This window comes from Papaver somniferum, chromosome 4, assembly GCF_003573695.1.
Source record: "Papaver somniferum cultivar HN1 chromosome 4, ASM357369v1, whole genome shotgun sequence".
NCBI classification, from domain to species: Eukaryota; Viridiplantae; Streptophyta; class Magnoliopsida; order Ranunculales; family Papaveraceae; genus Papaver; species Papaver somniferum.
In genome coordinates, this window is record NC_039361.1 from 75,909,811 (window position 1) to 75,977,858 (window position 68,048).

Consider the following 68,048-nt stretch of genomic DNA (forward strand, 5'->3'; position numbering starts at 1 on the left):
TTGGAAATTCCTTGGTGTCCAAACTTCCTTGTCTATAAATACTTGAAGTTTGCATTTCTACAAACTAATCCTTCGTGACAGCAAACTTCCTCGGTTGTGTTGTTACTGGTGAAGCCGCCTATTCGGAGAGGAAAGTAACCTAATTAGGCGAAATCTCTTACGACCACTCAGTTTAAAGTCTTCTTTAGGATTGAGACGCTCTACGAGTACCGTTGGTGGGAAACTAGATAATTGCGATTTATCTTGTGTTTTCGATTGATTTGATTGACTAACGGTGGTTGAACTTTGATTGCACCTAGTTTGTTTATGCTTGTGAATCTTCTCTTCTGATATAAGATTCACTCAAACTAGATAAAAGTTTCGATAGGGATCTTTAGACTGTTGTTAGTGCTAAAGACGATCTTGTGATAATCCATTGTTAACAGACTCCGTTCTGTGCGAAATTGATCACAAGAGATTCAAGTTGTTGCGTGCAGGTGTTTATTGAAGATCTAAGAAGATTTGAAGACAAAGAAGATATTGAAGATTTCTGATTTGGGGTTCATAATCTTTGGTGTGCACAATACTTGTTTCGGTATAAGAGGATCCAACTATAATCGGTTTATCCTTGTGGTAGATTGGATTGATTAGTTGTGTAGATCGGCAACAATACAATTCTTTGTGATTAAAAGTATTGGTTGCAAAATCTTAACAATTACCTTTGGTGATTGAACATAAGATATATTTAAGAACCTGACGAAGGAGTTTATGTTAAGATAAACAGAAGAGCCTTTGTCCAACTCACATCACTTGGTTGAATAGAGTTGATACCAAACAGATTTGTTGTTCCTTTACTGTTTGGAATACGAACCAAAGGAATTGTTCCAAGTACGTGACTCATTCATAAGTTGGAGGCGTGGGAATACAGACGGAACTAGGTGAACTATATGTTTAGTTACTTGGTCTCAATTATACGAAGTTTGGTTTAATTTTGTGTAGCGGCTTATTCCTGAGAGTATTCAATTCTGGACAAGGTCCCGGGGTTTTTCTGCATTTGCGGTTTCCTCGTTAACAAAATCTTGCTGTGTCATTTACTTTATATTTCCGCATTATAATTGTTTTATTATAATTAAAGTAAATTACACAAACGTTAATTCCTATTTACTTGATAAGAAATCCTATTGTGTTTGGTTAAGTCCGAACCTTTTTATCAAGTAAACATACTTCGTTGTTGTATTGTCTCGATCTCGTATCCATAGACGATCATGCGAAGTGTGAACCAATTAGTTGCATTGTCTCGACTCAGTCCATAGACAATCACTTTCGGAGAAAGGACTTATAGGTAGGAAAAGTTTTAGCTTGAGGTATATTTAGGTACCCTCGCCTTTTCAGAAACATTCCTTAATAACATCAATAACACATATAGTTATCTAGGCTATTTTAGAATGATAAACTTTAATCATGATTTGGTTCCGAGCAATAAATTTTTCTCCACCTAAATTTATCAAGTATGAACAAACGTTCATTAAGCTTAGTCATTATATTTTGAGAAATTCGTAAACTAAATAATTAGTTCTCGACTTGAAATTCTTGTCTATGCAAGCTAGTCTAATTAGTTATGCGACAAACGTCTCAAGCGTAGAAAGGTGAATATAACTTGAGAAATAGGTGGTTCAATCTTCACTTACCTTTCGTTGATGAAGTTCTCCAAAAGTTTCGGTTGATCTTCGCCTTCAAACGGTAGAACGCAAATGATGACTAGTTCGTTTCTCAACTACCTCTATCCTAGACCGCGACTGAACTAATTGTAGACTAGAAATCAAGATATAGTTTTGACAACTAAATTTGACAACAAGCTTGATATAGCAAAACTTGTGAGTTTGACTGAGCAATGCTCTAACACTAATTATGTAAAATCGATTAATATGGACATCTATATCGGTCGACTCTGGGTAAATCCAAAAAACCTAGGGTTTACAAAATTTTCATTTTTGGATGTGTGAAATCAAAAACCTAATGAAGAGGAATTGGTTGATAGAAAAGTATCTAAAAAATGGAATTTAATAGATTTAGTTTTAGTTTTAAAATTTTAATAGTGAGGAAACTCAATACTCTCACCCGTTTTAGACACCCCTTATCCTTCTCATCTAGGTGGGTGGAAATAATGATAGGCCCATAATGAATAAGCCCAAACCTAGCTAGGATAAAAATATTGCATGTGTTGTAGTGGAAACGATAGAAATGCAAAGAGACAGAGAGTTTCTTATTGATAGAGGCATCAATATTACATAGCATTGTGAGACTTTATATACAACTATATGGAAGACCCTAACTATCTAGATGGGCCGCACATTCATGGGCTACAAGCCCTACAACACTCCCCCTTGTGCGGTTCAATTACAAAACTTTATACATAGTGCTTTACATATAGTGTTTTGAAAGTAGTTCTTCAAATGTCGTTCTCTCCTTGATGATTTGTGCCGAAATCAATTGCCTTACTAAAACTTTGACAAGGAAAAATCTAGTGAGATAAAACCTTGGTACAACTCTTCACATGTTGTATCGTACTTTACTTTTAGTTCATCACATGCAATACGATCTTCAAAGATTGATGAGTCTAAGTTAATTGCCTCGTTAAAACTTCGTCAGGAAAACCTCAAAGGGACAAAACCTGAACTAAATAAAAACAGTACAATATTAATTAAACTTCGAACATAGTTGGATGCGTATACGTTGCCTCATTAAAACCTTGACAAAGAAAAAGAGTACAACGTGACAGATGCAAGTAAAGGTGATCTTTTGCAGATGATCACTTTGATCCATTGAAGTTGACTAGTTGCTTCACAAATCCTAAGGCGGAAAATCCTCGTGAGAAAGACAATAGCCTTAGCTGGGAAATTACATTCCCGGTGTTTGTTGTTGTCTCATTAAAAACCTTGCCGATCAACAAAACCCTGTGGGAAAAAGTAACCTCGGTAAAGGAAAAGAGTTCAACACACCATTAGATTCTCCCCCTGATGTCAGACAATTTTCATTAGTCTAATACAGTCAAAAGGAGTTTATCACACATTACTTTGGTGACATGAATGTTTATAAGACCCTGTTGTTGATTCTGGAAGTTACGTTGCTTAACGGACTATCGCATTTCATTTCTTTGATTCAGATATTTTTAGTAATATCAATGCGATCTTTCTGTATGTGACGTTTAACATACTTGAGGTTTTTTAGTGTTGTCTCGCTAAAAACCTTGTCGAGTGACAAAACCTTTTGGTAAAAACTATTCTCGATCGAAGGGAAAAAGAGCACAACACAACTTCAATTTCGAAGTAAAATATGTCGACATCATATCCTTGGATCCTCCCCCTGATGTCGGAATCTCCCTGTGATTACTTTCAGAGTTGTTCCAGGCAGTACCTTTAGCCGTGTATTTTTCGAAACTGAATATTGGTAATGACTTAGAAAATAGTCTACCCCATCTCCCGTGATTACTTTCGTTGGAGAAGAGATTATTGTTCCTTCATAATCAACAACTTTTGGAGTTCACTTTCATTAGAATTCCTTTTTATTTCTTTCCAGGGATAACACAAATTTATGTCAATGGTTAGTACATGATTACATTCACTATACCATTCCAATGACGTTGCTTTGGCGCTGAGCTATATCTAGCTTACAAGTTCACTGAGGATGTAACATTTGTTCGAGTACATTATGCTAAGTACAATAATGCGTCTATTATACTTAGATACGGAAAGTTCATCTCCCGACACAACTTCGTCATCTTCCTTTAGAAGAATTGGTCAGTTGAAACTCGACTAATCATGGGAGTGCTAGCAGGATGCATGTCCTTGTTAAATTGCCTGACAATGGACATATGCAAACTGGTGGAATAGTATACCACAAACTCATTATTCGGTCGAGCTTTCCCCAGATTTTTCATCTCAAATTCGGATTTTAAATAGATTTAAGGTCTCTTATTACATCAAGAGTACACATCATGTCTTTACCATCAACATAAATAGCTACAATTCCAAATCAGGAACTTTCTTATGAATACGCAAGGAAAAATAACTTACTTGTCTATCCCCTCCAAATCAAATAGCCACTTAGACGGGTATACCACATCCTCCTGATTGCTTGAATCTATAAGTGAGCATTCTATCTAACTGTAAACGCACCATGTGGTTTAGAGTCATTTGATTTTGGGCAACAAAAGCATATCAAGTACTTCTGTAAATATCTTCTAACTCTTGATTCTTTTAGAGATACGTAACAACCACATACATATGCTGCATTTCAAGTCCTTTTGAAATTACCAAGCTCACTAAGTAGCGGAACTCTATAACGTTCATTACAAGAGAACAATTTCAGGGCTTTGTGAGAAACCTCGCGCCACAAGGCGAGTCTTAGTACTTTAAGACTACTTTCTTCTCATTATGCTTTATGACAAATTAATTATGTATGTCCAATAGGCTTTACACTTGGTTGGTTAGCACTACCACACCAAATACCCATATATTTTCCAAAGAACTAAGTTTTACCTGGATTGTGTAGGCCAAATATGTTATTTATTGAATTAGAAAATAAGAAGCATGGTTTGATCTCATCGTGCTCTATTTCCTTGAGAAACTATATCTAAAAATAATCATTAATATGCTCGTACGATCTTTCCATTGACTCGTGTGTGTTCTCATAATCCTCTAGGATTTCATTGTTCTCTGGAATCATTAAACTTCGGAGCATCCTCCAGTATTGATTCATGGACATAGTCAGAGACAACCAAATGAGATGATTTCATTAGTGATATAAATTAGGTTGTGCATTACTCATCTACTTCCTTTCTAGGTGAGTATTGATCGAACCTGGTGGTCTCTCCATCTTCATTTATGGAGCCACGGCTTCAACTACACTTCCACCAAGTGTAGTTGCAACACCTTAGTCTATGGTGTATATCCTTTATTAAGGATTTGTAACCTTGCAGGTAGGTTTGCAGCTGGTATGTGTGATCTCATCACCTTAACGATATCAGTGTACATTCTGAAAATCGATTATTCTTTGTCACTTCACATTTATATTCATGGAGTACAAGAATCAATATGAGACACATTTGGGAACACACCACGAAAATTCTTGTCGTTCCCTTAGAAAATACTTTTTCTTATCTCTCCCTAACGACAGGAAGACTGTCTCATTAAAGTGATAACCTGCAAATCTAGCAGTAAGAGATCTCCTGCCAAAGGTTTTAAAATGCGGATAATTGTTAAGAGTAAATATCCAACAAAATTACTTATTCAATTTTGTGACCATCATAGTATGATGTGGACTCGTATTGGCACATATATAGTGCAACCAAAAAATGCGTAAGAACACAAATGTCAGGCTTAAATTCAGTTACCAACTAGTACGCAGAAAAGGTTGACTAATATTGGGTTCTAAAACGAATTAAGTAAAGATGCGCGTAATATTGCATATCCCCAAATAATAAAAGGTAGGTTGGTACGCATAACCTATTCCTTAGACACCATTTGTAACCTTTGATGGTAGCCTCTGCGGGACCATTGGGTATAAGATGCTCTATATTGATCCTATTAAACATGCAATATTCATCAAGTCCTTTTGATGTAAATTCTCTAGCATTAACAAGGGTGGTTAGCCTTTGCATTTTGCATTGTGTAATATGTGCTAGGAGTTTTCAAACGCAAATTTCTTGGGAACTATAACTAGTCCAAAATGTCAAACATTCACCAGATCCATCAGTCACTTTAATGGTTCGCATTCTGTATGAATATTTTTTCTAAATATCACCTTGTTTTCTTTGTAATATGGAAATTTTTACCATTTGCATCTTAGGATGGTCATCCTGTTTTACTGAAGACTTTGTAAAAATGAGTGATATGCTTTCTTACCTAAAAGCATAATGGGAAGGGGGTTGTGCATCTAGTACTTTAGAAAACACTTATTGAGAGATATGTCGTCACTTCGCATTCTGTCAATGTTTTTTCCCATTGTCTCTTCCACTCAAACACACTGATGTACGTATGATTCCTTTCAAAATGAAACATCATGTCACAACCAAAGTGCCTTTATGGTTATGTCAAAGCCTGTATGAGTCAATTCCCAACATTTTATCGTCGGAGTCAATATGGATTTAATAATCCAAATATTATAGTGATTTACATTTCACTAGATTGACTCATTATTTTCTCTAAGATATATTTTCTTCCAAATATATTAGAAACTATAAAAGATGCAATCAATTACATACTCATCATTGTGAGTTTCCATATGATATCCACTTGCATGGGTCTCTTAGGAATTTAACAGGGTGATTAGCTCTCGGTACATATAGAGATTTTGTGACTTTTAATCTTTGTTCCATCTCAGAAACAAAATTTGAGCATTCTTTCGCTCGATGATCCAATATCGTAGTCACATTATAAAGAATTAGTTCAAAAACTAGTGTATGTTCCTTAAATTAGTGGGAGAAAAACCACTATCAGTTAGACATTGAATCTTGAGATATTTAATAAGTGGTGTGGCCTTATTCGTAACAAAAGTGGGATACTGGGATTCAACTCAAGTACTTTAGAGTGAATATATGTTACGTTTCAGAGGGGATGATATATTTTTCATCCAAATATATCTCAAGTGCATTAGAAAATTTATGTCTCGTGGGAATGATGTACTTTTCATTCCATCAGCGCAGACATGGGATCTAGTTCAATTAAACAATCAATTGGCCAGGCAAAGTTCTTTTTGTGATTAAAGTTGATGTGAAAATTGGTCGCTACTATGGTACACACATTACATTGTATATATCAACGCCTATGACCAGGTGCATTTCCAACTCTTTCATTTATGATGGGAGCTACAATTACATTTTAGATGATCCCATACTCGGTTGATACTTTTGTATTGGTGTTATTACTACCGAAGACAAAAGTACATCTTTGTCTCATGATACATATGTCCATTTTCACATGTTTTATATGAGTCGGTACGTCTAACCCTCATTACTTTGGGGTTCTTTTCCATTTGTAATTTTGCTACATTTAGCTTAATTTGAGAAATTTCTTTATCTCAATAGGCCAAGAGAATCTCAGTACACATGTCAACCACATGCCAAGAAAATGTGGTTCTCTTGTTATCATACTTCAACATATACAGTTTCGTTAGTATCGAAGTAGAAAAATGGAAATTTTCTGACTCATATCATCTTTTGTGAGTTCTTCCACAAATTAGAATACATGTGATTTTATTGGCAATGTTTCTTTTTTTTTAAAAAAAAATACCGACTCTTAATAGTCGAGCCAGTGGATTGCATCCCACAGAACATTTCAAATTTGGGAAGAGAATATCAAGTACACAATAATGGTGCTCAAGTACTTCTAAACCCACCCAAATAAATACATTGGAACTGAGTTGGTATAACCAATTAAACAAAAGACACCATTCAACTATAGACAATATCATATTCAAGAGAACAAAATAACACTAAAACCAAGACTCTTAATGATCAACAATCATAATTTAAATTGACCATTTATAACTTTTTATGATATGGACTTATCTTAAGGTAGAAATAGGCATGTTCTAGAAAAAAAATTAGCCTAGCAAGTACTCAACGTGAACACCCACATTATAGTTACATACCTCAGAAAGAAATTGGTTCCCGTTGTATATAGACAGAACCGTAATAGTCTTGATCGCACACAACCCAAAACCAAGCTGGAAACTTGAGCAGGACTCCAAAACCAGGCTAGAAACTGGACAGGCCGGGTTGAAACTGGTTGAACCGGAACTGGGTCGGATTGAGTTGGACCGGGTCAGGCCTTTTGTGACAGAACAGACAAAGGTGGAGGATCTGGACATGGGTTTGATGATGACAAAACCATTGCGGCAAAGGCGAATTCCTACTTTTGCTATTGATTCCCCGATCCGATAACAGAGCAAGCAAACATGGAGATCCGCAAACCCTTGTTTTAATGGCCGGCATGTGCTTTTGATGGCAAAATAAAATGAAAATGAAAAAAAAAATCAATCATTCCAGATTTTAGCTTTACGGTAGAGCTCATGGTGATAACGTGTTGTAATGGAAACGATAGAAATGCAAAGAAACAGAGAGTTTCTTATTGATAGAGGCATCAATATTACATAGCATAGTGAGGCTTTATATACAATTATATGGAAGACCCTAACTATCTAGATGGGCCCATATTCATGGGCTATAAGCCCAACAACAGCAGGACCATTTTTGTTTTCAGACTTAAATGCAGAAGATTCTCAAAATTTGTTGCTCGGATATGCTTTGCATTGGTCTAAGAATTCAGCACGTCTGGGGTCCAGACTGCTTCAGTACAAAATTGCCCAGCTGTCTATGCCGGCAAAACTCAACTTTGCTGGTTTAAAGATGTTGAATGTTTTTTTCCAAATTGTTTTGGCTGCTGCTTTCGACTAAGATTTGAAGTATAATTTTAGAGTCGTTGGACCAAGACCGTAAAAGAAGCAAAGCTCGACCCTCAACTTGCCCCACTTATGAGGTACTTAAACCACCAAAAAGTACTAAGGGAGTGAGGGACCAAAAAAACCTCCAGACAGATAGAGAGAATCTACAAAAGAACTCCAAATATTAAAAGAAAATTGTTCTCGTTTTTTATTTCTGTCTTCCTTCGTCGTTAAGATATGGGATGATTTCACTAATTCTGGTCTCTATATCATCTCTTTTATTTAAACTTAAAACCAACAAACCCAACTTTTCTCGCATAAAGGAGAGGGAGAGGGAGAGTGTGGAGAAGGAGAAGGAGAGAGTATCTTTATTTTAAGTACCAACCAAACATTGAAAGTACATTCCCGTACTCATCAACAAGGGGGTCCCAAAGTTACTACCAACACCCAATATTTCCTTATTTGGTATGGTAGGCTGAGAATGTTGGAAACTTGAAATGGTGATCAAGCTATTCCTGAAATGTGAATTTGTATGCATGAAATGAAATGAAATGCTTTAACAAGTTTTCTTTTCTTATAAAATTGAGGTATATATATATATATTTGAATATATAACTTAGAAGAAGCAAAAACAAAACCAAAGCAACAGTTGTATTGCTCTCTCTCTTTTACTTTATAGATTTCATTTAAAGTTAACAAAGAACCAAAGACCAAATTTAAGAGAAAAAGGAATAAAAGGATGAATGCAATATAAGCTTGGACCATCATATTATGTGGCATCTCATTAAACTTGGATCAAAGGAAAAAAAGACAGATATATCAATTGATGATAAGGCCCTCATTGATGATCACAATGCAAAGTTGATCTCCAAGAACTTGTGCTTTAGTTGTTTTTTCTTCTTCTTCTTGCCCTTGTCTAAGTAGCATGTAGTATTGAGATCGATAAAGAGGAAATAAAGATGGTCTACAAGGACAGCCAAAAAAGAGAGAGGCTTGTTATGGGGGGTGGGACTCTTAATTGTTTGAACGAAGCTTTGAACGGAGGGCTTGGGGCTTAACACTCCAAAGAAGAGCAAGAAAAGCATAAAGAAAACACATTTAGCACAAGAAACCAAGTGGTGAAGAAGACTGCTTATCGATTTATTTTTTTGTTGCATCGAGAATAGAGCTTGGAAGTCTAAAGTTAATCAACACAAGAGAAGATCTATATGTTATGTGAGGAGATAAAGCAAGTGTTTGTTTTTTCTACTATTTTATTGTTAAGAGGCTTCTAATTCCCCTCTCTTTGTCCCCCTTCGATTACCTTGCTTTATGCTTTTATGGCTTCCCCTCCATCTCTAACATCTTGTTGTGTGGCTCTTGCCTTGGCTTTCCTACCCATGCTTGGGTTACATTTTGAACTAGGAAACTACAATGTGTCATAAAGATTGGCCAATTAGAGTTGCACATGACATCAGATTATGTGCATATGTCCATGTCAGCTTCTCAAGGGTTTTGTTCCAAGTCTCTTTATTCATATATACCCTTCCCTGTCAGAGTCTTCTAAAACACAGCCTTAATCTTTGCTTAGCTTATACAGGCAGGCAGGCTTATGATTGAGAAAAGAGAGAGCTGAATCTAAAAACACATCAACATCAACCAAAAAAACAAAAACAAAAACAATCTCATTCTTTCTTTCTTTCATCGAGTGTTCATGGGTCCCTCTTCATCTTCTTTGCTTTCCTTTTTCTTCTTTTAAATCCTTCTCTAATCCCTCATCAAGGGAATAAATCACAAGCTTATATCTACAGGGAACATAAAGAATTTACAAGGGAAGGTTTTTAACTTGCAAGTTTCTTATTCTCTCTTATCAACAACGAGAGCAGTTAAGATACATACATTCTATCAATTCCATCTGTTCTAGAATCTATTGAGTACTCAAGTGGAAGAAGAAGAAGAAGAAGAAGAAGAAGAAGAAGAAGAAGAAGAAGAAGAAGAAGAAGAAGAAGAAGAAGAAGAAGAAGAAGAAGAAGAAGAAGAAGAAGAAGAAGAAGAAGAAGAAGAAGAAGAAGAAGAAGAAGAAGAAGAAGAAGAAGAAGAAGAAGAAGAAGAAGAAGAAGAAGAAGAAGAAGAAGAAGAAGAAGAAGAAGAAGAAGAAGAAGAAGAAGAAGAAGAAGAAGAAGAAGAAGAAGAAGAAGAAGAAGAAGAAACAATCATGGTGTTCTATACTTATAATCGGTTGCTTATAGCACTTCTTGTTTGTAATGGGTTCTTTCTTTTTGTTGTGCAACCGGAGAAAGTTACTGCCATGACAAGTATAAGTCATGTGCTTAGATTGGAGAAACAAGCTCATGAGTTAGTAGAATTACTATCGACGAACCACCAACGGGTTCTTAAAGAAGTCAGTAATGTTTTTGTTACTCATCAAGACTTGAAAACCAAGAACAAGAAGAAGAAATCCAAAGCAGCATCAACCTTACCGTCACCACCGAAATTCGATCCAAATCAGTCGAGTGAACGAAGATATCGAAAAGGGTCAGACCCAATTCACAACAGGTGTTAAAACAGTTTAATTTATTTATATATCCTTCAAAGATAAACTCGAACCGAAGGAAGGGTGAATCAACATAAAACGAGCTATATATAAGGGAATTTAAATTTCTCTCGGCATACATGATGATGCGGAGAGGCACCCAGACTCTCAGATATATTCTTCTTTCAGACCGTGATGGGTTGGTTGGAAATTTATCTATATGTAATAGTTTTTTTTAGCAGTTTTGCTATATAGAGAGAGATAGACGTGTATAGACAAGAGTTGCATGTTAAGGATGTAAAAAATCCTTTCGAGTGAGCCAATCAACATTTTGTAAGCTGAAGATGTTTAACCAATGGATACAAATGCGAAAAAGGTAATGTATAATGAAGGTTCATGATTGTGGCTTACTAAAACAAAATTACAATGAGTTTTTCTTTTTACTCCTTTAGTTCTTTGTTTCTTTGAGAAAAAAATAATCAAAATCTGTTTGAGTTGGGAACTTTAGTTCTTACAGAATATAGTAGAATTCCTTAGTTTAAAGCTTTCACTCTATAGTCTTTATTACGGTTTCACAGCATCAATAATGATATTCTCAATCCTAATCCCATTTTATTTTCTTACAATTTGAGTTGGCTGGCATCAGAAGACCTGAAATTTGAATAGCCGAAAACTTTTTCCTTTGAATCATTTTATTAGATTGTCATTTTTTAAGAACTGCACAAGAAAAATAGTCATTTTTCATGCAAATGAAACTGAGCAGTTTTGCGAGCCAACTTGAACTGAACAGGGCAGGAAACAGAAAACATTTCAGCAGCCAAAGACGTTTTTCGTCTTTTTCCTGTTCTGTCATTTGTGGTTCTAACTGTAGACACCTTAAACCTTCTGGGAAAATATGTACCGCAAGGCCTAGAGTACCCTACGAGATAAAAAGAATACCTTAGATGATTTTTGATAGATTAAACATTTCTTGTTGGAGCTAGTGGTACCGTCAGAGAAGGTATGAAAAGTTCCAGATGAGCTAAGGCCATGTAAGATTAAAATAATCCACTCTAGAACTGTTATCTTCTCCATTGTGGTTTCACAACAGCATCGCTTCAGAGTCTAAATATAATTTCGCGGTATCACCAAAATAGCGGATTTTCAAACAAAAGACTAATTACACAATACAACCTAGCACTATGGCTATAAATTGGGAGAAAAATTCCCACTAGCTTTTATTTAGCTTTGCTTAATCAACTTGTTTTAGTATTTTGTGACTTATTCGTCCAGTCGTATAGAAGTAGTTGCTAAGCATAAGGTCGATACATTTAGCAAGGGTGTTGGTTTGCAGTGGGGTGGCAGAGTATCGCTCCATTGCGATTTTTAGATATTGTCCCCTTCATAGCCAACAATATACGTATGTATACACGCACCCAATCAAACAAGGAGAAGTATATGTACGCCTCACAGGAGGAATATATTCCACTGTACTGGCCAAATTAATTGCATCTTATTATGTCTTAATGATGATGGGAGATAAGGTACAAGAACATATTCTCCCTCTAAATTTTAACTAATAACATGATGGAAATGAAATTACTTTAGCCAAGAATCTACTTTCTCTGTTTTTTTATCATACTAAAACTGCAAATATAGCTTTAAAGTATACTGCATGATTCCCTTAGTTTCTTAGCTAGATTTTCCACCAGATTGGGTGGTTACTCCCAAAAGGGTTTATAATCCACTGTATATGTGTCTGGCACCTATGGCAAGCATAAGATTGAATCATGAATTCATGAGTTTGGACGAAAACATAATATATATGAAGAGCAGCCTCTATTGCCATGCACATCGTCGTGAAATTCAAGATACTACTTATGTACATAAATTTCAAGATAACACAAATACAAGACACAGGAAAACAAGAAAAAGAGAGCGATTTTTTTGGCTTTTGATAACAAGCCAAAGTACCAAATACATCTTAAAATGTATTCAAAAAGAAAAGGAAAAATTAGAAAAACGGATATCTTCCCTCGGTCACAGCATGTGTTGAGTTATTATTGAACAGCTTCTTGATGTCGTATACCTGCAGCAGTTCCTGGTGGGGGTGGTGGCGCTATGGTGAATTGTAAACCTCTACGTTGACCTGATTGCAGCATGAATGCAACCTCAGTGGCTGCCAGTGCTGCTGCTTCCTGTTACCCAATCAAAAACACCCTCTGTCAGCCTTATGTGGGTATTGAAACAAACAGAGGAACACGATACACAAAAAAGTAAAGATGCATAAAATCTTCAAAATAAGAGCAACAAACCTGTCTCTGTCTTCTCCTTTGCAAGATACTGAATGCCCACGCCATAATGTAACAAGGCAAGAGAAACCCAGCAGCACGTAGCAAGAAAAGCTGTTTACCATTGTAAAACCGGAAATCAGTATAAGGGAGCTAGATGTAGATTTAGCGAAGAAGTAGGCGAAAGGAACTTTCCCTAGTCAACTTACAGAGAAAAAAGTGGATGCATCGTCATCATCATCACCATCAGGATTAGTAATTGTCAATGCATGCCTCAAGAGAAGAAGAGCCATTAGCTGTAAGGAAAAGGGGAAAAAGAACAACATGATGAGCCGGACAGTTTAAAAGTAAAGCAAAGAAATAATAGAAACCAAGCAATTGCAACGCCGTACAAGGAGGCTTCTCTGAGGAAAGAGTCTAAAGACGTATAGGTGATTTAGGGATCATAAGGACTTACAATGAGAGCAGCTGAGCGGCAAAACGCGGCCCCACTAGCATTAGTAGCAGCATATTCATCGTACTCAGCCTCCAGAAAATGGCGTTCTGCCGCTGCCATTGCCAAAAGGCGAGGGTCATGCAAATCTAAAGGAGTACCAGATATAGTCCATCCTCCACTGCAAGAAAGGAAAGAAAAAAGAAAACATTATTTGGCATGTTAACAAACATCCATAACTAAAGCTTCGAGCTCATGTTTCTATCAATCCGGAGAAAGAAGAACCAGTCCGGCAGTCCGCTAATGCCAATTTAAAACTTTGCACTCTTTTGAAAATGAAAATAAGTAGGTAGGACTGATGGAAGATCCCACTTACCTAATGTCAATGTTGGTCTCATCAGAGAGTGGCGGTGGAGGTGGAGCAGTGTAACCAGGCTGGTAATGCTGTTCATATAAACCAGAGATGTACCCATCAGCAAGCAGATCAATTCAAGAAAGTCATAAAACTAATAAAACTTAGACGTTGAAATAAAATGAATTCACATGCGAAAGTTCCAGAAATTAGAATAGTTCTGGAGTATCAATTATCCGTACAACTAAATGGCCCCCTCAGCATACCAGGTATGCATGTTCAGTGTCTCTAGCTCTGCTAAAATCATCTTAGTCTAGGGAAACAATGTTTTGACCTAGAGGACTAAATGATACCGCTATTTGCTTCTTGGCTCAGTCTAAGCGGTGGACATGTTACACCAACAAGCCCAACAAGCTGAAACTTTGAACACAGACGAACCACTTAACCACTAGTACTCAAAGAGAAAACAACAGCAATAACGGGAAACATATAAGTTCCTGCACACCCAGTAAATCAATACAGCAATTAAAATACAAGGGAAGTGGCAGATTAACCTGATGGCAGATTTCACATATTATATCTCCTTTCTCGTTGCACCAACGCTGAACACACTTCCTGTGAGCAAACTGATAAGAGTATGATAGTCAGAATCGCCTTCTATAAAAACAATATAAATTTCCTAAAAAGGGCAGAAAGGGCTTGATGAGATGAACATGAAAATGCAAGATAAAAGAAATAGGTTAATACAATCAGTTCGATTCTCTCTCACAACCATCATGTATATGATGGAGAACCTTTTTTTCGCCCTAGTTGGGGTGTTCGCCCAGATGGAACAAGAAACTTATTAATACCATCCTAATGGGGTTTTTCTTTACTTCAAGTGTTTAAACTTAAACCATTCGCATTTCTTATGCACAAGACCAATTAGATATCAGGCATATCCCCATTATACCTTATTAATTCACATAATTTAGAAACGTCATTCAAATTCTAGTCAGGTAAAATTATCATGGCAAAGCTTGAAAATGACATGAAGAACAAAATAAAAAAAGGTACAATACCTTAAGACTGCCACTACATCCACAAGGGGTTTCAAGATTCTTAATATCATCCTCTTCTTGACAAATACGGCATTCTGCATTTGGAAGAAGTGGTTCATCTTCACCAGGCATATCACTCTCGTCCAATCTCCCATCATTACTAGTAGAAGCAGGTGAAATAACCTTTGGTTGTGAATTAGATGATTCCGTAGCCTCCGCAATCCCCTGATTGGCTTGTGCCGGTGATATTAAACGATCCACATACAATACCAAATGATCCCCCATTCCTCCAAAAAAAAAAATGAAATTAATTTACTCTTCCTCTCTCAACCAAAAAAATTCTACCTTATCCTCAAAAATCCCCTAAAAAAACCAACAGAATACTTCCTTCCAGCTGTTTTACTGTATTAAAAAAAAATAGAAATGAACAAAAAATTAGACAAGAAACACAAGAATTTCCCTCAAAATTATCAGTCATTTCTAAATTGAAGACCTTAAAATCAAGAATACATACTATGACTCAATCAAATTTCCGGAATTCCAACAAAATCCCTTGATTTTATCTTCCAAAACAAATAATTTTTTTTTCGCAAACCTAAGAAATCCAGAATCCCAATCGAGAAGAAGGATTTCAAAGGGGTAGAATAAATGAATGAATCAAGCACAGAAATTCAACGTGAAAATGAATTCGGACAGAAATTTACCTGAAATTTACTTGTTCTCGAAATTACGCGTTTGGGCGTGAATGTAGGTTCAGAAAATGAAAACCTAAATATATTTTTCTTTGCTTTCGGAAAACAACTACCTTGAATCAATAAAGAAAAAATATAAATATACCTTTTTATAGCTACGATATGAACGCCTTAGGTTCGGATAATTTACGAACCTCTAGCTTCGGATAAGTTACTCTGAAAGTCTGAATTATCTTTCCAACAACAACAAATGCTGTAGATGATTTATCTGATTCTGGACGTTAATGAGGTTTGGATTCTGTACTATCGGCTTCACTATATATTAAGTAGCTGGGAGTTCTTGTAGCTTCCACGAAGGCTAGGATGAGACACACGTGATGTTATTAGTTAAGATTACTTTGGGAGTATATAATTTTTGATACTCCTTGTAGGAGAGTTTTGAAGTGGGCCATTCTTATCATTTGATTGATTTTGTCGCTGCTCGGACTCCACGCGTATTTTGTTATGTTTGTAATAAGGAGTTTGTTCACCCACTCTGTTAAAGGCAATTAAGAATGATAAACCTTTTGTAATAAATTCACTTTGGTCGACACCATGGGCGGTCCATGGGGGATTAACTAGGTCCAGTGGTCCACTATTCTCTAAAAGTTAACCGGAAATGCTTGCAATTGTGAAGGAAAAAGTTACCAGGAAATGCTCAATGCCTCCGAATTCTTGCCCCTAATTCCATCTATTATGATGTGTCGCCATATCAATGAACCCCTATTTACTCCGGGAGTAAGAGGTGACGATACCTCATGGGAAAGGAATTAGGAATAAGAATTGGATGTGTTGAGTAAAGACGAAAATTAACTGTTACAAATACGTGTTGGCTGATAATTAAGAACACAAAGTTGGTTGATTAAGAGAAAGGGTCAATCGTATCACGCATTGGTCGTACGGTGATATTACAAAGCTTCATTCTAGGCACTGACGGACCCATAGCTGGGCTAACCCGGGCTTTAGTCCAGGTAGTCGTCACAGCCCAACTACCTAAAAATTGAAATGTTATATTGGGCCAAGGATGTTAGCCCAGGCTGAGAAAAAAATTAAAACTTCTTGGGTCCGTCCCTGATTCTAGGGTTGGAAACCTTAGTACATTAGATTTTTCTTATACATAATTTCAGTATTTCCGTATATAACAATTCTTAACTTGCAAGATTTTGCACTTACCTTTGTTCGTTTTTTTTTTTTTTAATCAGTAGAGATTATGACTTATTATGAATAGAATAGTAAGTACAAAGTATAACCCCGAATAGATAATTTTCATATTAAAAGAAATATTTAACCTTAGGAGTAAGGTGAAACACCAAGGAAATGCAAACTCATATCAATATGCAATTATGAGTGTCCATTTGGAATCCCTTTATCTGCTATAAGGAGTATAGCCTTTAACATCTAAAAAAAAACAAGCCCAAAAAGAACTAAAATTTTGAAAGAAACTATCACAACCTGAAAAACAACCTTAGTAACCGGAAAACAACAACTAACAACCATTTAACACTTGTGGAAGATCTCATTGATCCTATCACAAAGAAGTGGAATTCTATACTAATTTTGGAAATGTTTCCCAATCATATAGCTGAAAAGATTATCAACACTAGAATAGCAAAAGGTAAACAAGATACTTTAAGATGGCTTCTTACTAAGCCTGGGATTTTTTCAGTTAAATCCATGTACAACAAATTGAATGAGAAAACTATGAACCATTATAATCTAGGACAACCAGACTCTTTTTGGAAAAAAAAACTCTGGAATCTAGACATATCAGATAGAATAAATATTTTTGCATGGAAAGGTTTACAAGATTCCTTGTCAACAAATTTAAAATTGTCCAAATTTATGGAGGATGTACATCCCCATTGCTCCTTTGGTTGCTCAGAAGAGGAATCAATAGAGCATATTTTGATTTTCTGTCCTTATGCTAAAGATGTCTGGGCATCTAAACCAAATCCTGTAGTACTATGCTTTCATAATGCAATAACTTTCTTGGATATCTGTAAACAATGGATGGGAACTCCTAACTCAACCATCTCTTTAGACCTCATTCTAACCAAAGCTTGGTTTATATGGAAAGAAAGACGCAACAGAGTTTTTGAAAAAACCTCTCAGTCTAGTGCTCAATTAAGTTTGGAAATCCAAAGACATTTAGACTTTTGGTGCAAACATTCCTCTCTTCTGGGGTTAACTAAAGAGTTAATTCCTAGTACCTGGATTGCTCCTAATAAAAATCAATGAAAGATCAATATTGACGCAACATGGATCTCTAAGACATTGCCTGCAGGTTTTTCTTTAATCCTTCGTAATGATACAGGTGAATTCCAACAAAGTAGAGATGGGCCAATCTCAGCTACTTCCACTGAATAAGCGGAAGCAATAGTCTTGCAACAAGGAGCGAAATGGGCAGTTGAACTGGGACTGACAAATTTTTGGGTGGAAGGAGACTGCAAAAGCCTGATAGACTATTTGAATGGGAAAGAAGCTGAAATTGAATGGCAAAACCAAGCTATAATGGAAGAAGTCAAGAAAGATTTTAATCTGTGTCAAAAAAATTTGGGTTTTACTTATGTTCCTAGAGCTGCAAATAGTGTAGCAGATATCTTGGCCAAAGAGGCAAAAAACTTTAGACTAAATTTGAATTGGAGTAGAACTCCTCCTTCTTGTATTACAAATGCTCTTGAAGTAGATAAATCTAATGTTAGGACGGACTCTTCCAATCCTACATTGGATGGCTCTACTTACTATGATGTAAGGGTTACTAACTCCCCAAGTTAGTTCTTTGGAATGCACTTAACTTACAAAAAAAAAACTATCACAACCTGAATCCCAATCTACCGTCACTTTTTCTCGTACCCCTATTTGCTAACCGCCGCCACAAGCAACCTCTCTTTCAGAAACAAGCTACCACCATAAAATTCGTCGACACTATCTTTATCCACATAAACAAGTACCTATGCTAGTTGAACATAGTAATCCTAAAATGATGTTGATCGGAAAAAGGAGAACAAAAAATAATTGATTGGTAAAGTCACGAACAAAAAAACATCACTTCATTGAGAAATACCCATATCCGGTATTCGTGATGAACTCTTCATTGAAAAAGAAGAACCCTGAAAAATCATCATAAGAATATTGAAAAGAAGACCTAGATTGATCAGATCTGCCAACAGACTTCACCACTATAACCATAAATACTTTCAATAAAATCTCGTTGATGGAACAATCTCTGTACACACAACCAGAAAACCCCATTGGAAAAACATCATAAGATTTCTTAGAAGCACTTAGGTCTAGCATGAGCAAATCAGACCGCGTTACCACCGCCACAATCACAATAACTCGTATACACCCTAGAAGTTGTTATTGTTGTCCTGTTCAAATTTTGAAAGGGGATGCAAAGAAAGAGCAAAAATAAATCAAAGATTGAGAATTCAAAGAGCATTAACTAAAATAAAAAACAACAAAGTCAACCTAACTAGAAACTAAAATAACCTTCTCAGATCCGATCATAACTGACCAGATCTGAGCAGAAGAGGCTTTCAGAGAGGGTTTTTGGTTTGGTAAAGAAGGGTATTCAAGAGAGGATCCAAGGGGGGTTTAGCACTTGGATCTTCTAATCAGTTCTGGAGTGAGGTTATTACTTTGCACTTTCATGATACGACCTATTACTTAATATTCCCCGTTAAGTTAAGCGATCGAGATTGGATGGTTAGCTTGTGCCTCAAATTCGCATGACGAGTAGAACTGTAAAACCAATATTCTGGTAAAAATATCGTCCAATTTGTTCTTTGATGTTGATAATACGAACATCTAACTAACAACAAGTGACACGTTCTCGGATAAAATGATAATCAATTTCTATATGATTTATACGAGCATGATAATCGAATTGATTGTGCTATAAGTTTCTCCAAGGTCATTATAATAATGGTTTCTACAAGTTCGATCATATTGTTTCTACGTCTTCGTCTTCTCCGGTGATTTTTAATGTCTTGTCTTCTATCGATGCATGTCACTAAAGATTGGGCCATCCTACGTTTCGTATAGTGCAAGCAAATAATTAGAGATCTTTGTCTTCCTCTTAGTTCTCAGAAATTATTTCCTTGTCGTTCTTGTTTTATTAGTAAAAGCACTGAGCTACCTTTTAAATGTAACTGAATATTCATAACTATTAAGTTTGATTACGGCTGATCTTTGAGCCCCATATCCACATTATCTCGTGGTGGTTTTAGATATTATGTTTTAATAATGGATGTGTTTAGTCGTTCGTATGGATTTTCTTCTCTCTAGAAAATCCGATGCTTTGTCTAATTTCATATATTTTGGAGTCAAAAAACTTTCTTGATTTCAAGAGTGTTCTATTCTGACAATGGGATTGAATTTTGCAAGTTTACAACATATCTTGATTCTCAAGGCGTCTATCATTGTTTTTCTTGTTCCCATACCCAAGAACAAAATGGTCTTGTCGAGCATCATCATCGTCATATTAGTGACAGCGGTCGTGCTTTACTTCATGCAGCTTCCGCTTCGAGTCCTTTTAGATCAACGCATTACAAATTGCATTTTACCGCTTAAATTGTTTCCCATATATGTTTTAGGAAATAAATCTCCTTCTCAGATGTTGTTTTAGAGGAATCCCTATTAATCTTCTCTGTGTGATTTTGGGTGCTTAGCTTATTTTCATTTGTGTGCTTATTTGCTAACAAAATTGCTCCACAGTCCTTACCTTGTGTTTTTATCGGTTATTCAGCATATAAGAGTTATATGTGTTGGTATATACTCGTCGTCTTTATATTTCCCGGCATGTCATATTTATAAAAGATCATTTTCCTTTTGCAGGAACAAAGATTACTACATGGTTTGTTCCCACGCCACTGCTTGTTACCATTAAGCCCTCTTAATACACCATTATTTATACCATCGCCACCGATGCTAATACATATTTCCATATCATCTCCACATACTTACCCATTTGTAAATTCTTGTTCTTCTTCCCATAATAATCCTTTTTCCCCTATTAATCATTTTTCTCGTACCACTGGTGTCATCCAATATTAGGAATACTTACCATCTTACATCATCAGCTCATATATCCCCGAACCTTCTGACGATACCACTTCTATGTCATCCAGTGATATCAATATTTTTCATTCTACATCATCAGCTCATATATCTCCCAAACCTATTTTAGAAAAATCCCTTTTCAACATCCCCTCCTCTAATACCATATTGATAATATAAATTTGATTACTTTAAGAGAAAAGATAAATTACATCAAATCTTGGTCAATTGTAGAGTTGGAAAGCTTAACACTCTAGACTTTTCCTGAGATATAATATTCATTACCTCCATATATAACAATTCTTGACTTGCAATACTCTACATATTCCACAATACAACATATTGCGTATTACTAGTACAACACCTTATTGATCGATGGGAAAACCATGCTTTTTAAAGCATCCCAAGCTAAAGATATATTACGAAATAAAATGTATATATAATCCTAAATGTGAAGATTTCGTGTTATGACAAATAGAAAAATTCAATATGCAAAGATAACTACTTTATACTATTATTTCTTAATTTATAAACTAGTCATCTAGGTCAAGTATAATACCAAATACACTATATACACTTTATTTTAGCCTTCTTAACTTCAGCAGGTTGGTCACATACACGGGGAAACAAACACACAACTTCAACTAGTGTGAATAAATAAACTAGTAGTACATTGTTAAACAAGTGGTTTACTTTGTCATCTAGCTGATAACTGTGATCAGTCGTTAAAGAAAAAAAGAAATGATTTTCTAATTCAAAAGATTACAAGTTGGAAATTACTCTTATGCATCCGGTGAAGAGTTGTAATCACTAGATTCAACTTGAGTTTGTTTTGTTTGATCAGTAAAGATTATGGTAATGATGAATTTCAAACTCAGGTCACTGGTATCATCACCCAAAATGAGTTATATTAGAAATATGTGGTTTTTTTAGCTACGATAAAGTGACCATCAGCATCGCAAACCAGTATAGTTGATCCTGCAAGAGAACAAGGGTTAATAACATATGCATCAAGATTTTATTTAACAGTACCCAACAAAAGAGGTTGCCAGTGATGGTTATCAACTATTGGTTACAATTATTCATGCACAACAGTGTTTAACTGTAAGTGATATTGAGTTTTATAATGGCTAATGGAGTATATGAGATGGATATTTGGTGGAGTAGGATGAAAATGATTTTTAACATAGTTTTCGAAATGAGCCACATAATGTTGATAAGATGATGAAGTTTAGATGAGTGCGGATGAAAGCTGGACAAGTGCACTATTAATATACCAAGAGGTTTACCAATTATGTAGTAAAGTATATTGTTACTTGTATAGAAGTTTGGGAAAGTAGTTACCCATACAAATCGATCAATAAGGTAGAGAATGAATAGGCTAATGTCTCGATTTGATGATGATTGAAAAGATCATAACTGATATTGTTAGTGGTTGGCGCATGATGTAGATGTTACTTGGCATGGAGAATGTTGTGAATTATCTTCCACAATGTTCCTACTTATTTCTGATTGTTACGTTGTATAGTGAAAGTAATAGGTAAAGAATATGAAAATCCATGTTAAACAGGAAGTAATGCATCATATTAGGTAGTTCAAAGAGAAAGTTAGTGGCATTGAAATTATTAATTCAAAATCTTATATTGTTGTTGTTTTTATGTCATATCTCTGCAAAAATGGAGAACAACCAAAGAAAACGAGAGTAAAGTGGAAAAGCGTTAAGTATGTGTTGATGGTGGATTTTTGACGAATGCTAAAATTATAAAATCATAGTTTTGTGTATTTCTGCCTTAAGTTCAGACGGATATATGAAATTCATATTTTATGATTTAGATATGAAAGCTCATGTCACTATGATCTCTGAAATAGTGTGTAGCCTCTTCATATAGCATGCATGAATATGTAATTATCGAAGTTTCCTAGATGAACTTTCAATATTCTGAATATTTCATAATTTATACTGAGTAATTCCAATATACACTTTTGTATAAAATAGAGAATAATTGGACGAATCCTAGATGGATTGACCACTAGTATAGAGCAACGTCTTCAGGATGTCGCAAATGTTCCCTGACTATGCAAAACCAATGTTCAAAACAAGTATGATGCTTCTACTATCTCATACCTCGATTCTCGAATAAATATAATGCTCCTAGACAGATTGCCTGCTAGTGTAGAGCCACTAATTAATTAATTCTAGTGCAGTATTCACCAAAATATTTTATTACTTCAATTCACGGATTTTTCCAGAATAATTTCATGGATTAGTAATAAATATTCACTTTTCGAGCATATGGGCCACCACCCCGAGAAAATGGTGCAAGTATACTTAGTAATATGCACGAACGAGCACCCAAAAATATGGACGAATGAGGATATATGGAGAAATATGAAAAATAAGAAAGGAAAAAGAAAAATAAAAAAATAAAATAAAAGTGGCACACGGGACCGGGCTCACCGGCCGACCATGCTGCGGCCGTGGCCGGTCCCTCGCCTCTCCACTTCTTTTATTTTATTGTTATTATCCCGCAACTCTTGACTCTCACATTTGTGCAAACTCTAGGTTTTCCATATTTTGCCAAATATTGCATAATTCTCCAAAAAGACCTAAAAATGGTCCCATGGCCATTGATTTTATGATTTTTCGTGGGTTGCAGTAATGAGGTTCAAACTCTCGGACTTGTGAAGATTAAATTTAAAGGTTTAATAAAATTATATACAAAATTATTAACAATGGGTGCGAGAGGTAACCAAGACACTAGATTCCACTATTATGCAAAATTGAATGATAAATATTTCAAAACTCTATTCAATTCTTAAGTCCTCTTTTATCTTTAATTCACTATCAATCATACAGATTCTCAAACATTATTTGTAAACCTTAAGCATAGATTATCAAGAGATTAAACCAAGCATAACCTATCAAACTGAATAACAAATAATTAAGACAATCATTCAAACAATTTAAAACTCTGCAAAAGCAGCGATTAGGTGAATTATATAATTAAATGAAATAGTTACCCATTTATGTTGCGTGAATAGCTTCCTCCATTTCCTTGGTTACGAGGAAGTTAGCTCATCATAGTATAAATGCTCTCAAAATAATTTATTATGTCTCAAAAATGGTTTACAAATGATGAGAAGAAGAGGAAATGGTGTAAACAGCTAATGTGCGACCCACAGGAAGCGTCGCACAAGAACGATACATATGAAATGCTGTAGTCTTTGGGAAACTACGACCCACACTCCACTGTCGCTGTCACTGTTGAAGAACGACAGTCTCTTACAGTCTATTGTTCTTCGTGTTCATCTTCATGCAGCAGCAGAAACAGAGTTTTGTTAAACTCTGATTTCGTCTTCTCTAGCTCTCCCTAGCTCCCAAAACTCTCGACACCTTTTCCTAAACTGTTTTTCCTTGCATTTATAGTGAATTGGAGCCAAAAATCCGACCATTCATTGCATATATTCTCCATTTAATCCAAATATTCTCGGCTGCCAATAATAACGAAAATTTCCATTTTTAATCCCATGCACGCGTTAACTTTTATCCTGCACGCTCCCAAATGTCTTCTCCACTCCTCAACACTCTTCCAACGCTAGTAGGACTCTTCCATGCACACAAGAACTTTAATTTTTGCTCGTGTTACAGTACACGTGCTCTGTTTTGGGTGTGTGAATCATACCGAAAATTCCAGCCAAATTTGATCGATCATGTCACCCATACTATGTTTCTTAACCTATATCACATCTCTATACCAAATTTCAGCCATTGAATCGACCCATAACCCCTTCATTTTAACGATCGAAATTCTGCCAGAACTGTTTAGAAATTTCCCGCCAAAATCGTTTCAAATGGGGAAGAAACTGGTAGTCCCCTATCCAGAGTAGGGGTGAGAATAGCAGCTGCCTTGGGGGTGACCTGGGGGTTCCCCTTAGTAATTAGGTTACCCCTTATCCAAAAGCGAGAGTCCGAATAACACTTGTCCTCCGGGTGCCAAAATCAACTTTTCGAGCCGAATTTTCCAAAAATGTTTGTTTCCTAAAAATACATAAAACACACAATATTAGTACAAAAATAGAGTTCCAACAATACGGACATTGAGGACAAATTATACACAAAAATGTGTCTATCAAATACCCCCAAACTTATTATTTGCTAGTCCTCGAGCAAAACTAATAAAAAATAAATAAAACCGAGTTAATCTCGGGAGGGTTTACCAGAGGTGTGCCCACAAAACCATTACTCCAGACCCTAGCTTATCTATGCAGAACCTTGGAAGGCACTAAAGAATCTCCTTGGTTGGCTTACAATCACTGACTACAGGAGGAAGTACCCTGATGCGAAATTCCAATTGTTGTACACGAGTTTATACTCAAGCATACTAAAATTCATATAAAGTGACAGAGCTCTACTCAGATAGTTGCACTATGGACATCATATTCGGAGTCAAACTAATCATATGGATAGAAAAAAAAGGAGATGGAAATAGAAAAATGTAGATGGTTTTGATGTTAACCAAATGATCGATGTTTCACATATCTGTCTGAAGGCCACTGCCAGAATGAACCTATCCTAATGGACTGCAATACCAGTCTGACTAATATCAACACAACTGGCATATACAAGGGAACCAGTGGTCGATAACTTAAATCTAGATCAACAAACTGGCAAATACAAGGGAACCAGCAGTTGACTACACAGAACAATAACCATTTTTTTTAACTTAACGGCATGAATAGATCTTTTTGATCCAAGCGCATGCTTCTTGTCAGCAGATTACACGATAGTTCCCACGGGTCCTGCATTCCACGCTTGCTTAGGCGACGGAAACAGGGAGAACACACGCATATTGCTATCCAAGTGTTAATACTTATTCCGATTGGTCTAACTGGTCCGGTCTTTTTTTTTTTTTAGTAACTCAGTCACTCTAATTCACTCTAGCAGTGGTAACAACTTGAATCGTGTGCCCCACCTAATCACTTAGAGAAACATAGTTTAAAATGAAAAAAATAAATAAAAAAGAAATGAAAAGGACTCAACGAGATATGGTGCAACTATCATGTTATTTCTAACACATGAGCTCTGTGCTTTTATGAATAGACTCTTTCGATGTTTCCATCTAATCAGATTGGTTCCTCAACTCCTATAACCAAGATGTTCCCATCCACTTAGATTGGTTAGTGCAAACCTTAATAGGCATAAATTTCTAGGCTCTGGAGTTTACTAATTGCAACTAAAAAGTTTCTCCCATACCCCCAAACTTAAATCTAACATTGTCCTCAATGTTTTAAAGATGAAATTAAAAGCATGAACAAGGAGAAACGGTTACTATTTGAAGCAAAAGAGTTAAGGAAGGATATTACCGTGTTGCATGAGATTGGGTTACCTCCCAAGAAGTGCTAAGTTTAAAGTCTTCAGCCAGACTTAGAAAAGGATTGGTCAACTCGAACCATAAAGTAACAGTCGAAATAAATGTGGGTCTTCAAAACCAAATAGAGCTGACCATAGGAAACTGCAGTGAACCAAGAAAATGGACAAGAAAAGCATGCCCTTACCTAGTTTCATGAAAACTATCGCTAATTGCGGTTCAGGTTCAGGTTCTATGAAAGGGTCTAAATAGAATATTTTCATTGGCTGCGTTTCTTCATAGATGGGATCCGAATCACTAGGTATTAGAGTCTGTAAAAACTCAAATACGAACTTAGAATCAAGAAGTAATAACCTAAATAATTGCGGATCCTCTAAGTCAATCAGATATGACTTACATGGTTGACCACAGTGAAAGAGGTGGTCTTCCTTAAGAAAATGTGTCGACCCTAATATCCTAAACTGATTAGGTTTAGTCTCAAAACTTAATAACCGACACATCTTAAAATCAAAAGTTCCCACAATTGGTTGAAAATTTTTTGGTGGGAAAACAAAGTCAATCTTGGTATCATAGCCTGGGTTAACCACATCAACCAGAGGATGGGTTTCTAACAACTGAGCTTCTTTCTGGACATCATTAGGTTCGGGAAAACGTGTATGAAGATAATCTTGTAATATGGTTGAGGCACAAATGTCAAGTCCTACAGGAGGGTACTTTCTAAGAGTTAAAGCATACGGAGAATGATAATCACCCCCAAACTTAGAGTTTTCTGTGTCTCTAGAAAGACTAGTCACAACTTCCCTAATTTCTAGGTCATCAGATTCCTGGAAATGGTCAATAGATTCTTCTTAGTTGGGTTCATCCTCACTCATTTCTACGAGTTTATCATCTTCTAAGACTAGTGTTTCTAAATCGCTAGATTCTACAACAGTATTCTCAGGGTAAACTCTTTCCTCTAAACCATCATCACAATCATATAAAGGATTATCAGAGAAAGGCTCATAAACTAAGGTTTTAATCATAGTTACCTCCTCCGATTCACTGATAGGCACATCAAATAATGGATTATCCAACATACTGCAGGCTAAAGGATCATGAACTACATCGTCTAAAACGGTGGTATCTCTAGTCAAATCCACATCCTTTTGAATAGGTGAATAATTATTAAAATTATTTGGATTTGTATTAGAAACAACACTATCATTATAAAGCTCAATCGGAGTAACAAATTCCTGATCACTATGCCTACATATTTCATGTTCTTCATCAATACTATCCTCATCATAATCATCACTATAATAACATGAAAATGATCGAACCTTATCAAAACAAGTAGTGTTACCAATTCTAACCTCGTCCTCTAAATTAGGCAAATATTCACTATTGATATCAAGGGTAGAATTAGAAACCCTATTTTGGAAATTTAGATTATTTCGAGCAGCATTAGCCAACTGTTCATTTTCTGCCTCTAGACGTGCCTGAATTTCACTGAGCATAACACTTATACGTTCACCACTCTCGTTTATCATCTCAGAATATCGTGTACACTCTTCTTTTGAACTATTCATTGCAACTAAACATTTATACGTCCTTTCAATCCGTTGTTGGGTCTCTTCTAGAGATGGAACAGGTTCATAAATATCATAATCAGGACTAGTTTCCAAAAACGAGTAACCAGTACTACAGTGTTCCTGATTTTGTTGCTCGTAAGACCAATTCGCATGTGGATAGTAATTGGGATCACCATGGTATGAACCATAACCTTGAAAAGGTTGGCGTTCCCAACTACTATTCCCACCATGGTCATAAAACTGATGATGTCCATATTCAAATTCAGGTCGATACTCATAGTATTGGCTTCTATCATACCAATTCGACATTATTAATTGCAAGGGAATTCTACACAACCACAAACAAGGCCGACTCGACTCTACCAAAACAAACCTAAAGATTTCTAGCAAACAAAAAGCATGATGGCTTCACTTAGATTGTTTTCTAGACCAGCTTCTATTCCTTCGAAAAGGAATTCGTTACAATTTGAGCACACCCCTCTGGAATCAATCCGAGCTAATGTAAGTTGAATCGAGGCGAGGGAAGCTTAGTAGAGCTTTGATACCCAAGGCCTCACCGCATTAGAAGTCGGCGCAGTCACGCATTCAACTCACAGAAACCATCATGAACTTTGAAGTGTGCTTAAAGAGCAACCAATGTTTTTCGAACGAGTTTCCTATTAAGCTCGTTACCCTATCGGTCTCGTTCTATTCCAAATTTTAAATCTTGGGTTCGCGTTAGGTTTCGTTTACCTAAGGCGGGCAAGAAGGGAGCGGTGATGAAATCCGAACCCTTATCTTGTATTGGCCAGGCCTTGCCCTTTACTAGGAATTTAAAAACAGTCCAAATTCGTCCTCAATCAATGAATCACCTTAAAGAATACAGTAAACCCGCTGACAGGAGATTCGCGAGTGTTCCGATGGACTTACCTCCCGTACCAGACGGGGGATGAACCGTTGAAGTCGACTCGGGGCACGACTCCTATGTCATGTACGAACCCGAGGGGCCGAGACGATATAGTAATTGTCGTCCTTCCCTGCACACAGTTTATATAAATTTTTTTTTTAATAATAATACCCTTCCGTAGGGTTAAAAAAAATTAAAGTCCAATTGTCCAGAATAAAGTCCAAATAAAAAGTCCAAAAATTACAAAAATTATGAAAAATAAAGCCTATTTACAAATCCTAAAAAAATTATGTCTTTTTTTTTCTTCTCTTTTAGCTTTTAGCTTTTAGCTTTAAGCTTTTTGTTCCCAAGTCCTTAGTATTCCACTTCGAACCTGTAAATCAAAGACACAAAAAGAAACGTAAAAAGGAACAAATAATAGTAAAAAAAATAATAAAAACCTAAAAATTCTACGTGAGCACAAATCCGCGTCGGCGGCGCCAAAATGATTAATGTTTTTGATTGTGATTGTAGTAAATAGGATTCGTTTCAGACTTGTGAAGGAAATGGAATTTTTAGATTTAATAAAATTATATACAAAATTATTAACAATGGGTGCGAGAGGTAACCAAGACACTAGATTCCACTATTATGCAAAATTGAATGATAAATATTTCAAAACTCTATTCAATTCTTAAGTCCTCTTTTATCTTTAATTCACTATCAATCATACAGATTCTCAAACATTATTTGTAAACCTTAAGCATAGATTATCAAGAGATTAAACCAAGCATAACCTGTCAAACTGAATAACAAATAATTAAGACAATCATTCAAACAATTTAAAACTCTGCAAAAGCAGCGATTAGGTGAATTATATAATTAAATGAAATAGTTACCCATTTATGTTGCGTGAATAGCTTCCTCCATTGCCTTGGTTACGAGGGAGCTAGCTCATCATAGTATAAATGCTCTCAAAATAATTTATTATGGCTCAAAAATGGTTTACAAATGATGAGAAGAAGAGAAAATGGTGTAAACAGCTAATGTGCGACCCACAGGAAGCGTCACACAAGAACGATACATATGAAATGCTGTAGTCTTTGGGAAACTACGACCCACGCTCCACTGTCGCTGTCACTGTTGAAGAATGACAGTCTATTGTTCTTCGTGTTCATCTTCATGCAGCAGCAGAAGCAGAGTTTTGTTAAACTCTGATTTCGTCTTCTCTAGCTCTCCCTAGCTCCCAAAACTCTCGACACCTTTTCCCAAACTGTTTTGCCTTGTATTTATAGTGAATTGGAGCCAAAAATCCGACCATTCATTGCATATATTCTCCATTTAATCCAAATATTCTCGGCTGCCAATAATAACGAAAATTTCCATTTTTAATCCCATGCACGCGTTAACTTTTATCATGCACGCTCCCAAATGTCTTCTCCACGCCTCAACACTCTTCCAACGCTAGTAGGACTCTTCCATGCTCACAAGAACTTCAATTTTTGCTCGTGTTACAGTACACGTGCTCTGTTTTGGGTGTGTGAATCATACCGAAAATTCCAGCCAAATTTGATCGATCATGTCACCCATACTATGTTCCTTAACCTATATCACATCTCTATACCAAATTTCAGCCATTGAATCGACCCATAACCCCTTCATTTTAACGATCGAAATTCTGCCAGAACTATTTAGAAATTTCCCGCCAAAATCGTTTCAAATGGGGAAGAAACTGGTAGTCCCCTATCAGAGTAGGGGTGCGAATAGCAGCTGCCTTGGGGGTGACTTGGGGGTGCCCCTTAGTAATTAGGTTACCCTTTATCCAAAAGCGAGAGTCCGAATAACACTTGTCCTCCGGGTGCCAAAATCAACTTTTCGAGCCGAATTTTCCAAAAATGTTTATTTCCTAAAAATACATAAAAACAATATTAGTACAAAAATAGAGTTCCAACAATACGGACATTGAGGACAAATTAGACACAAAAATGTGTCTATCAACCATCGGGTGTTTTTCACCAATAAGTATTAAAGTGTCATTTTTAATATTCTAAAATATTAGATGTTCGTGCAAAACCATGCTTACTCTTTCATGCAAAAATGGAGAGTTTCAGTTAACATCAAACTCTTCTGAAAATACAAAATATTGTCTATACGTCCAACGAAAAGTACTAAAATTCTCAGTAATGGACGGTCGTTGACACGGGGGGCCGTGCCCCACCTTGACCGGACTTGGATGGTCCACTTGGACACTATGGACGACCGTTTCCACATTATTTAACCCACTTGGATAATCTTCCATATTTTGATGAATCATGTTCCACCAGTTGGACAACCCTCCATACACCGCCTAGCCGGTCTCTCCACCACCAATGGTCATTGTTCATACTCATTGGTTGGTCGGTCTCTCTACCCATGTTGGACAGTCCTCTATTTCCTGGATCCATGATTCTATAAAATTAGGGTTTCAAACTTATGATAATACGTATGAATATCAATAATTTTCATATTGATCCAGCTATCAATATCTTAATTGATATTTAATGTTTGGTCCTGTTGTAAGCATTTTTGTTGCTCGACTATCAAAAAATAAGAAAGACATTGGACGACCATCCAACATTTCATTGTACGGATGTCGATCATCCGATATTTACCAATACTCTAATTCCTAATTTGTAGTTCGACAACTCATGACATAATACGTAGATCAGGAATGAGTATTCTGCAATAACTCAGCAATATCTGATTTCCTGTCAAACAGAGCAGAATAGGTCATGATCCAGCAACCTCGTTAGACTGACGTTCATTGATCCAAAACATCCGAGTATCATTAATGTCTCAGATTGCATAATGATATGTTACACTTCGGACTCGATGTATATGTATTATTGTTGTCCCAAAAGACACCTTATGCTCAATTCATCATAACGATAGTCGTAGAACATATCACACTCATCAATTGTTCCCGACTCATCAAGGCTAAGACTCACGGTTTATCTAAGTCAGCAATTGACCAACTAAATACGTGCATGTCTTGCAGACTCCACATATATGAGATATCAATCATGTCACATGAGGGGATATTCGTTAGGGTTTTGGCTTGGTGGCATACATCACATGTGATGTAACAATACATCCACGATGAGAGATGTGAGTAAGTCGTGCTGGCAGTTGAAGGAGTTAGCAGAGTAGTGGATGGACAATCAACCAAGTCTTACACGCATGTGGAACTGGTTCAAACACGATTTCCCACTTCCCCATTCTTTCACTCCTCTGCAACCGTCACAGTTAAGAGATTAATGTGTTAACTGCTTCTGTAATAAATAGGTTCAACAACCTAGGATTTAACTCAACCTAACGGATCTCAGTTGAATACTATTAAACAAAACTCAATCAATCTAATTAGAATTCACCGAAGGTTCATCAAACTTGCAGAAGTCTCCAACACATCGACAATCCATCAGTTTACATTGGTCTCACACAATTCTCATCTTCCCTCCTACATATTGATCTGCATCCCTCTTTGTGACCAAATTGACTCTGGAACGGACATTGTCTTGGTTTAGTCTGGAGTCATACATATTGATCTATCGAACTCAAAGCACTCCCGTGAAGTGCATATGTTGAAGGTTTAGGAAATTTTCTCAATTGAGGATCTTCCTGTTGCATAACCCTCCACTTTTCCTCAAAAACCAGCAAATCGTTTCTACCCATCAACAATATGGTTACTAGGTAAATTACTATGTCGTCATTATGTGATATTCTAATTTCAATACGTGTACGTTTTGATGTGTATACAAACCTTAAGATCACAACACATTTCGAAATGTAAATCATGGATTAAAATAGGGTTAATATGGGATCGTCTTTACCAGGAATCGGTCTTACAAAGGGATCGGTCCTGAACTCTCTTTCGACTACGAAATATGATTTCACAAGCCTACTTTCTTATATTATGTTTATGAAATTCCTTCATATATAATCCCAAGGGTTGAATTTATTTCGGATGTTCAAACACACTAATTAATAATAACAAGTTATCAATTAGTGTAACGTCGATTCACGAAGCCTATATATAAACTATACTTCGTGACTCTATATATCAAAGTTGTAAAAACATATAGTGTATCTTTCTTTGATCCTTTGGTCATAGTAATGACCAGTTCACCGATACTAGAGACAAGTAAACAGACTTTCATATTATAAATTTTTGATAGATAATGACTTCAAAGAATTATGATAGAAATGGAGCAAGTAAAGTATGTAGTTACTAACCTCAAACTAAAGTATGATGTGTTCGTTGTTTTCGATACGTCTTCAGGTTCTTCATGAGTAACAAGAGCGAGCTAGTATCAACATTTCTATGTTCCTAGTCTACCCTAACGAAGTTTACTATAGTAATCAAATCAAGCAGCTTCGAGTTTTGGAGCTAAAATATGACAACCAAACTTGAGATAGCAACATTTGGCTGGCTCAACTGAACAATGATCTGACATGGAACATAAAGCTAAAACCTCTTGAAGAGAATAATATATATATATATATATATATATATAAGGTATCAAAAAAGCGAAATAATATAACTACTAGCTCATCTACAACTTTTCATCAAAAATTCAATTCAGAAGCTTTTAGGTAAATTTCTTGTTTTGGTTTAGCATTTTTATTTTTAGAACCACTCGAAACAAATTGAAAAAAGGGGTTGAAGTTTATGTTATCCTATCTGGAGTATCTTATATTTCCATATTCTCCCAAACCGACAATTGTACGAATACTTGATAGCAATTTGTATACGTGGCTAGCCTACTAAATCTATTAGTATCAGCACTATCATCCATGGATAACTTATAAGAGGATATACATTATACATTTCTTATTTTTTGTGAATAAATCTCACCTTCCTCCTCAAATAAATCTGACCAGCGAGTTTCCTTCAAAGAACCAGAAGTCACAATATTAACAGTATTACTACCATGACTAGTAGCAGTACTTGGGATTTCGTTCACAACCGCTGTTGCAATTTCCTCAATAACTTGCTTAGCAGCTTGAATAACTATTTGGTCAACAAATTCTCGTTCAATACAACTTACATTGATGTTCTCTTATGCACTAGGAATTTCACATCTAGGAGAATGCACTAGAGATAACATATTATTCACATGTTCACGAGGAACCAATGATCTAGGATCTTCTACATGGCTCTTTTAACGCCGACTATCAGTATTTTCCAGTTTATTCTCGTCAGCGCCTACCACTTCATTGATATTTTCAGGTTGAAGTATTGACAATAACTGTAGCTGATGAACTACCAAGTACACTTGTGTTGCCAATAATAACTTCATTCACATGCTTTACAACATATTTCACATTAACTTTATTTTTATGCCATTTCTTATCATTATTCCCATTATGTTGTCTTTTAATAATTTCAGTTCTAACAACTGCTGAACAAAGTACACTTACTTTTACCAAGCCTGTATCTAATTGATTTATAAATGGTACAAAAAGAAAGTAGTTTTTCGCAGGTAATCCATGGAAGCAAATCCATCTATTTCAGCTAGAATATCATCAGGAAGATCACTTTTTAAAAGCACTATCCTAAAGTAACAATAAGTTCTACTAAAAGTGTTATCATCTACTTTTAATGGTGTTCCACTACATTAACAATTTTAAGCAGAGTCTTCTTGCTCTAATATTGGAAACTTAATTCAATATATGCGAGTCCATACTTGAGGTAGTGTTTAACGTTGATAATTAAGACTAAATCCTGAGACCAGTCACTTCATATGGAGTAAACCAGGTTTTAAATAGATGGAACTTATTGGTTAAGTCAAGGCAATTACCTCAGTGAGTTAAACCTAAAGGTTAGCAGTCTTTTACTAACGACGAGAATAACCATGGGATGCTTGAAGACCAGACCATTAAAAGTTTTTTCCTGATATCCTTCATCTTCATAGGAGGTGAATCTTGGGCAATATTAAACAATCCATGCCATTATTCTTGCATTCATATCCTGTAAGGTATTCATCGTCCAAAATCTTGATTGATATGTGATTACCTAATATACAAGGTTTCGATAATAGAAATATAGGAACATCCTGAGATTTAGGACCAGAAACTATATTTGCATAAGAGATAGGTTTCATGACAACAAGATTTACAGTAGCAGCAACATCAGATAATTTTAGGATTGATAGAGAAGGATCAAACAACATGACTGCTCCATGAAGAAAAAAAAAACTCTAGAAAGAAAATTCTCTCGCATTGATAAAGTTTTTTGTTTCTCCAAAACCCCCAATCAGTCCAGGTTATACGAAGCTCATGCTAATTTTGTATTTAATTCCATCTTAGTAAAATTTAATTTTGTGCACACCATTTTAAAGACATTTAAATGTAACAGTGTTAGTCGATTAAATCAAGGCGGCATCATGTCATTGCTTACCCCGGCTCCAGCCCACCCAAAACCTCAAAATCTTTCTTTTTATTACCCATTTTAAGTTGGTTGATAAAATATGTCTAAAAATACAGGCTTAAGCCCGACGTTAAAAGATAGCAAATCCCAACTATCTTGTCAAGCACCTCCCATATTGTTTTTCCAGTTTCGCACCAATGTATTGGATTATTACTTAAAGCAAGCATGTTGTCATTTTTCTTAGTCGAAGATCAGATTAAGCCAATGGCGGAAAAAAATAACAAACTATATGTGCCTTGGCTTCTTAGAGTTTCCACCAAAGTAATTTTATGCAAAAACGGGATTGTCGCTGAAATCAAAGGTCAACCCGGCCATTGAAACTTCTTTAGCTGAATCCTCAAATTAGTTTTTACTAGTATTATCCTATTCCTTAAATTTTATTTTATGAAACTTTTTGTCTCTAATGAAAAAAACCATGAATAAAAAAGACCAATTACGAAAAGAACTAATACAATAAATGATTATGAAGTTTTAATAAAGAGTTGGTCATGCGGTGTTGATTCTTAGAGTACCCTCCAATGTAAGGGGTAAAGGTTTTAAATTTGCATGATACATTGGATTTGAGACATTTTTCACCAAGTTTTCATCTTCAATGCAAGGATGAAGGTCACGAAAAAAGATGACATAGCTAAGTAGGGGTAAAGGAGAGACTAGACTTTCTTCATGACCTTGGATCTTAAATCCACATCATCTTTCTGTCTCTAAATTTAAATAAAAAGTGTTAGATAAGACCTTGAAGATTGGAGACAAATTTTATCTAAAAAGTTGTTCGTCATCATATTGTGTTATTTAACAATGACGCACAAGTAAAAATGTGTATACAAGACCTCCACATGGGATGACCTTGACTCCTTGTATTGCAGATGCTCTACATCCATATTTAACTATTGGAAATGTATAAGTTTTGACGATAACGATTTCTTATTTTGAAACTTCGATGATTTTTGTTTTCGAAGCATGAAAGTTCCGTGATCTGAATATTGCATTACATTAACATTTTTTTCTATTTTTTTTGGCAAAATTCCTAATTTCTAGTTTTGGAGCATGCTAATTTTGAGATATAATGAATTAATGATGCAGCAATGGCTATAGCAGCCATTTGGATCCGCGTGGAAACCACAAGAATGTGGGGTTGCAGTGTAGATTTTCAAGATAAGATTACTCAGGTGCTCCTTCCGTTTAGAGAACGTAATGTAATTCGCTTTGCTTGGTTCACAAATCTTTGTTAGCAACAAATAGTCTACCTCCCTCCCTCCCTGTTGACTAATTTAAAATGGATTCCAAAGTCAAACAAGTATCATGTAGTTTGAAATGCAGTGACCCCTTGAGGTGGGTCCCACAAAGCAAATTAGGTTTAGACAACAGGTTGGGAACCAGGTCCGGGAGAGATGATTGTCTAGACTCTAGACTATTTTTGAGAAAGCACGTTCAAAAAAGCTTTTGCATACCAGCTGATTTGAATGCTTATTCTAGAAAGTAGAGAGGAGATAAATACTTGTTCCAAAAATGTTTCCGTTGCTTTCGTTGAAAACACAAGAAAATTTAATAACCCATTAATGGATGAAACATCACATTCATTCACCAGAATCACCACTACAAACTAGAGTATAATATTTCATGTAAAAGGGGCTGAACAGCCCACTTTGAATAATCTCAGAAATTCAAAGATGTTACTCTATGATCATTGCTGCAGAGTGCAGATGTCTCTGTGCAATGTCACTTTAATACAATGACAAATGATACTCTCGATCTGAATGAAAACCTGTCCCATAGGGTGGTGGGTGGGTTAAAATTATAAGAAAATAGTTTAGTATCATTGCAGGGTCGACGAAGACAAGAAGAAAAGTTGGAACAAGTTTTGACCCTAGTTAGCAATTCGGGATTCGTCAAACGTACGGAACGACAAACGTACGAGTATTATACGGTTTTGTAAAATCCAGATTCGGTCCAAAATTCGGTCAACGGGACGTGATTCGTCAGTAATTCGGAACGGCATACGTACGTGTATAATTCGATTTATAAATGTGAGTTCGGCTCTGAAAATTCGGTATTTATATATAACAAATAATTTGTATTTATAAGGTCATAGACCAATTTTTATGCATATATGTGAGTTATTTAAAGAAAAAATAAACTTAATATGATGATATTAATAATATATACAACATTAGTTATCCAAGAGGACGTCGTATGGTGGTTTAGATGCTTGGTTAGTGAGTTTGAGATCTCTCTCACCTTCACCTTCAAATCTCTTCAGTCGTTTTTGTTTCACAAAAATTACAACACGTCTAATATTCGGTCGTGTATGCTCGGAAGGCAGTAAAGCCCAAAAAGTAGAGTCTTTGAAAAGTAAAAGCTAAAGAATTTATGGCGAATTAAGCGGACGTATCATTCGGGATACGTAAAATTCGTGAACGGTTCGCGAATAATCCGGAAACGCCACATAATACGCGATTTGGGTTCGAAGTTGCAAACGTACGCGAATAAGACGGTAAAATTCGTGATACGGAAAAATTCGCGAATGATTCGCGAATCATTCGCGAACTTACTAACTAGGGTTTTGACCCTAAGGGATTGAAACTTCTGGTATAAGAGTTTTGAAAATTCTTAATTTCATTCCACTGTTGTTTTGTTTACACACTAAGTACTTCTGTTTTTGGTACACTATGTTTCTGGGTCTCCCCACATGTAGGCAATCATCGGTGCAATGTCTGGGCTCCATGAGAAAGTCAGGCAAACAACAAAATTCAGAGGGAGGTTGGAACCAGCTGCAGAGGCAACCGTGCTCCGTACCTAGCTACCTCACTGTATTTGTTCTCTTCTTTCATAACCTAAATCGATACACACTTCTTCTTCACTATCCTAGCTTATATCATCTAACAATGTGTGTGACAATGTATCGCCCTTTCTCAAGATCGTAAATTGTCTTCAATTGTGGTTTACGCCATTTTGTTACTGACCATGCAGTGAATATCAATATGATCGAGAAAACAAAGAATGAGAACAGAGCTGATGTGTCACTGCCGATGATAATCCCGATCCAATCATGTCGGCCACCTAAGCTTCGTAAGATGAAAGCTCCCAATGCCCAGTCAAGTGGAATGTCTCCAACTTGCTGTGCATATTCAACCCTGTTTGAATAAGAACTCTTGATCAGTATCACACTATTATATTGTACATCCAAATTAAAGTGTGCACCATAATTCATAACGAGATTTAAAGTTTTCAAATGTGTTCAACTGGTATCGGCAGTTAGATGAACCAAATAGTTTCAACTAATATTATGTTTTTTAGAAGTCAACAACGTACTGTCTTAAAATTTATGTTCTAAAATGGTGGAAGGGTTCTATAAATAATACCTTTCATCATCCAAAGCGACCCCAAGACTCTCATGAAGAAGGGCTATGATATATGCTGAAGAGAAGCAATATCGTCGGAAATCTTCCCTGTGTAGACTGGGGTATTTATATTTCAGCGTTGACAGATCTTCATTACAAAATTGTTCTCCAGCTAGTGCCAGATTTGATAGAAAAGCTCTTGGAGGTAACCCAAAGAACTGGTTCAACAAGAAGTGTGAAATTTAACATCACGAGGAACGCTCGGTTAAGGAACAGAATTTACAACAGAAAAGAGTGATCCTAGAAGCTTAAAACCACAAACAACAGATTGAAGAGGAATATATACCGAGCACCATTGATGTATGGAAGAAATTTTCTGTGGCTAAGAACTTCCCCTGCAGTTTTGGGATGAAAGTTGATCCTATGTTACAGAGCTTGTACTTGCATTTATCTGAATAATAAACAGGAAAATTAAATTGCCATTTAATTTGCCTCAAAAACAAAAAACTTTTGGATAAAACGAAGAATACGGAAGAATGCAAACCTTTTCCTTTCTGTAACAGCATCAGTGCTGCAGATCTGCACTCTGAAAAGTTACCCCTAGCACGAAGACTGCTAAAGTCTTTGTTCTTTTTACGCAAAGCAATAGGAGGATAGTGTAATGACTCCTCCCAGCTGTTTAAAAACCCTCTAGGGGTGCAAGGGTCGAAAAACATTTCATCTTGAAGGGTTCTCCCCTGGCTACAATAGGATAGAAGGATCAGCAAATATGTTATTCCTAAAAATGCAATAAATGAAATACACAGTATACGGACTAAATAAATACATAACCACTTACAGAAATACACACTACATGGACTAAATAAATACATAACCACTTACAGAATTTCAATCTAGAAAAAAGCAACTCCATTAACATATTATGGGCAACATTCTGCAAGATATTATATAGATGAAAAATGTGAGCTTCCTAACAAAACTAGAAATAAAATATTAAAAGAATTACGTAAGAAACATTCACAACATAAGAGGCTATTTGAAGTGGTTGACTAAACTTTGTGGCACTATTCGTTAGCAAAAGAGAAAAATATAGGAACATTTGAGCAAAATATACAGTTAACTAATATGACATACCTGACCAAACTGAAGCAAGCTGTGGCTGTAAAGGTTATAAGTTAACTCCCCAATTTTAACTTGGCTTGTAAGCTCAGGGTTGAGCGGTTCACTTGAAACAAATGTCACCTGAAATTAGTACTCAGGCCATTTAGATAAGGATCTTGTAACTGACCCATGGCGCATGCAACCTACCTACCTTATATGAACAAAGCATATTTCCTTTTCTTTAGCAAGATTACATGAGAGATAAAATGATACCAATGAGCTCTTAAAGAGGCACGAGGCATCACATACAGCTTGATGGTAGTCGCGACCATGGTCTGCCAACTGATATTGGTGAGGTGATGCTGAACCAATATGCGATGGTGTATCAGGGTGGTGAACCATATACAGTTTAAGTAGCTTAATGCTGAATCAGAGGGAGGATGACCGTGGTTATGCTACGATAGTACTTATATTCATGGTCTGCCAACTCAACTGGTACCAGTGAGGTGATTGTGAACCAATATGTGATGGTGCCCAGTGTTGTGCTTGTTTTGATTTTCAAATAATGCAGATGGTGAAGTGGCAGTGTGGAATCGAAGTAATTAATTGATGGCGTTCGAGGTATGTATATATTGGTAATACTAACGAGAGATATCAGTTGAATGACATATGAAAAGATCATAACTCAAGAGATTCAGATGAAAGGTAAGAAAAGAGAAAAACCTGAGCAGATGCCCCGCCAAGTTCAATTATCCCAGTTGTGTGCTGAGGATCACCTCCAAGTGTACCAAGTGCATAATTTGCCACAACCCAAGCATACATACCTTCGTCAGAACCTACAAAACAAACACCCAATACAACATCTAAGTCCAAGACAAGAATTTGTCACTCCCTTTGCAGTTGACTCTCAAAATTCTTCTCCATAATACAGTAAATAGCCAAAAGGAGCAACTTTTAACATTTCTACTTCCTCCTTACAGTTTTTCATGCTTAAAGCAAGTCTTCATTAAAAATAAACTACCGATCTACGTTATAGCATTACCAAGCATCAAATACAAAGAAAATTGAACCCATTTGATTTTAACCATACCAGTGATAACAGAAGCCCAATCATCCTGAAACTTAAAACCAGAAAATCTCAAAACCCTTCTACAGGACTCCAAAAGTCCCTCCGAGACTCCCTTTTCAAGACTCCTCAAACCAGCAGTAGCCATCAACCTAATCTCTGTCTCTTCCCAGTACTCTTTAGGAATTTTCTCCTTCCCGATTTTCAATAAACTCTTCAAACTCTTACCAGCACTTTCAGGATCCATTTCAAAAGTAGACAAACCTGGTGCAACTCTCGCTGAACCTAATTCTTCTTTGCCAAATTCAATAACTGGTTTACCTCCATTATCAATATTATACCCAAAAACATGAATTCTAGTTCCTGTACTTCCACCATCAATCACAATCGAAAATTTCTTCTTCAAATTCTCCCCACCACCACCACCTCTTACAAAAACTAATAATAAATAACCTAAAACTGAAAAAATTACTGAAAACGCAACGAAAATTGAGATATTGTCTCTGATTTTTTTCCAATTTCGTAAATTATTAATAGATCGAGATTGAGATTTTACCGAATCCATTTTTTCTGGTTTTGGATCAAGTGATGATGAAGGTGAATGGGCATTCAATCTTCGCATCAAAACTTCAATATTCAGTGAAATTTTGCGGTAGTTTGGTTTGAGAGTGTGGAGAGATTAGAGATGGAGAGGGCTGTTAAATTTTATTTGCCCTCTCTCTTTCTCTCTTCTCGCCATTCTGGTTTTTGAAAGGTTGAAATATTTTTTTGTTTTAAAATTTACCTTCTTTGTTTTTCTAGTGTAGTTCGTTTCTTTAAGTAGGAATTACTATTTAGTCCAATTTTTCATGACCCAGTTAATGGCTAGTCCACCCACGAAAAACATTTACTTGCTAGTCCAAAAACATGTTTTTGGACTAAATTATTTACTCGCTAGTCCAAAAACTTTGTGGAGATTATAAAGTGTATTTTCTAAATGTCTAAAACACCCTTACAGATCTAATTAGTATCAACACATTTAATATTACTAGTAATATGTTACTACATACTAATAGTATCAATATGGTCATACTACATATCAATATGTACTATATTAATAGTAAAAAGAATATGTTACTCGTAAATTAAGTAACTACTCTACTATACTAGTAGTAACATGTGTACTAGTAGACTAGTTTACTAGTAGTAACTAGTACTATACTAGTATACTAGTAGTACTAATAGTAACTAGTATTATACTAGTAAACTAGTATACTAGTAACATATCAATATGTAATATCAATATATAACATACTACATACTAATATGACACTATATATTAATATGACACTACTAGTTACTACATATTACTAGTTACATATATTACTACATATTACATATGTATACTAGTTACATATGTTACTACATATTACATATGTATACTAGTATACTAGTAAACTAGTATTAAGTAACTATTCTACTATACTAGTAGTAACATGTGTACTAGTAGACTAGTTTTAGTAGTAACTAGTACTATACTAGTATACTAATAGTACTAATAGTAACTAGTATACTAGTAACATATTAATATGTAATATCAATATAACATACTACATACTAATATGACACTACATATTAATATGTAGTGTCAATATATAACATACTACATATTAATATGTAGTATCAATATTAATATGTAATATCAATATATAACATACCACATATTAATAATGTTACTACATATTAATATGTAGTGCCAATGTATAACATACTACATATTAATATGTAGTATCAGTATATAACATATTGATACTAGTAACATATGTTATTACATACTACATTTGTTCTATATATGTTACTACATATTTTACTACATACTACATATTAATACTAGTACACTAGTAGTTACTAGTATACTACTAGTTATTAGTTACTACATATTACATATGTTACTAGTTACTACATATTACTAGTTACTACATATTACTAGTTACATATGTTACTACATATTACATATGTATACTAGTTACATATGTTACTACATATTACATATGTATACTAGTATACTAGTAAACTAGTATTAATACTAGTATATATGTTACTACATATTACATATGTTACTAACATACATAGTATATTATATGTTAGGGTTAGTAGAGTAATTTTACTCTTTTCAAATCTTTTTTGGACTAGGGAGTAAATGTTGTTTCCCGCTGGACTAGCCACTAATCCGGATCGGGTTTAGTGGACTAAACAGGAAATCTCTCTTTCTTTAAACGTGTTAATTACTGAACCAGAGTAATTTTATCCGGACTTTCAAGAGTCCGAATGCAAAAAGATTAAGCACGAATACCAAACTCAAACCCATATTTTATGAACTATAATTTTGGGCATACCAAAATCTTTCAAGGCATACTGAATGAAGACAAAAAAGGTTGTTGAATAGCAAAATCAGATAACCCCTTAACCCAATTTTTTTTTAATGGCAAATCTTCCCTTTACTTATTAGTGTTAATAATCTTGATTAGTGATTAAATATTTTGTTTAGTGATTAAGATAATTTTCAGAATTATAAGAGTTGTTTAGATGAAAAATTTGAGGAAAAAAAAATCAAAGTTTTGGTTTGGTTAAGAAGGAGAGAAAGAGAAGGAGAAAGTGAGAAAATTCTAATTCTTGATTCAATGGAGGATGAGGAGGGTCATCATTCATCTAAAAAACCTAGGAAAATACACATCAACTACAACAATGATCCAGAAATGGCTGATTTCTTAGATTATGAGAATGATTTTACACCCACTCAAACTCAAACTCAAGCTCAAACTCAAACACAAACTCAAGATGATGATTTTTATGAGCCAAATCCTGATGATGAATACATTGATGAGGAACCCAATTCATCTAATACACAGGTACACTTATATCCTATACTTAATCTCACTTCTATAGCTCTCAATTATCAAAAGTTAGGTTTTCTGAATCATGGTTCGGCGAAACAGGTTGAGGTTCGGCTCACATCTATGAGCCGAATCTACCATTGATGAACGGTTCGGCTTACTGAATCTGTTTACTGCATGCGCCGAACCTATAGTTTCCAATTCCAACCCTTTTGTTAGACACTAGTTCGGCTTATATGAAAGTTTCATAGTAAGCCGAACAACATCCTGAATAGCCCGGAATAAAATCATTACTAATTCGGCTTACATATCCAAAATCGTATGTGCCGAACATAATTTTTTAATTTCTGGGTTGAAATATTGTTACTGGTTCGGCACATATGGAGAATATCGTATCAGCCGAAACCTCTTATGTTCAAGGTTCGGCACATAATTTGATTATAGTATGAGCCGAACATAAATTTGTAAATTTTTGGGTTAAAATATTGTTCGAGGTTCGGCACATATTGAGGATATTGTATAAGCCGAAACCTCTTATGTCCAAGGTTCGGCACATAATATGATTATCTTCTGAGCCGAACATAAATTTGTAAATTTTTGGGTTAAAATATTGTTCGAGGTTCGGCACATATTGAGGATATTGTACAAGCCGAAACCTCTTATGTCCAAGGTTCGGCACATAATATGATTATCTTCTGAGCCGAACATGCGTTTGTTAATTTTTGGGTTAAAATATTGTTTGTGGTTCGACACATATTGAGGATATCGTACAAGCCGAAACCTCTAAATGTTTATAGTTCGGCACATAATGTGATTATCGAATGCGCCAAACCTTGTTATTATATTCCCTTTCTAGTGTTTAACCTTGTGATATTCTTTGTAGATCGTGCTTGGACCCATGGAAAATCAACTTGATCCAGTAGACATAATTCACGAGGATACCAAGGATCACTTCCAAAATGATTTGGTATGTAAGAACCTTTTGCTTACCTTAATGTTGTCGGAATATTCCAAAGTTTTGCTTACTAATTACTTGTTTTGGAATGAACGTAGATATGGAAAACTAAACCAGAAGTTCTGGATTGGCTTGAGGAACACGCGATGAAGATAAATTGTGTACTAGTTAAAGGACAACAAAGCCGATGGGATCGGTTTGAAATGATTTGTGAGCGTAGTGGAACCGGCGCTAGCAAGGTTAAAAAGGGTACTGTATACGTTGGGAAGACCGGAGAAAGAATAGGACGAAGACGAAGAAAAGAAATTGCCCTTTCAAGATCGTTTTCAACCTCAAGAATAAGTCCATGAACAAAGAAGATCAATATTGGATAATGAATAAAGATATGGATTGTCGTCATAACCACCCACGTCCCAAAGACCTTCATGGACATGCGAAAGTAGCGCGACTCAAACCCGACGAGATGCTAGAAGTGGATAAAATGACACGAGCACGTTTGCCACCTTCTAGGATTCTTAGCAAATTGAAGGCGGACAACAACAATAACAAGTCGACTATGCAAACTATCTACAATGCAAGACAAAAGATTAGAATACTCAATTTGCAAGGTAGGATGGTGATGCAACAAGTAATGTGGTTAGGGGTGAAGAATAACTACGCTTGCCAAAAGAAGTTGGATGACTTCGGTCAAGTCACACACCTTTTCCTTGCCCACCCGGAATGCGCCCAATTGGCTCTATGCTTCCCACAAGTTATTATATTGGATTGCACGTACAAGACTAATAAATATGAGATGTCGTTGATGAACATTGTGGGGCATACTTCGACAAAGGCACCGTTCACCGTGGCTTTTTGTTTCATGAAAAACGAGAAGAAAGAGAGTTATGTTTGGGGGTTAGAACAATTGAAGTTAATCTTCCGGGAGGGTGCTCTTCCTAAAGTGTTCGTTTCCGATCAAGATTCATCGTTGATGTATGCTATTAAGAAGGTATTTCCGGATGCATTCAATTTTCTTTGTACGTTTCACATATGGTGCAATGTGAGGAAAAAATGTCAACCGATAATTCAACCACTTAAGTTGAAAGAATTAGAGAATATTGCTAAGCTACCGTTGGAGACACGAGTAAAGAAAAAGAAGGAATTCTTGAAAGCATATGAACATAATGAGATGTTGTGGGCTTCTTTCCAAGGCGAATGGGAAGCTTTGATATGGTCAATCACCGAGGATGTCTATGAAGAAAATTTTAAAATGCTTATTAAGCATTGGAAGACCGCCTACCCCGATGTCATTACTTACTTGGTCAAAGATGTGTTGGAACCTAATAAAGAAAGGTTCGTGAGTTGTTTCACAAATCGGCACAAACACTTCGACAACCAAGCCACAAGTATGGTAGAGTCGGCTCATTATCGGTTGAAGAAGAACCTTTTTGGTTGTGTTGACACTTTTGTCACGGTTTTTGATGCAATTGATGAATATTTCAAAAGTGATGTTGTGAGAATTAAAACCGCGTTCGAGCATGACCTTATGTTTAGACACAAGAATTATGGTACTAATTGGCTACGGGAATTAACTTATAAAGTCTCCCATCTATGCATCGACTTGTTGATGAAAGAAGTGGATTTGATTGAGACATTAGGCGCCACCTTGGAGGAAGAGTGTGTTTGTACAATGAAGACATCTATGGGACTTCCATGCCGCCATGACCTACTTCGGTACAAGGATGGTATCATACCATTTGAGGATATTGATCATTTTTGGAAACAATTAAGCTTCGATCCTCTCCCAACCGAAGACGATGAGGATGATCTAGAGATATGGGACACGACAAATGGGAAAAAATTGGCGGAGATGTATAGGAATATGTCCCGACCTCAAAAGAAATTCCTATGGGACAACATGATGCCGGTCATGTATCCTTTCACCCAAGAAAATATTTTGGAACCGGAGAAGAGTGACCCGAAAGGTAGGAAGAGTAAGAAAATGAATAATTTTCAAACTAGACAAGCCAACAAGGAACTATTGGCTACTAAAAGGAATCCATCCGGCGTTGAGTACCATGATGCAAGGTTTGAAAAGGCAAAGAAAGAAATTGAGAAGTTGATGAAGGAGGAAGAAGTCAAAGTTCCAAAAAAACGAGGTCGCCCGAGTATTCAAAAATCGGAAACAAGTAACAAAGAGGTGAATGATAATGATTGTCCGTCACAAGCTAAGGATAGTAAAGAGGATGTCAAGGGGAAGGCTAAGATGTATCCTTCACAAACTAAGATAAAGGAGAAAAGAACCGTACATGAAATTGGTAGGATGAGAGGACCCAAAAGAGATAAGTCCGGTAGGTATATGAGGCCTATCAATTTTATATACGATAACTACTTGGAAGATCTATCGCCAATAATTCATGAGCATATTATAGCAATGGACGACGTGCAAGGCGATGGAAATTGTGGTTATTACGTCACGGCGAACAACTTGGTCCTTTTATGGAAGGGAATAATCCGGTGCCCCCTGAAAATGAAGTGAACTATATTCGGCAACGATTGTTACAAACCCTACGTAAAAACAAAGAATTCTATAAGACAATGATGAGAACAGGTCCAAGAAAAGATGCAGGGGTGGCAGCGGAGTACGTTGCATTCGAACGTCGTTTGCATGGGGATTTTATCATTACCGAAGAACATTGGATGTCAATGCCCATTTGTGGGTTTTTAATAGCGGAGACATTCAATTGCGTCGTACATTGTTTCGCATGGACGGGTAGTAGCTTTACTTACGCGCCTCCAACAAAACCTTACAATGATGGTGTAAAGGATAGAAGACTTGTTCTTGGATTTGTTCAAAATTGTCATTGTATCGGCCTCAAACTTAGACCCGGTTGCCCATTACCACCCTTGATGAGTGCAGCCTTTTGGCCTAGATTTGAAAATAATTTTGCGATGGATTGGTATGCAAATTATGCGACGGAAATGGATCTTTGGAAATCTTTGCATGTGCAGCCTCCAAGTGGACAAGTAATTACGTTTTCAAGTGATGAGGATGAAGATGTTAAGAATGAGGTCAGTGAAGATGATGAGAAAGAGTTCAGTGAAGAGGATGAGATTCGTTTTAGGATCTCCATAAAAATGTTTCATTGATTTATCTTCTTATTTTGTGTCAGATTCGGATTATAAGAAGAATTCACTGAAAGCCAAACCTGACAACAAAAATATACCAGAGTTTTTTTGTCAGATTCGGCTCATATTATTATTTCACTGCAAGCCGAAACTGACAACAAAAATATACCAGAATTTTTTTGTCAGATTCGGCTCATATTATTATTTCACTGCAAGACGAATCTTGAAACTTTAAAAAACCAGAATTACTTTGCTAGGTTCGGCTTGTAGTATATTTCTGAAGAAAGCCGAACCTTTCATGATTCATTAAAACAAGAATTATCATATCATTCCAAATAGACTTTTCAAATTCATAGAAATTATGGATTACATCCCTGCTACATAGTAGGCTTGCAATTAATTTCTAATATCCTAAACGGGTAATGAGAAACCTTCTAAGAATGTGGTAGTGATCTTTGTATTTGAAATTCTTTCCCTTCCATCGTCGCCATTCCTCTAGAGCTCGAACTTCAATCTCAGAGTTTGTTTCACCTTTGAGTCGATATCGACTCACAATCCGAACTAAAGCTATGAAGTCTGAGACTTTTTTCTTAATACTTATAATTCGGCAAAACAAGGACGCACTATCCCGGTTGTGAGGATTACATGTTTCCGTGCTGAAGGCTTCATGAATTCTAACCAAGTAGTACATACTCATCAGACCATTTACTCGTCGTTCTTCACCCTTCTTTGGATAGTATGCTACATAATTAGTGCAAAGAGATAAATCTTCTTTAGAGTAAACTTAGGAGTTGGGGGTGCCATTTGTTGATCATATGTGGTTAAGAATATGAAAAAACATGTAGGTATATATAGAATATAGTTTTACAACGGCTATATCTTTCAAAAAAGAGTCGTTCCTAGATTTTCGTGAAAAAAAGTAAAGGTTCGGCTTATAGAAATTTTAGAACATAAGCCGAATCTATATAAGTAACGGCTATTTTTTAAAAAATTTTGAAAATTTTTACAGATTCGGCTCACCATATTGGTGAGATTTAAGCCGAACTATGTACTGGATTACACCAATAATGATTTTTAAGGCTCGGCTTATAACTCAAATTATAGAAAAAGCCGAACCTGAAGGACAAATGATTCGGAGCGTAACTAACATTAGAGGATAAGCCGAACTCTATAAATTCGGCGCATAACCGTTAAGCTATTCATTAAAACATGAAATTGAAGGTGTCCATAACCAAACCTAGCACAATTAAAAACAAAGTTGAGCACCTAAAAGCAAAGGTGTTTGCAACACCATAAAAGTGTACTTAAAACTTAAGAAAAACATTAAAAGGAAGTTGGAAACATAAAAGGACATTTAACCACGACCCCTCTTCTTAGTGGTAGGCTTTTGTCCGGGTTCCTCGGGTCCTTCTCCTTTGTTGATGATTGCATCCCACTTTTTGTAGAGGTAGTTTTGTTCTTCCACGGTCATTGGTGTTTTGGAATCAATTTTGTCCTTCATTTTTTTCAACATCTCCCTACCCGCGGCATTGGTCCTGACACAAGTATGAAAGTTATAAGACTAATTCGGCGCAAGTATGAATCATGTCTTGAAATTTTTATTAGCTTACACAGAGAGTGGATCGGCTCATACCACAAAATAATTATACGTCGATCCTAAATATTCGGCTCAAAACCTATATTGTCGAGTAAGCCGAACCCTGTATTCGTCTCACAACCGATATTGTCGAATAAGCCGAACCTATGATGATGAACTCAAACATGTATTCGGCGCAACATGATATCATATAAATAATCCGATCCTACACACCTGTAAAATTTATGAAATTTTAACAATGATATTCGGTGCAGCCCTAATACTATCGAATAAGCCGAATCTAGACTTATGAATTGAAACATTTATTCGGCGCAAAACTAATACTACCATACAAGCCGATCCTAAGCACATGCAAAAATTCTGAAATTCAAACAACATTTATTCGGCACAAAACTAATACTACCATACAAGCCGATCCTAAGCACATGCAAAATTTCTGAATTTCAAACAACATTTATTCGGCACAAAACTAATACTACCATACAAGCCGATCCTAAGCACATGCAAAATTTCTGAATTTCAAACAACAATTATTCGGCACAAAACTAATACTACCATACAAGCCGATCCTAAGCACATGCGAAATTTCTGAATTTCAAACAACATTTATTCGGCACAAAACTAATACTACCATACAAGCCGATCCTACGCACATGCAAAATTTCTGAAATTCACAAAACATATTCGGCACAAAACTAACACCATCGAATAAGCCGATCCTAAATATAAGTCTCTGTTTTACTAAGTTCGGCTCAAAACAGATTTCAGATATACGCCGAGCCGTTCATATGCACTTTCAGGGTTCAGTTTCAAGAACAGCTCGGTGCACATCTAACATTTGTTTTACGCCGAACCATACCCTGTAACCGCCGCAGAACACATGATTTTGACGAATTAAATCGACCAAAACAATCAAAAACATCAAATATGAGATGGGTTTGTAGAACTAACCTTCTTATTTTCATTTCCGGCGTTGGTTCTTTTTCAATCTCTTCTTCCGATTGATTTTGTGGTTGATTTTGAGTTTGTTCTTCACTCTCTAAATCTTCTTCTTCATGAATAGGTTGTTCAATCGATCGATTTGAACGAGATACTGCCTTACGACGATCCATTATATAGTTTCAGAAATCGACAATTAGATTTCCGCGATGAAAAAAAGAAAGGGAAGGGTGGAGTTCGGCTGTGGAGAGGAAGAAGAAGAAGGTGAATGAAACTGATTTTAGGTGTAGTTGATTATAGGTTTTGTATTAGGGTTAGGGATAGATTAGTAGTAATTTAATGGATTTAAGGGCATATAGGTAATTGAACCACCCCATAGGGTACCCCTTATAAGGTCACCCAAGTTAGGACTAGTCCTTTGTATTCCTTGAAAGTTTTAGGCATGCCCAAAATTGGTGTTCTATTTTATTTATTTATTTTATTTTATTTTGATCATGGGAAAGCTGGGCCCGAAACCCAGCCAGTCAGTCCGGGCCCACTTCCTGACCCGACCCGCCATCCCATTCTACCTACACAACACAGTTTTTAGGATCTCTTAGAACAAGTCTTATGGTGGAATCCATCCATCTTCCATCTTCCACGCCACCTCAGCACTTAGAACTGTGGATGGAAGTGCAAGTGTAATGATGGAATAGTAGAAACGCTATTTTTAATGGAGCTAAAAAAACGCAATTAAGAATGAAGTTTTTTTTCAGCCGTTAAATTTCAACAACTCATTTCAAATCTACGGATAAAAAAAAACGCAATTCTTAATTGCGTTTAACGCTATTCTTATTGGCGTTCAGATGGATTCCACGAAACCGTGAAACCTTACCTGGATTTTCTGTGAAAGACCCCAACTTGGAAGCCACTAGACTTGACATTCCATGATTTTTCCACACTTGAAATAGTTTGGATTCCACCATAAGACTTGCTCTTAGGGATCCAACTCTGGTCTCCCGCATGGGGATTGGGGAGTGGATGGGTAACCAACTGTACTAAACCCATATATTTTTGGAACCGGCAGTTGAGGGCCACCATGGACATGGTCTAATTTGATCATTACTTTGGTTTTCCCGTGATGATCAGCCGGATGCCTGCCATCTGCGTTGGATTTTTCTTCTTCTGGAAGACCTTTATGACACAATAATACTACTAATATTATTATGTGATTAGTATTTTTCTTTATCAAGTGCCAACAGATTCAGTAAAAACTGAAAAGGTGGCATGGCCTTTAAATGTGAAGACAAACAATCAGCCATGCAAAGAACACCAAACGCCAACACACTACACACCAAGTACTACAATTGGGCGTACATATTAAATGTACTGTATATGGATGTTCATTATCATCACTGACGTACCCTTGAGAGATCACAATCATTTATGATTTTTTGATTCTCATATAAAAATTTATTTCAATTTCCTTTTATACTGTTATTTTCATTATCTTTCTCTTGGAAATCTTGGTTGCCCAAGATTGTAATAATCCTTATCATTCTCTTTGTCTTCATCTTATAAAAGCTAGCTCCAGTGAAAATGAAAGGAGAAATGGAACCTAAAGGTGTAAGTATGGCAATCTCATCATCACTTACAACTCCATTAGTGTTAAGTCATGGGGGTGAATATGAGGATCAGATTAAGAAGTGTGCAGAGCTGCAGAATAACCATCTTCATCACACAAAGTTGAAGGAAGGAACTTCTTCCTTCTTTAAAACTTGTTTCAATGGAATCAATGCTCTATCAGGTTCTTTTTCCTTCTTTTTTTCATTTTCCTAAAACGAGTAATGATTTTTCTAATTGATAACTTCAATGCCCGGATTCAACATGACAAAGCCACAAGGCCTTGGAGGTAGCAGCCACCCAAGAAATCCCTCATTGTCATCTGTTCCACAACAGAAGTTAACCATTTGATTCATGTAAAACTGATTCCGAAATCAACTTTGAACATTTGCTCTCTTTATTTTTTGTCTCAGGAGTGGGAATTCTATCAGTACCATATGCACTAGCATCAGGAGGATGGTTAAGTTTGATACTCCTTTTCGTAGTTGCATCAGCAACATTCTACACGGGCTTACTAATGCGACGATGCTTGGATGTGAACTCACAAATAAGAACATATCCTGATATCGGCGAGCATGCTTTTGGAAAGAAAGGAAGAATGATAGTATCTATTTTCATGTATTTGGAACTCTACTTAGTTGCAACAGGATTTTTGATATTAGAAGGTGATAACTTAAGCAACCTGTTTCCAAACATGAGTTTTGAATTGGCAGGGATAAGTGTCAACGGGCGACAAGGGTTTGTAATAATTGTTGCTCTTATAATCCTGCCTTCAATGTGGTTAACTGATCTGAGCAAGGTGTCATATGTATCTGCAAGCGGGGTCTTAGCTTGTGTTGTCATCATTTGTTCAGTTTTATGGGTCGGGGTGGTCGGTGAAACCGGATTTCATGAAAAGGGAAAGCTTCTGAATTTTAATGGTATTCCTACCGGCCTTAGTTTATATGCGTTTTGTTATTGTGCTCATCCTGTATTTCCTACACTATACAACTCAATGCGAGATAAAAGACAGTTCTCTAAGGTAAGTTATATCTTCGTCAATTTGTTGATATCACTGGCAAAAATGCAGTGTCTGTGCACATACTCGTGTTTTTTGTTCTTCTGATTTCAGGTCTTGCTTCTCTGCTTTGTTCTGGTGACTCTTGGTTTAGCATTTATGGCAGTTTTGGGGTACTTGATGTATGGTGAAAATGTCAAGTCTCAAGTAACTCTCAATCTACCACCACGGGAAATTGGGTCAAAAATAGCAATCTACACAACTCCGATCAGTCCTATAACGAAATATGCGTTAACAGTAACACCAATTGTATCCGCAATTGAAAATTCTTTGATGTTTTATCACAATGAGAGTAAGGCTGTTAGTCTTGTGGTTAGAACCTTGTTCTTGATTAGTTCGGTTATAATTGCTTTGACTGTTCCTTTTTTCGAGTACTTGATGTCTCTTGTTGGAGCATTTTTAAGTGCAACGGCTTCGATCATATTGCCGTCGCTGTGTTACTTGAAGATAACGGGAGGCTACCGGAGATTTGGCTGTGAATTGGTGATTATCTTGGGGATTGTTTTGATGGGTATTTTTGTTGTAATTATAGGTACTTATACTGCGTTGCAACAAATTATTGGCCAGTTGCTTATGTAAATATTTTGATAATTCTTTCATAGTTCACTTTTTACCTTTTTATTTCGAGCAAGGATCGGTGTACTTACACATAAAACGGCTGATATCTTCTCGATTTGATCAATCCCATCTGGGTACTATAATCGAAGTGATAACCATTGGGAAAAGATGCACCGCTAACAAACTACTAGTACTGAGCCAACTGAAAAGACTAAACACTGCTGCAAAGTGCAAACCTACTTCTGCGTGGTAATAGAGGGAAAACCACAAATACCAAATTAGAAATCAAGGATACCTTCAAAGATAAATTGCCATAAGGAGCAAGATTAAGCCAAGCGGGTAATTAAAATTTGGGTAAAGAGAAAATTTCCGACAAAATAAAACATATGTGCAGCAACGAAGTACAAAATTGAAAACGAATGAGTGACTTGGGAAACGTGCAAAAGAAATCCATCAAGGAGGAAGAAAATCAAGACCTCCTGATGAAAATCAATTGAATCAAATTTCAGAGGAAGTGATGATGAGGAGACGAGGGAAAGCTCTACGTTTAATCAAATTTCGGAGGAAGAACTGTCGCTTTCAAGTTCATTCAAGAGAAAACAAGATTTTATGGATGGAGACCCAGGAGCAATATTCAAATTCTTGATTTGGGTAAGTATTTTTTTCTCTTTAAATTTGAGTTTTAGATGTGTAGATGGTGGATTTTCGACAAAGGCTAAAATCGTAAAACCACAATTGTACATACTCCTGGTCCAGCAATCAGATGAGTATTGAGGTTCATGTCTCTCATTGAAGCATGAAGCTCATGCCGCAAGAACCTCTGACTGAGAATACTGTCTCTTAGAGCATATGCAGATGTGCAATCTCTCAACTGAGACAACGGCATATCTCATGAATACTGAGCAATTTCAGTAATCACTTTTATATAGAATCGAACGATTGGACGGCTCCTAGACATCTTGCCTGCTAGTATAGAGCGATAAAGTCTTCAGGATGTAACAATGTTTTCCCAGACTTTATAAAAGACATGTGTATAGAATCATTATGATTGGACGGCTCCTAGACAGCTTGCCTGCTAGTATAGAGCAATAACGTCTTCAGGATGCAACAAGGTTTTCCCTGACTATATAAAAGATATATGACGTTTCAACAAGCTCATATTTCTCAATTCTCAGATAATTAATGCTCCTAGACAACATGCCTGCTAGTATAGAGCCATCAATTAATTATCTCTAATCGTTAACTGAATAATCAGCAATATTCTACGATTCTTCGTAACATTTCGTCACTTCAATTCGTGGTTCTTCCCAGCAGAATTCCATGGGTTAGTGATAAATGTTCAATATTCGGGCATCTGAGCAGCTCTCGAGTAAGCCCCGACCAAAATGGTGCAAGTGTACTCAGGAATAATGCACAAACGAGCACCTGAATGCACAAACGAGTATTCCAAAACACGAAGGAACGATGAAACCTATGCAAAATAGGAAGAAAATAATAAATAACAAAATATTAATCGAGGCGCTGGGGGACTGGGCCCACCGTCAGGCCGGTCGTGCCGTGGCCAGTCCCACGCCCAATTTTATGTTTTATCATATTTTATTATTTTCCCTCATCTCATGAAAATCCTTTCATTTGAGCAAATCTCCTTCGTCTCAAGGAAACTCCCCACTCTCATGGTGTTTCCTCGTATCAAAGAAATAATAATAAATTAGGAAAGATGTCGTGGGACCGGGCTCACTAGCCGGCCGGCCATGCCCTAGTCGTGACCGGTCCCACACCTCATGACTCCTTATTATTTTATTATTATTTTCCTCATCCCATGAAAATTCCTTGAATTCATGAAATTTCCTCCAAGTCATGAAAATCATGTAAAATTAGGGAAACTCGTGGGACCGGGCCCTAGCCGGTCCCACACGCCCCTTATTTTTTTTATTATTATTATTATTATTTTTTATGTTTCCCTCATCTCATGGAAACTCCCTGATTTCAACAAACCTCTTGATTTTATGATATTTCCCTAAAATCATGAAAAATATTATAAAATTGGGAAAAGTGCCTTGGGACGGGCTCTTTGGACGGCCGGCCATGCCTTGGCCATGGACGGTCCCATACTTCATGATTCCCTATTTTATTATTATTATTTTCATAATCTCATGGAAATTCCTTAACTTCATGAAATTCCTTAATTTCATGATATTTCCCTCGCATCAGGAAAAATACATAAAATTGGGGAAAGGTGTTGCGGGACCGAGCTTGTTATCTTCTCGATTTGATCAATCCCATCTGGGTACTATAATCGAAGTGATAATCATAGGGAAAAGATGCACCAATACCAACTGGTATTGAGCCAACTAAGATGGAGCCAACTGAAAAGACTAAACACTGCTGCAAACTGCAAACCCACTTTTGCGTGGCAATAAAGGGTTTAGTGTAGAAGAACCGCCATGAAAAAGGTGAAAACCACAAATGTTAAAATAGAAATCAAGGAGGACACCCTCAAAAGATAAGTTAGAGGAAGGATGCAGGATTAAGCCAAAGCGGGTTTCAAAATTTTGGTAAAGAGAAAAGGGAAAATTAGGCTAAGGCCCGACCCATGGATAACCCATAATATGCAGCCTTAATTAAAAGAAATTTAAATCTAAGCCCCGAGTTATTAAAATACATCCATGCCCTTTAATATATTGTCAAGCCCCAAATTAAATAAAATTTAAATTTAAGACCAGAATTATTAAATATAGGCCCAAAATTATTAAAGTATAGTGTGAATGTGTAAACAGAAGTTACATATGCATATGACATATGTATCCAGAAGTTACACATCCTTATGCCATGTGTAATGCAAAGTTACACATCAAAAAAATAGACATCAAAAAGAACGCATACAAAAAATACGTGTATTACTTTAATATTCATTTACAATAATTTTTAGCATGTGTAACTAGAAGTTACACACACTTCTGTCTAGTGTAATTGAGAGTTGCATATGCATCTACCTAGTGTAATTGAGAGTTACACATGCATCTGATTTGTGTATTCAGCGTCAACTCCAATTCCAGCGAGACCATTATCACATTTAAGCAATTATCTTTTATGAAGTTATCTGAAGCCTGAAATATAACAACAAGCAATCAGTATTTATAAGATTAAAATTAAAAGTACATACAACAATGTATATTCAGTTTCACCTACATGAAATCACATTCTATCATAAGGAGATGTGCAATCAAGTAATTAAAAACCAGAGCTTAAGAAACAACTTTGCAGCAAGAATTCAAATTTTTTGCAAACTCAAAACAAGTGCTCATCAAACACACTAAAGTATAAGCATATGCAACAGATACACATCCACATAACATGTGTAACTCACAATTACACATTAAATTAGCATGTGTAATTTATAGTTACACATCCATAAAGCTTGTGTAACTGGCATGCGTAATTTTTTGGTTACAAAGTTTGCTCATTTTAGCATGTGTAATTAGAAGATACTCATGCATCTGTCTAGTGTAATTCAGAGTTACACATGCATCCTACTTTTGTAATTAGGAGTTACACAAGCATATAACATGTGTAACTAGAAGTTACACATGCATCCTACTTGTGTAATGTGAATCAGTCTAGACATAGAATTTGAAACTAAAAACAACAAGAGAGGGATCTAAAAAGGTGTACCAGCAAGCAAAGAAATGTCGTCTTCCCTGTCCCGTTTTCACCAAGCATAACTACAATCCGAGGATCAACAAACTCTCCCTCCATGATATGAAGATCAAATTTTCTTATCTGCAATACGAAGTTAACATCGAAAGATGAGGTCAATTCATGAACTATCGCATCATTGAAAAGGTGGTTAAACAATAAAGACTTCAAACATATATGTAAATGGGAAAATAAACAGCCCAATTAGAAGCTTCACCAAAACTTTTCTCATACATTAAGACAACTGAAAGTCCTAATGATTCAGCTAATCCAGATTCTTCAATTATGTCTTTAGTTAATGATATTTCATAGTTAAACAAGAATTTATAGGTATAATAGCAACTAAATCTCCTTCGTTTAAATAAAATATGGATTTTACTGAAATCGAATCTTAACTGTAGCATAAACTGAAATCAAATAATTACCTATGACGACTGTCACCACCACTTTCTAGCAAACGATCATCATGCATATAACATAAACTTTATATCCAATCCAATTAGCATGTGTATCTATAAGTAACACATCTAATTAGCATGTGTAACTAGTAGCTACACATCTAATTAGCATGTATATATTTAAGTTACACATCTAATTAGCACATGTAACTAGTATCTACAAGTCCATTTATCTTGCCAAGTTATAACACTCTGCAAATATGATCAAATCATGAACTGTACAATAAACGTATAATGTATGTTGATGTATATAAGAAATCACAGACCTTATCCGCAGAACGATACATGGCATGTCTATGCATTAAGATTCAGATACACCAGATTGGCCTCCAGCATACTCTGCCCCAGCGTGCAATGTAGTTACCATCTTTTCATAGCTAAACGAAAACTCAAAAGTATTATATTACAAACTCTCTCATATTTATTTTGTTACGATCTGAAACAAAATAAACAAACTTTTCAGTCGGCATTGTATTAAGATCAACACCAATACTAAGCACCGAAGCAACTTCTTCTGCTATCTTTTGCTTCTGTGCCTAAGCTACTCACAAAGAAAAACTGGAAAAAGAATTTGAGTGCATTGAATAGTTTTTTTACTTTTTATGGAAGATTCGAAGGACTGAGTTTTAAGATAAAGAATTGACCTGCTTTACTCGCTTCTTTAGCTATATCATCATCCAAACCGAATGATGGTCCTTTACTGAGAATAAGCCGTCCATAAAGCAACTGCCAACTAATGTTATCTAGTCATTCCAATATGCATGATATACATTTTAATAAGAACCTGCAATATATAGAACATAAACTTTATATCCCAGGATGTGTAACTAGCAGCTACACATCCTGCTAGTTACTGCTAGATCATTATCCAAACCGAATGATGGTCCTTTACTGAGAACAAGCTGGCCATAAAGCAACTGCCAACCAATGTTATCTAGTCATTCCAATATGCATGATATACCTTTTCATAAGAACCTTCAAATATAGAACATAAACTTTATATCCCAGGATGTGTAACTGCTAGTTACACATCCTGCTAGTTACAGGTTTCAGACAACTAGCAGTTAGACATCCATATGCCAACATATATGGATACCTTAATGTGGCAATCACAATCAAATTTTATGGAGTCATGTTTACCTGAAGCTCACTCGACAACACCATCCTCATCTTCTTAACCACTTTTGTAGTATCAATATCAACACCACCACTACCTGCAATCCACACATACACGTAAACAATGTATAGAGTCATTAAGAACCTTATTTTTCTGAAACTTCATTTGGTCAATACTGTCCTAGCAATTGAAAACAGAAACACTGAATATATACTTTGCTTCATGTCTTAGCAATTGAAACTCAGAAACTTACATTCATGGACAAGCATTATAAGATTATGTTGAATTAAATTATCTTTTGCGAAGGTACAAAAGTATAGATTGACTTTAAGGTAATGGGAATCACAGAACATGTAGCTTATCTGTTTGAGCAAGATTGTTACTGAAATTTGAAACACTCAAGTTTGTTGAGGATAAACTTCAAGACATGCATCTGTGTATTCCTTTTCAATTATCATAAGAGAATGGAATTACCGCAACAGCTAACGAAACAGAACATGTAGCTTACCCAACAAACACAGTTCCGATGCCAGTGAACTTCCCTCTGCAAATAAGAGATAAGAGAAGTTAAAGATCACCATTACTTCACATATCAATTTGTTTACTTTACAGTCCACCTACATGTCTTTCTGAATCATAATTTCAGAACTGCAGTAATACACATATTTCAAAAAACAAACATATAAAACACTAAAATAAATCATAATTTCAAATCATATTCACATTAAAAAAAAGTTCACACATATTTTCTCTTCATGTTCTACAAGTTTTATCCATCAATCTCATGAACCGTAAAGAAGCTCAAAGAAACTTATCTAATTTCACTGAGTTTCTTTCGAAATTGTTTAGATTCAACCGTACACTACCAGGTATCTTCGTTGATTAAGCTTTAATCCGCAAGACAAGGTACTGAATGTAGCAAATATATATTGAACTTAACACAATCTGCCAAAGATTAGCTCAAATCAGTTCGAAAATCAAAGTAAATGAAATTCGTATCAAATAAGTGGGTAAAAAAGATAATGATTCACAGATTTCGAATATGAAAACCGACTTTCGATCAAGATAAGAGATTAAAAGATAGATCCAATTTCGTTCAAGAACCCTGGAAAATTTTCTTTGAAATTTCTTTGAAAAATTTTCTTTCAAAAGTAAAATTGAGGTGAGATTACAACAAATCGAAATTATGATTTCAGTAATAGATTTGAACTGAAATCAAACTATTAAATTTTTCCAAATGATTTTTTAGAAAATAAAAATCGAAATCTAAGAATTAAATCAACCGATTTAATTGAAATGTTACCTGTTCGTTTGAGTTTCCATGAGAATCTTCGGATTCAGTTGTTGTTGATGATGATTATCATTCATTGTCTATTGATTTTCATCGAATCTTCGAAGAACAAGTGATGTTGATGACGAATTTATGTTCAGATAATCAGGATCTTTGTTTGTAAAGCTTAGATTTAGGTTTTGAAATCATTTTTCACTGAAAAATTCGCTTAGAAATTGTGTCTTCTCGGCTTGTTTCTTCATCAGAGATAGAGCAAAAGAAAATGAGAGAGAGAGTGTGAAAAAGAAAATGAAACCGAAAATGAAATTTAGACCTAGTTTTATTACCTATATATACTAAAGGGAAATCTTGGTATTACGAAAATGTCACTTTATTATCAATCCCTGAAAATAAAAATTCTAGGCCTAGAAATATCAAAAAGTGAAAGTATGGAGTTGATAGTGGAGGATCCATCTTGTGGGGCTTCTAAATATTGAACCCATATAGTAGGGTGGTTCTAGTATTTTTCACAAGAGAAAATTTCCAACAAAAAGTAAGCATGTAAGACAAGAATTAACGATAGTGATTATATGCATAGTTTTTGTGTTGATGATAACTTGATTTTTCTGAAAGCTAATCTTCCCTATATATCAAGGATATTCTTGAAAAGTTTTCTACTTGGCCTGGTCAGCTAATTAATGCTTCTAAATCTATAGTGGTTTTCCCTAGTAATCTTCCTCGAAGACCTGCTCGACATTTGAGTCGTAGCTTGCATATGAAGCTTAATACAAGTCCTGGTAAGTACTTGGGTGTTAATATCCAGTGGGGTCGTCTTTGTCATGGTAATTTTGTCGATTCGTTAGTCAAGATAACTAACCAACCCAGTGGTTGGAGAAATAAGTCTGTTTTGGATCCCTCTCTGAACCATCTTATGTGCACCTTGAAAATTCCTAAATCCTTCACCAAATTGATAAATTGCGTATGAATTTTTTGTGGCCTGATTCGCAAGATACGAAAAAAAACTATCCTATCAACTGGGATATGGTTTGTAAACCTGTCTGGATTGGTGGATTGGGTATTCGGGATAGAGCTGGCAAACGGGCGGGACAGGGCTGGCTTGTGACTAACCCGCGGGTTACGGGTTAATACAAGCCTAAGCTTGCGGGTTGAAATTCTTCACGGGTGGTCATTTATCCGACCCGTGACCGTCCCGGGTAAAGCTTGCGGGTTCACGGGTGCTCATGGGTTAACTGGTTTTTGTGTAGTCAACTCGCCAGAAATCGATTTCTGGGCTATTTCCTTCCACATTCAGGACATCTAAAGTTCCTTTCCTACAACCTAAGTACCTAACATTCATCCAATTCATTTGGTATATCAATTCAAAAACTCAAAATTGCAAAACTAAACTAATTTTGCATTTAAAGAAACACAGACACATATACTAGTCATTAGTAGTTTAGTACTTTAGTTACAGTACTTCATCAGTTCATGATGATAATTGATAAACAATGAAAATAAACCTCCGAGACCGAGACTGTAGTAATACCATTGTTTCTAATTTGTATCACCAAGTGCGACAGTATTAATAACCACTTCCTGCACAAAATATATATTGTGTGGTTAATCAAAAAAAGTGTTAACTGTCAAAAAAAACATCTCCAATCTCTTTTCTATGCAATATTTGGAGACACTGGTAAGTGATAAATAACTGTCTGTCCAAAAAACATTCTCATATTCCATGTTTATCTTTGAGTTGCTCCAACTATTCAATATGAATCTGTAATTTCAAGAAAAAATAAACCAAACAAAAAAAAGATTCAAGTCAAAAACATGGAATTTGCATAATTACCCCGCTTTATATTGAAGAAGTACGCATACTAATTAGACGCATAAGAACTTACTTCCTCAACATCCTCCACTGCCCCATCCTCCACTGCGTCAGGTTCAAATCCTAATACATCTTCTTCAACGATCACAGTAAGAAATTTAATTCAGTTAAAACTGTCATTCCATGTTTCAATAAGAATTCATGTGATAAAAAAAAAAGATGGAGACACCAATAAGCAGTAAGACCCGGACTTAAATCAAGAAGTGTTCATAGGAAAACATTTTGTTCATTTTACAAAGAGTATCTATAATTGCATTATATGAAACAACATCTGGTCTGCAATTCCATTTCAACATGTTGTTCTTTAACTGAAGAGCACGACCTACTTCACCAGTTGTACACACCCCATGAATAAGAGTATTACAGGTAATAGCAACAGGTTGAATACCCGTCTTTGTCATTTTGTCGAACATTTTGATCGCAAAATCAATATTCCCTTGAAGACACAACCCTTTAATCAGTGTTGTAAAAGTGACAGTATCAGGATGATAACCTCTCTTTAATATCTCTCCAAGCAAACAAAACCCATGATCAACTTTTCCTAAACGACAACAACAATTTATCAAAATGTTCAAGGTGTAAATATCGGGTTTTACCCCAACCAAATTCATCTTCTTGTGCAACATAATGACATCCAAATAACACTTTAGTTTTGATAATGATCCCAATACATGATTAAATGTAACATAAGATGGTAATGGCCTTTGTGAAATTAATTGATCAACTAAAAACTTAACCAAACCACATGCATGTTAATATTCTTAAGGATTTCAACTAAAAACATAACTATCCACAAATTAGACGAAATTGTGAATACCCATTTTTTGGCTCACAGAAATCAAATCACCAAATCAACTAAAGCCTTTAAACCAAGCAAAACTAATGAGTAATAAAAAATTAAAGATTAAGAAAAAACCCTTTTTTTGTGGTAAGAACACAAACATCATGAAATTAAGAAAATTAAAGATTACCGATCTTCACAGAATCACAATCACAACAGCACTAAGAATATTAAAGATTTCTTGGGATTCCTATGTAAAACCCTAGATTCCTAGAAGAAGAAAATAAAGAAGAAAACAAAAATTAAAATCTGATTAACTGCTAGCCTTTAATCTTTAGATCAAAGTACCTGCTTTTGATCTTTAGATCTAATAGTTCTTCAATTTGTTGTTCTGTCCGTCAGGAGACTCTGAGTCAGGGAAGAAGAAAAAAAGAGGAAGAACCGAAGAAGAAAGATAGGAAAGCTTAGGGTTTTTCCGTTTTTATATAATGGAACTGGGGATGACACGTAACAAGCTACGTGTTTCAGTTTCACAGTAGGGAATGGAATTAGGGGTTACGGGCCAGCCGCGGGTTTCACAGTACGGGATGGGTTCCCCGTTTCTTCACAAGCCACTAATTATACAACCCGCGCCCGTCTTGTTTAGTTACCATCCGGGACGGGTGCGGGTTTTCACGGGACGGGACGGGCCAACCCGCGGGTTCTGGCTTGGTTTGCCAGCTCTAATTCGGGACTTGGAGTTTCATAATATTTCTTTTCTAGCAAAGACTACTTGGTGATTGCTACTAAGCCTTAATCCTTGGTTTCTGTGCTTTTTAAGGCCAAATATCATGAGACTCTTCAATTTTGGGATGCTCTTTCCCCTAGTCGTGCTTCGTGGAATTGGAGAAGAATTCTCAAAGGGAAGGAATTGATTAGAGCGGGTCTGAAGTGGGCTATTGGTACTGGTGATCAGGTGAATGTTTGGCATGACACTTGGTGCTATAATGTTCCCTTGTCCCAAGATTCTTGGCTTCGAATCCCCATGTCAATCCTTCTCTTCTAGTTTCTAACCTGATTGATCCCCAATCACATGAATGTAACCTTTCTGCTATCTCTTCTTTTACTTCTATTTGTGTGCAAAATCATATTTTGTCCATTCCTATATCAAGACATTCTATTTCTCCTGATCAACGGGTGTAGTCCCATAGAAAAGACGGGAATTTCTCAGTCATGGCTTGCTATAATTGGTTGGCTACGTCTCAAGGTACTTATTCTCAGTTTGACCCTAAGTGGAAACATCTTTGGAAAATTCACTGCCCAGCTCATATTAAACATTTTTTTTGTGGTTGTTAGATCATGGGAATTCACTAGCGTGGGTTAATTCTAAGAAACAAGGGATGAATGTTCCTGTTTTTTGTCCTCTTTGTGGGCAGCATGAGGAAACCATCTCTCACCTTTTCTTAACTTGTGACAAAATTTCGCCTATTTGGGATTCACTGTCTTTTGCTTGTGGGGTCCAATTTCAGCGCGCTCACATGTCTCTTGACTGGTTGTATACTGTGTTACACTTGCGAGCAGATGATGATGCAGTTAAGTGGGCAGTTATCTTCCCATATATCCTTTAGTTTATTTGGTGTGATCGAAATAACTTTATTTTTTCTTATAAACCTTTTGTTTGGAGACCTGTTCTTGCTTCTGCATATAGGGATCCTGATGAGTATTCTCGTGCCACTATTGAAAGTTTTCCCACTATTCTCAAGGAGCCTAGAAGGGTGCATCAAATAGATGGGTCGTCAAATGATGTGGGTCATGCAGGTATTGGTGGTATTTTTTACCTAGTGATGATGGACGTTTTATTTCTATATTTGTGAAGTATATTCACACAAACTCCAACAACGTTGCTGAATTATGGGATATTCGAGACGCAATGTAGCTGGCTGCGGATATTAGAGTCAAGAAACTAATAGTTGAAACTGTTAGAGCATTGCTCGGTCAAACTCGCATGCGTTGATATCTCAAGCATGTTTGTCAATTTTAGTGATCAAAACTATAAGTCATGATTTCTAGTCTATTGTAGCTAAGTCTAGGACTAGGATAGAAAGTGTAGTTGAGCTCAAGGACTTCATGGAGATTCATCGTACAAGTAGAAGAATTACTCAAGGAACCGGTGGAACTTCTCGACAAAAAGGTATGTGAAGACTTGAACTTATCTATCACTCAAAAGTCTATCTACTCTATCTCTTACTCTTTGAGACAATAAGTTGTATGCTACATATATAGACTTGGATTATACACATTTGGTATTTCGAGCCGAGTATACCTCGCCTATCTAGATCTCGAAATATGTGTTGGTAAGCTTTTCGCTTCGATCAAGTTTATCTTTACCTAGTGACGAAAGTCATGATATGTTTCAATCATCTTGAAAATTGCTTTGACGAGAAATGGTGTAACAAATATATAACGTCTTCTAAGAATGTTTCAATGATTGAATGAGAGTTTAGATTACATAACCAATGGTGGACATAAGTGTTGTTGTGGAAACACATTTATGTATAAGTCCTATTCCGTGAACCAAAGTTTGCGAACTTTGTTGATCAAGAGAACCGGAAGAATGGCGTGAGCCAAGTCCACGAAGTCAGTTCGCGAACTGCCGAAGTTCTCAAACCCGAGAATTTATGCTAGAGTTGACAAACTACTTGCGTGAAACTAAGTCCGTGAACCCAGTCCGCGAACCGTCGAAGTTCTCATTCCCGAGAATTTATGCTGGAGTTTGTAATGCCCGGTAACTTAAGTCCGCGAACCTAGTCTGCGAACTTGAGAAGGTTATATATCTGAAGAGGATTTCTGAACTTAAAATTAAAAAGAATAAGAAATGCAGTTTGCAAACCGTGGCTATAAAAGTTCATGAACCGATTCAAGTGTATCAAATCATCTTTGCTTCAATTGTGTAAGTACATGATATTTCCTTGCAATTGAACAACTCTCTAACTAGTTCATCTTGAAGTCATTTGAACTAGTTATGGTGAAGAAGAACATGGTTGATATGAAATGCTCATATGGCTAACCTTTTGGTTAACTATTGTTGAACCAACAAGTGCATACGTTTGGGTACGGTTAACAAACCTAGAAACGTGCATTGTCAAGTGTATGTAACAAGTTAAGTTTTCGATCCAACAGTTGAGAAATATTAGCTTGAATCTAAATCCGGTTTTCATCTAACGATGAATATTGATTGCTTTGTTACCTAGGTAACTTAACTGCAAACCCTGATTTGAAAGACTATATAAAGGAGACATCTAGTATTGTGCAAAACTAATCCCCACACCTTACGTGTGATACTAGTTTCCGTGCTAGAGTCGTTTCTCCTTTAACCTTTGGTTTTCTTCTTCTAAAACCAGGTTAACGACTTAAAGACTTCATTGGGATTGTGAAGCCATACCGATACTATTTTTATCATAGTTGTGTGATCTGATCTTGTATCTTATATCGTACGAGTACAATCAGATTGATTGGCTTGAGATTTATATCTCCGATATGCAATATATAAAAAGTAGTCACAAACATCTACGTCTCATTGTTTGTGATTCCGCAACATCTTGTTTCGCTACCATACGATTAAGATTGTTGTGAGGTGATTGATAACTCTAGGTTGTTCTTCGGGAATATAAGACCGGATTATCAATTGGTTCCTGTTCACCTTGATTATTATCAAAAGACGGAACAAAACCTTTAGGGTTTATCTGTGGGAGACAGATTGATCCTTTGATAGACTTGTCTGTGTGAGACAGATTTTTTTATTGTCAAAGCCTGTGATTTTGGGTCGTAGCAACTCTTAGTTGTGGGTGAGATCAGCTAAGGGAATCAAGTGCGCAGTATCCTGCTGGGATCAGAGGCGTATGGAGTACAACTGTACCTTGGATCAGCGGGAGACTGATTAGGGTTCAACTACAGTCCAGTCCAAAATTAGCTTGGAGTAGGCTAGTGTCTTTAGCGGCTTAATACAGTGTGTGTTCAATCTGGACTAGGTCCCGCGGTTTTTCTGCATTTGCGGTTTCCCCGTTAACAAAATTTCGGGTGTCTGTGTTATTTCTATTTCCGCATTATATTGTTTTATCTTTATAATTGAAATAATACAGGTTGTGCGTTAGGTCATCAATTAGAGTAATCCAACCTTTGGTTGTTGATTGTCATTGATTGATCCTTGGATATTGGTCTTTGGTACCACCCAAGTTATTCCTTATGTTTGATTAAAGACTCGTTGATTTCTATTAGATTGAGTAAATCAAAACAAGAGAGAGATATTAACTCTTGAGATACTTTTACCTAGATTGAGTCTGACTGTCTAGTTGATTCTCTAGAAAGTATTTCGGAGTTAGTCCATACAGATTGCTAAGCAAAATATTGGGTGGTGTTGTTAGACCCCCACTTTTTCAGAAACTGATTCACAGTACGCTCTTAACATCTGTCTACACACTTATAACTCTACTTGGTTTTGTAAAGGTATTTTGCGAGACATTCATCACTCGTCTTTTGGTTTTGAACAAGTTGGCATTCAATATCACTATAGAGAAGGTAACTTTGTTGTTGATATTTTGTCTAAAAAAGCAGCCGCTGATTGTATAACTAGTGTACGGGTTGAACACCCTCCCGATTTTTTGTGTTCTATTTTGTATAGTGATGTTCAGGGACGAGCCTTCCCTAGATATGTAAAGCTGAGCTATTCTTTTTTTTGTTTTTTTTAAAGCATGTAATTTATTAAGCGAAATTAGTTTACAATTTGTCATGGGTATGTGGTACCCACTGAGTCTGAAAATAAGATTTGAGAAATAAAATATGGGATTGCCTGGTCCCATATTCTGGTCGATGAGTTTCCTGTTTGACTTCCATCTGCCGCGTGATTGGTCAATCCGTCAGCTGCCTGGTTTCCTTCTCTGTAGTTGTGTTGGATGGCCGCCTGCGGGATCTGTTGGAGTCTCATTTTTATTTCTTCAATAATTTCTGTTATGTGCCAAGGTGGAGGGGTAAATGAGGTGATGAAACACAATAGGTTTTCTGAGTCGGTTTCAAATATAACTTTTGGCCATAGTCTTTCTGCTGCTGTTCTTGTAGCTAAGAGCATCACCCAGGTTTTCGATGTTAAAGCAGTTGTAATTCCCAGTGGTTGAGCCAGAGCTAAAATAGTTTGTGCGTCCGAATCCCTGCAGATGAATCTTGCTCCTGCAAATCCTGGATGACCTCTGGCTGCTCCATCTGTGTTAATTTTTTTTTGTCAATGTACTTATCTTACCAAAAAAATAATAATCAGGATTTACTTCATTTGGACTTTTTGCTCGACCACTTGAGATACTAATAGTCTAATACTGAAAATACCACTAATGTTGATATACCAACCACTGAAATAACTGTAAATAGTTTGAACTTGTTGTATTAGAACCTGTCAGAGTATATGAACTCTTTTTTTCATTTTTGGTTTTATTCAATCGCCTTTTAAGTCTTTCTAAATTGGTTCAGTAACCCTCAAAATAAAAATTCTAGATGTAATAGAAGAGTAACATTTGATACTGTTTA

At 36.1% G+C, this 68,048-nt stretch overlaps 3 protein-coding genes across 6 annotated transcripts; 1 reads left to right on the forward strand and 2 right to left on the reverse strand.

The window, feature by feature from the left end:
* Positions 1 to 12,695: 12,695 nt before the first annotated feature.
* LOC113275934 lies at positions 12,696 to 15,854 on the reverse strand. Of its 4 annotated transcripts, none has more exons than XM_026525519.1 (8): positions 15,733 to 15,854; positions 15,050 to 15,430; positions 14,543 to 14,614; positions 14,013 to 14,080; positions 13,661 to 13,817; positions 13,413 to 13,499; positions 13,228 to 13,317; positions 12,696 to 13,110 (listed from the first exon to the last, which is right to left on the reverse strand). In XM_026525519.1, exons 2-8 carry the CDS (start codon positions 15,311 to 15,313, stop codon positions 12,973 to 12,975), a joined length of 876 nt encoding a protein of 291 aa, XP_026381304.1. In that variant the 5' UTR covers positions 15,314 to 15,430; positions 15,733 to 15,854; the 3' UTR covers positions 12,696 to 12,972. The 4 variants fall into 4 exon arrangements, with proteins under 4 accessions (XP_026381304.1, XP_026381305.1, XP_026381303.1 ...); XM_026525520.1 differs by having other exon boundaries at positions 15,050 to 15,315; positions 15,733 to 15,838; XM_026525518.1 differs by lacking the exon at positions 15,733 to 15,854 and adding an exon at positions 15,543 to 15,704.
* Positions 15,855 to 37,683: 21,829 nt separating this feature from the next.
* LOC113272711 (probable apyrase 6) lies at positions 37,684 to 41,360 on the reverse strand. Its single transcript, XM_026522511.1, has 8 exons — positions 40,624 to 41,360; positions 40,257 to 40,369; positions 39,567 to 39,674; positions 39,308 to 39,366; positions 38,977 to 39,173; positions 38,786 to 38,883; positions 38,454 to 38,650; positions 37,684 to 38,225 (listed from the first exon to the last, which is right to left on the reverse strand). The coding sequence occupies exons 1-8, from the start codon at positions 41,219 to 41,221 to the stop codon at positions 37,967 to 37,969; spliced, it is 1,629 nt and encodes a 542-aa protein (XP_026378296.1). The 5' UTR covers positions 41,222 to 41,360; the 3' UTR covers positions 37,684 to 37,966.
* Positions 41,361 to 51,649: 10,289 nt separating this feature from the next.
* Positions 51,650 to 53,309, forward strand: LOC113272712 (amino acid transporter AVT1I-like). Its single transcript, XM_026522512.1, has 3 exons — positions 51,650 to 51,857; positions 52,087 to 52,694; positions 52,785 to 53,309. The coding sequence occupies exons 1-3, from the start codon at positions 51,650 to 51,652 to the stop codon at positions 53,307 to 53,309; spliced, it is 1,341 nt and encodes a 446-aa protein (XP_026378297.1).
* Positions 53,310 to 68,048: the final 14,739 nt, after the last annotated feature.

Bases quoted from the DNA above. Each gene is read 5' to 3' on its own strand.
- LOC113275934 (XM_026525519.1), bottom strand. From the start codon at position 15,313: ATGGGGGATCATTTGGTATTGTATGTGGATCGTTTAATATCACCGGCA. The intron at 14,615-15,049 runs GTATTGTACCTT...TACTCTTATCAG, and splicing joins GATGTAGTGGCAGTCTTAAG to TTTGCTCACAGGAAGTGTGT. The intron at 14,081-14,542 runs GTTAATCTGCCA...TTATATGAACAG, and splicing joins TATGTGAAATCTGCCATCAG to CATTACCAGCCTGGTTACAC.
- LOC113272711 (XM_026522511.1), bottom strand. From the start codon at position 41,221: ATGCGAAGATTGAATGCCCATTCACCTTCATCATCACTTGATCCAAAA. The intron at 40,370-40,623 runs GTATGGTTAAAA...TTTGTTTTGTAG, and splicing joins TTGGGCTTCTGTTATCACTG to GTTCTGACGAAGGTATGTAT. The intron at 38,226-38,453 runs GTATTATTTATA...TTATTCAAACAG, and splicing joins GTCGCTTTGGATGATGAAAG to GGTTGAATATGCACAGCAAG.
- LOC113272712 (XM_026522512.1), top strand. From the start codon at position 51,650: ATGAAAGGAGAAATGGAACCTAAAGGTGTAAGTATGGCAATCTCATCA. The intron at 51,858-52,086 runs GTTCTTTTTCCT...TTTTTGTCTCAG, and splicing joins TGGAATCAATGCTCTATCAG to GAGTGGGAATTCTATCAGTA. The intron at 52,695-52,784 runs GTAAGTTATATC...TTCTGATTTCAG, and splicing joins ATAAAAGACAGTTCTCTAAG to GTCTTGCTTCTCTGCTTTGT.